This window comes from Leucoraja erinacea, chromosome 9 (genome assembly GCF_028641065.1).
Source record: "Leucoraja erinacea ecotype New England chromosome 9, Leri_hhj_1, whole genome shotgun sequence".
NCBI lineage: Eukaryota > Metazoa > Chordata > Chondrichthyes > Rajiformes > Rajidae > Leucoraja > Leucoraja erinaceus.
In genome coordinates, this window is record NC_073385.1 from 52,579,160 (window position 1) to 52,642,932 (window position 63,773).

Consider the following 63,773-nt stretch of genomic DNA (forward strand, 5'->3'; position numbering starts at 1 on the left):
TCAGACTTTTAGTAATATAAATGGAGAAGTTAGAGATAAGATAATGGCAAAGCTGGTTTTCATATAGATTAGCCTGATGGGGATGTGCCAACATCTTAAATATTGAGGAATTCTATTCTTGTATGAGTTCCGGGTAAAACTTCAGATATGATTACATGCCTGATTGAAAATTGCTTTCAGCTATTTATTTATTGGCTGCATCAATGATTGCACCCCCACTCTATCAAGGTGAAAGCATGTTGCTTGTGTTTTTATCGGTTGCACAGCGGTTGAGTTGCTGCCTTACAGTGCCAGAGACCTGGGCTCAATCGCTGGGTTCGATTGACTTCGGGTACTGTCTGTATGGAGTTTGTACGTTCCTCCTGTGAACGCACAGGTTTGTGCCCGGGTGCTCCGGTTTCCTCCCACACTCTAAAATGAACTGGTTTGTAGGTTCATTGGCTTCAGTCAAGATTGTAAATTGCCCCTTGTGTGTGGGATCATGCTAGGATGTGGGGATAGCTGGTCAACACAGACTCAGTGGGCCAAACTACCTGTTTATCTCTAAACTGAACTAAAGATGGTTAGGTAGTAGAGAGTTCTTGCAAAATATATTTTAATTGCCTCTGATAATATAGCAACAAAGAACTGAAGGGGGATGCAATGTAAATACTTTTTCATGTAGAAAATGATCTCACTGCCCTAAAGAGTGGTAAAAACAGACTCGACCAGGACCATCAATGGGAAATAGGATAAATTGTTAAGGGGAAAGCAGAATAACCGGGAAAGAGTGTGTGTAGGGATTTATGTACAGAGAGCTAGTCTCAAAAGTCCAGATAGACGCTTTCTGTGCTGCGATGGAACATCATTTATAGTATATCCATATATATATACATATATATATATATCCAGGACAAGGGGTCACAGCTTAAGGATAAAGGGGAAATCCTTTAAAACCGAGATGAGAAGAACTTTTTTCACGCAGAGAGTGGTGAATCTCTGGAACTCTCTGCCACAGAGGGTAGTTGAGGCCAGTTCATTGGCAATATTTAAGAGGGAGTTAGATGTGGCCCTTGTGGCTAAGGGGATCAGGGGGTATGGAGAGAAGGCAGGTACGGGATACTGAGTTGGATGATCAGCCATGATCATATTGAATGGCGGTGCAGGCTCGAAGGGCCGAATGGCCTACTCCTGCACCTAATTTCTATGTTTCTATGTTTCTATAGCTAGTCTAATATTTTATAACTGAGTTTTAAACACATTGCTTATGTATTTATACCTATTTTAGAAGCGTTGTCCTTGGCCTTTTATTTTCAAATTGTCACTGGCTGAGCTGATGGAAATTTTGGAACTGTCTTTCCTTATGACATTCTCCATATAGACGCAAGGCAGATTGAAACAACATGCTCATTCTCATATCCTAAAGGTAGCAGTTCAGACATCTTGGAATTCAATTATCCCTCCCATACTAATTTTGCATAAAAGTAATAAGCCAACTACAAATTCAACCAGAGGTCCATAAGTTCAACATTAGGCTTCCCTTCAAGATTGTTACCAGGGAGACTTCATTTAAAAACATTTCCTGGCAACACTCTTTTAATCAGCTGCTAAAGTTGACTGCCTGCCATATGTATTCTGCACAGACTCATTTTTAAAGGGGAAGTTACCAAAGTCACATTCGCCAAAAATGCTTTTTTTGTTAAAGTTGCAGACACGTGTCACAGAAAATTAGTATTATACCTCTGTGTGTTTTCCAAAATGAACTCCAAGAATACGCTGAAGAAAAGCCCAAAGCTGGTTGTGATCGGAGCTGGGATAGCTGGAGTGGGAGCAGCTGGAAAACTACTAACGCATGGATTCACTGACATTCAGATTGTTGAGGCTTCAAGCCAACCTGGAGGGCGGATCAAAAGCAGTCTGTTCGGTATGGTTAACAAGACGGAAAATGCATGAGATGGTGGAAATTAAGTTACATAAATCCAGATTTTTTAAACCACCTCGGGTGGGGTTAAATGAAGGAAGACATTAATTATTAATAATGAAAATAATTACCAATGACTTTCTGTTGTGCAATGATGCAGGTTTTTTTTGATATTTTGTAGCATACTGTTCACAAACAACATAGACACAAGATCCCTCAAATATCTAATGATAGAGCAGAACGGTAGAGTTGCTGCCTTGCAGCACCAGAGACCCGGGTTCAATCCTGACTACGGGGGCTGTCTGTACAAATTATGTTCGTTCTTCCCATGACTTGCGTGAGTTTTCTCCGGATCCTTCGGTTTCCTCCCACATTCCAAAAACATAAAGTTTTGTGGGGTTAATTGGCTTCGGTAAAATTTGTAAATTGTCGCTAGTGTGAAAGATAGTGCAAGCTGGTCAGCGTGGACTCGGTGGGCTGAAGGGCCTGTGTCAGCGCTGCATCTCTAAGGTCTAAGTTGAGATATCACGGTTTTGCTCGAGAACAAATGATGAACAACAACATGACCATTTTTAATATTCCAAACTATACTTTGGAACATCCAGATTGACCGTGAATAGTTCCTTCAGTTATTTTGTAAGTAAATAATTTGGCCCAGAAATGATCTCAACTAAAGTTTTTGTTTCCCTAATTTATTCAGGTAAGTCAACCGTTGATGAAGGAGCCCAGTACATTCATGGAGCAAGTGTGAAGAATCCTATTTTTCAACTGGCCAAAGAACATGGCCTTTTACAGGAAACGCAGGATCGGTCTGACCCAGAATTGTCAGTGCTTACCAACATGCAGAAGCAGATGGATCCCGATGTCACGAAAGAAGTGAAGAATCTATCCAGCAGCATACTGAGACGTGCTCATCTGATTGCTCAACAAAAGCAATACACACAAGCTAACAGCCTGGCTGATGTCTACTTAGAGGAAGTGAAAATGTTAGTCGCACAGTGGGATGGTGACCACACTGACCTGAGAAGACAGAAGCTGGGTTTGTTGAGCATGTTAATGAAATGGCAGTGTGTTCATCATGCAGCAGGCAGTCTGAGTGAAGTGTCTGTACATGAATATGAAGAATATAACACCATTGAAGACCATGACAGAAATTCTCAAGGGTTAGTGAAGCCTGCTTGAAACTGCCCATAAATAATTTAGATGATGTTTACTAGCTATGATACTTTTACTTTATATTTGGATGTAGTAGGTCTTGGACCCCAAGGATTATGATATTGGATCCTCTCCACAATGGTCAAAGTCAACATGGATCTTGAAATGTATTCAACTCAAATTTCAAATCATAGCAATACCGGCAAATAATCAAGTTTCTGTAAACCTAATAGTTCGTGAGAAGAAGGAATCTGTCCCTCTTCTCTGCTCTAGCCGACATGAAACACCAATTCCAGGGTGGCACAGTGGCACAGCGGTAGAGTTACTGCCTTACCAGTATCAGTATTTACTTTAATGTTATTTTAACTGAGTACTCACATACACAGATGAAACAAAAAATTGTTTCGCCATCAGTTCCCGTCAGTGCAGTTAATAAAAACAGAATAAATACATGTAGCTTTAAAAATTAAAATTACCATATCTAAAATAGGCCTAAAAATCGAAATATAAACAGACATTCAGACCGTACAGTGGCTTTGTTTTGACAGGTGCCTAGCTGTCAAAGTATGGGCGAGGTTAGATGTGTTGGTGTATGAATTATGGGGAGTGGACACAGTCCGTTAACCAGTCTTATTGCCTGAGGGAAGAAGCTGTGTAGCATCCTGCTGGTTTTGCAGCTGATGCTCCTGTACCTCTTCCCAGATGGCAGAACGGAGAAGATGTGGTGTGATGGATGATAGGGGTCCTTAATAATGGAGATGGCTCTGCTGATGCTCCGTTTCTGATAGATCTCCAACAGGACAGTGACCCAGGTTCGATCCTAACTATGGGTGCTGGCTGTATGGAATTTGTACATTCTCCATGTGACTGTGTGAGTTTCCTCTGGGTGCTGCGGTTTCCTCCCACACTCCAAAGACGTACAGATTCATAGGTTATTGGCTTTGTAAAATTGTCCCTAGGGTGTAGGATATGTTAGTTAGTGTATGGGTGGTGGCTGCTCACCACGGACTAGGTGGGCTGAAGAGCCTATTTCTATACTGTTTCTCTAAAGTCTAAAGTCCATTATACAAGACTAACTTTTAATGCCTTCAGAGATTTTGAGGGTGGCCAATAAATAATACCAGATCTTAAAGAGCAATTAAAAGTACCTAAATATTGCATTAATTCAATGTTTCAAGTTTCAACTCCCCCTCCCATTCCGAATCCGATCTTTCTGCCCTGGGCCTCTTCCATGGCCAGAGTGTCCCACCGCAAATTGGAAGAGCAGCACCTCATATTTCGCTTTGGCAGTTTACACCCCAGCGGTATGAACATTGACTTCTCCAATTTCAGGTAGTCCTTGCTTTCTCCCTCCTTCCCCTACCCTTCCCAGCTCTCCCACAGCCTACTGTCTCCGCCTCTTCCTTTCTTCTTCCCGCCCCTCCACATCAGTCTGAAGAAGGGTCTCGACCCGAAACGTCACCTATTCCTTCGCTCCATAGATGCCGCCTCACTCGCTGAGATTCTCCAGCATTATTGTCTACCTTCGATTTTTCCAGCATCTGCAGTTTTTTCTTAAACTAAATTAATCGATGGTACTTTCCAACATTCATTTTAACTGAAAATTGACAATGTGGTTCATTATAGTTGAATTAATATAACATACCAAATTACTTTCTCAAAAATTCAGATATTGTCAATTAATCCCATCTACTTGCACAGTCAATGTATAAATGCCACTAATATGATTGATAAATAAATCTCATATCAGTAATGTTCTTGCTTGACCTATCGTGACCATCAAAAAGTTAGTTTGTTCACCGAGAGTCTTGTGTGGATCTTAATGGAAGATTGGTAATGGACATTCTGGGGTAATTTCAACCGGTTGAAGGCAGCCATTTCAACAACCCAAATTTGCACATTATTCAATCCAATATGTAAATTGCAGAAATAGGAATATTTTAAACAGTGTCTTCGATACATGTTCATGTCAGCACTTAAATCCAAAGGTTTTTTTAATTTCTCTTCATAACAAAGGACACCAAGGTTCTGAAGATGATACAGAGAAGTTCTAACACTGAGTATTGTTAATGGGACAGGTTCCAAGTGTTGGATTTATTTACTTTAAAATTACAACACGATTCTGAGGTTTTTTTAAATGTCTGGTATGATAGGTTATTTGAAATGGTTAGTTATGGTAGACTGCCCAAAATTTAGGCATTTGACAGATTCACTGGTATCTTTTGTAGTAAACCAGGCGTGGGGAAAAGGGCGGCAAGGTGGTGCAGCAGTAGAGTTGCTGCCTTACACCACCAGGGACCCAGGTTTGCTCCTGACTACAGGTGCTGTCTATACGGAGTTTGTATGTTCTCCCTGTGACAGATTGGGTTTTCTCCGGTTGTCTCCCAAATTTCAAAGACGTACAGGTTTGTAGGTTAATTGCCTTCTGTAAATTGTCCATGGTCCTTACAAAGGAACTAGTGTAAGAGGAATCACTGGTTGGCGCGGACTCGGTGGTCGAAGGGCCTGTTTCCGCACTGTATCTCTAAATTAAACAAAAAATTGATGTTTACAGCTGCACTAATGATAGATAATAAATGATTGAGTGTCGACAAGATCCTGCCTTGGTTGCATTAGGAAATGTTGAGAGTGTGGGGAAAGGCTGGAAGATTAAAAAATATTTCCAGGATTTTTGTTTTCATAAATTTGCCATTTCCTCATTCATCATGATCAGCATCTCCCCGATTCATCCCAGGAAATTGTAGGGTTACCCAGTGCTGTGTGAATTCACCACTTGGGAGGGGAGGGGGGGGGGGGGGGGAGATTAGCTTCAAGAGGTATTCCTCTTTTTCTTTACCTATAATTGCATTTTGTCCAATTCTACCTCAATGACAGAATGCTCTATTGTTCCAGGTTATTCCCCAACTTGCTTGAGAAATTGCTGGAGGTTATTCCGAGAGAGAAGCTGTTGCTGAAGAAGCCTGTTCAGCAAATCCTGTGGAATGGAAGCTTTGAGTCAGAGGACAGATCACTATATCCTGTCAAGGTGTTGTGTGAAGATGGAGGCCACATTCTAGCTGATCATGTCATCCTTAGTATTTCACTAGGTAATTGTAACAGCACTGCGCAAGGTGCAGGATCAACAACAAATAAAGATGCAACATATTCACTATACTAAAGGAATCTAACAGAGATGCACCGTGGCACTGCAGTAGAGTTGCTGCCTCACAGTGTCAGTTCCTGCATTCAACCCTGACTAAGGGTGCGGTCTGTATGGCTTTTGTACATTCTCGCTGTGACTATGTGAGTCTTCCCCATGTGCTCCAGTTTCCTCCAAAGAATTACACGGTTTTAGGTTAATTGGCTTCCATAAAAATGTACCCCTCAAATTCCTATTAAATCTTTTCCCCTCCATCTTTAACCTATGTCCTCTGGTCCTTGATTCACCTACTCTGGGCAAGACACTCTGTGCACCTACCCGATCTATTCCTCTCATACCTCTGCAAGATCACCTCTCATCCTCTTGTGCTCCAAGGAATAGTCCCAGCCGACTCACCTCTCCCTATAGCTTAGACCCTTTTGTCCTGGCAAAATCCTCGTAAATCTTCTCTGCACCCTTTCCAGATTGACAACATATTTCCTATAACATGGGGCCCAGAACTGAACACAATACTTTAAATGCAGCCTCACCAAACTCTTATACAATTGCAACAGAGTAGGGACAATTTACAATCTTAACCAAAGCCGAATCAACCTGCAAACCTGTACGTCTTTGGAGTGTGAGAGTAAACCAGAGCACCTGAAGAAAACCCACGCGATCACGGGGAGAACGTACATATTCTGCACAACAGCACCTGTAGTTGGGATCGAACCCGGGTTTCTAACGCTGTAAGTCCACAACTCTACCGCTGCCACGGGGAACTCAATAATGGCAATGCCATTATATATCAAAGGTAAGTGGTAATGCCATTAAATATAAAGGAGGTGGCAAGATTCTCTTGTTGGAGATGGTTATTACCAAAAAGTTTGTCGTTCTAATGTCGTTTGCCACTTATCAGCCCAGGTTTGGCTTGCTTAATGCAATAATCTACTGTCTCATTTATTGAGGAATGACAGATTGTATTGAATTTATTGTCAGAAGCACAAGTAGGATGAGATGCAGGTATTTGTGCATATGACAACAAACTCAATCCAATTTGTCACTCCTTAGCAATTGAAGCAACTGTGTGCTTTTTGGCTATGATAAAGCCAAATGGTAGCAATTTGGCTAGGATACCAAGGCTATGATAAAGTCTGGAGTTAGGATGACCAAGCAAAAGTCAAACTTGACATTGGTAGGTGCCATTTGATAGCATGTTAGTGAGAGGTTTCATCAGTTTACTGTGATTGAGAATAGAAGCGTTGAGTGGTAAATTAGCTGGATTGGATTTGCCTGATTTTTGTGAATGGGACATACATGTCTACTGCCGATTTTCCAGCAACTGGTGGTCCTGCACCTCCTTTAACATGAAAAATTACAAGAGTGCACTTGAAACTGCCTCCGGAAGTCCCCCTGAAAATGAAGCACCTAGGCCGAGTGAGGCGGCCGATCTTGACCTCATCAGGACTTCCATGGCGGATCGGCAGGCCAAATTTGTCCTCTGTGGCCATGCTCAGGTCCTCAGCAGCAAATGGCGCCTACCATTATCTCAAATGCCAGAACTGAATGAGACAATAACAGAAAATGGTAAAGATATTTGAGCATAGCACACTTTGTTCTTAGATTTAATGTTCTGACGACACCCCATTGACATGAAATGTTAATTCTGTTTCTGTCTCCCAAACTGCTCCTGACCAGCTGCATATTTACAATGTTTTCTGTTGATATATTTGTTACATATGCTACATATTCATTGTAGCAGTCCCAACCTCCTGCACTACTTTGTATCAGGCACACTCACCCCACACACACACACACTGTGATTAGGTATGTAAGCACTTTTAGTATCACAACGCCACACAGAGAAAGCAGCTGAATAAAGGAGTACAATAAGGCAACCAAAACAACCTGAATTGTGTCGTTTATTATCAGGATATCAAACACGAAGACACAACATGGTGGCAGCGGTGACTTTCGAGTACAAAACCGCGCTATTGTGAATCACTATTGGGAATTAGGAACAGCGGCTGCAGAGACATTGATTTTTTTTTGTGCACCGGCCTAACAACACAAGATGGCGGCCTCCACAGCAGCTGTTGCAGCAGCAATGAACCTCCACCCTACGATGAACTGGGACGCTGATGATGTGGGGGAGGCGTTCAAGAAATTCAAACAAAAGAGCCAGCTGGCATTCAAAAGCTTCCTGAAAGGAACTACAGATGAAGAGAAGGTCAGTTATATTTTACTATGGCTCGGGGAGAAGGGTCTAGACATTTTTAACAGTTGGAGCTTAACAGAGCCCGACTGCAATAATCCGGGAATAGTCCTTGAAAGGTTTGCGAACCATATGGAGCCCAAATCAAACCACAGAATCCATCGGTATGAGTTCCAAGGGCTAAGACAAGACCCACAAGAAACAACCGACACTTTCCTGTCGAGACTAAGGAACGTGGCCAAGAAATGCAGATTTGGTGATGAAGATGACAGAATTGTCGACCAGCTAATATGGGGGTGCGCCCACCAAGAGGTCCAAAAGTCCCTAATAGGGAAAGACACCCTCAACCTAAAAGACGCCGTAGATGCTGCCAGAGCTTTCGAAGCCACAAGGAAACAAATGTCCTCCCTCTCCCTTCAAGTTGGCTCATCTCAGAGCAGCACCAGAGTGAATATAGACGCTCTCTCAAAACGTGGCCCTGGCTCCACCTTAAAGGCTCCAAAGCAGACATTTTCTAGGCATGCAAACAAACAAGCAAGCCAAAGAAGCTGCTGGAACTGCGGTACAGAGCATGCATTTGATGATCGCAGGGAGTGCCCAGCATACGGGACTACCTGCAACTCCTGTGGGAGGCCTAACCACTGGAAGAAAATGTGTAGGTCAACAAAATCATACAGCACCAAGCCAAAGCAGCAGTGGTCAAAGAATGATAGAAATACGAGAAGGAAACAAATACACGCACACGTCCAACAGGAAGAGGAGATAACCTCAGATACCTCTGAGGAAGAATTCCTTTCCGTTGGGACCATTGACGTCCACGAAATGGGAAACAACAAACCACATAGCAACAGAGATGAAGCATATACTATAATACAACTACAGAAAAAAGTGGGAAAGAAAAGAACAACGATTAATCTAAGGCTCAAAATTGATACTGGAGCCCAGAGCAATATCTTACCAGTCAATCTTTACGGAAAGATATTCCCTGAACACATGACAAAAGATGGCAGCGTCAGGAAAGGAATCCTTGGAAGTAGCGATGTAGTCCTAGCTGCATACGGAGGTTCCATAATCCCACAGCTAGGCAAAACAATCATAGCAGGAACATACAAAGGGAAAGAAGTGAAATGCCCCTTCTACATCACTAAATCGAAAGGACCTGCTATTCTCGGCCTGAACACGTGCCAAAGACTGAAGATTGTGTCAATCAACCATGAAATCAAGACAAACTCCTGCAGAATTGACAGAAACATACCCATCAAAAACCGGCCGCCCATCAGGAACAAAGAAGAATTGATTGACATGTACCCAGAGTGTTTTGACGATACCGTTGGTTGTTTTGAGGAATACGAATACCATATCACAGTAGACCCCAGTGTGAAACCAGTGATCCACCCACCCCGCCGTGTTCCCCTTGAACTGAAAGAGAGGCTAAGGGAACAACTAAACGAAATGGGAAAAAAAGGGCATCATCACAGAAATAATTAAAAAACCAACTGATTGGGTAAATTCAATTGTTGTCAAAGAAAAGCCAAACGGAAAACTAAGGATATGCCTTGATCCCAGGGATCTGAACAATGCATTGAAGCGCGACCATTATCCAACTCCAACCCTTGAAGAGATCACACCAGCACTGGCCGGTTCCAAGGTGTTCAGCAAGCTGGATGCTAGCAATGGATATTGGAACATCAAAATAGACCGAGAGTCATCAATGCTCACCACTTTCAACACGCCATTTGGCAGATTCAGATTCAACAGGCTCCCATTCGGGCTGAAGGTGAGTCAAGATGTCTTCCAGCGGAAAATAGATGAAACATACAAAGGCTGTAAAGGGGCAATCGGGATAGCAGATGATATCCAAGTATACGGCAGAGATGAAAACACGCATGATTACAACCTCCATGAGGCTATGAAAAAAACTCGAAGAGCCGGCATAAAGCTCAATGCAGACAAATGCATAATCAAAGAAAGGGAGTGCAAATTCTTTGGACTGATTTACTCTGCAGAAGGAGTGAAACCGGACCCTACAAAAGTGGATGCTATCAACCACATGGAGGAACCCAAAGACAAGAAACAGCTAAGAAGTTTCCTAGGGCTCATACAATACATGGGAGTCTTCATACCTAAGCTTGCTAATCACACAGCAAATCTCCGTGAATTGATGAAAGACGACGCTGAATTTGATTGGTGTGCTTCACATAGCCAAGATTTTGAAAAATTAAAACAACTCATCAGCAAAGAAACGATCCTGCAGTACTATGACAGGCAGAAGCCTGTAACACTCCAAGTTGATGCCTCCATGAGAGGAGTCGGAGCAGTACTGATACAAAATGGCCGACCTATTGCGTATGCATCCAAAGCACTCACTCCTACAGAATCAAGGTACGCAAACATAGAGAGAGAACTCTTAGCAGTAGTCTATGGCTGCGAGAAATTTCACACTTACCTATATGGAAGGTATTTCGACATTGAAACAGACCACCGCCCTCTAGAACAAATCGAAAAAAAAATCCTCACCAAAGCACCAGCCAGACTACAGAGACTATTACTGAGGCTACAGCACTACGACTACAACATCAGATACAAGCCAGGAAAAGACCTGCTGCTAGCTGACGCCCTATCCAGACTATCAACACATGACAAACAAGAGATGGAAGGGCTGAGCATAAAGATCCACCACATTGTGAGTGTGACAAGCGTGAAGCTGGAACAAATCAAAGAGGAAACAGCCAGAGATGAAGAACTCCAGCTCCTCACCCAAATGGTAATACAGGGGTGGCCAGAAAAGAGACAACAAGTTCAGCCTCTCCTCCGCGAATACTGGACCATCCGTGATGATATTTCGGTAGAGAATGGAGTCCTGATGGCCGGATCACGAATCATCATACCCAAGTCCATGCAAAAAGAAATCCTCGAAAAGATCCACCAGGGACACTTAGGAATGGAAAAGTGCAGACTCCGTGCTAAATCCGCTGTGTACTGGATAGGCATGTACAAGGACATAGAAAAGCTGGTATCTACATGCCACATATGCCAAAAATACAGGAATTCACAACAGAAGGAGGAAATGACACCCAGTGATATCCCAAGCCGGCCATGGCAAACCATCGGAGCAGACCTGTTCACAGAGAACCAGCAATGGTATTTGATTATGGCCTGCTACTACTCCAAATTCCCATTTGTGAGAAACGTAAAGGATCTGAAAGCTAAAACAATTGTGTCAATTGTTAGAGGGTTGTTTGCAGAGCAAGGAATACCTGAGCAGATCGTATGTGACAATGGAACCCAATTCACATCTGGGGAATTCAGAGAGCTAGCCACCGAATACGGGTTCAAAATCACAACATCTTCACCACATTACCCAAAGGGCCATGGGTTTATTGAAAGGCAAGTACAGACAGTCAAGAAAACACTAATAAAATGCCGAGAGGCAAAGGAGGATCCAAACCTGGCACTTTTATCCTTACGGGCAACTCCACTAAAGGCTGACATGAAGTCTCCTGCAGAAATGCTAAATGGCAGGAAATATAAAACCACCCTGCCAAGCAAAATCCAACCCCCTATCGACCAAGAAGAAACAAGGGCAAAATTGGCAGCTGCCCAGGAGGAGGGGCTGAAACAATACAACAAAAATGCACAGTACTTGCCTGAACTATTTCAAGGCCAAAACGTACATGCTCAGGATCCAACAACAAAGAAATGGACCCCAGCACAAATCACCAGCAGGGCTGGAACCCCAAAATCATATATCATAGAGACAGAACCGGGCAGGCAGTTGAGACGAAACAGAATTCACATCCGCCCGACACCTGAAATGTCAACACCTGCAACTTCAAAGACAACACCAGCAACTCCTAGGACACCACCCACAGCAGCAGCAACACCTACCATTGATGACAACACATTCTCACAAACTGCTACCAGTGAGTCATATAGTCAACCAGCACCAACCAATGGTCAGGAAACAACTCAACAAGTTACCAATGCATCGAGTGCAACACTGCAGGCAACAACCAGATCTACTAGATCCAGGAGCAACATCTTACCCCCAGCGCATTATCGCTAGCACTGGAAGGGACAAGTCACGCCAAGACATGACTCTTGACTGGCTACGCACTACCTGAAAGAAAACAAGCTGGCCCTTATATATTTTGTTGTGTAGTATAGTAGAAAGCAGAATGCCATGAATGTGGGCAGAATAATCCCACGGTATCTGCTACAGGATTGCCACCCTCGCTCTGGCAATCCTCTAGTGTCACTAATTTTTGTTCCTTTCTTTTGAGAAGGGGGGATGTTACATATGCTACATATTCATTGTAGCAGTCCCAACCTCCTGCACTACTTTGTATCAGGCACACTCACCCCACACACACACACACTGTGATTAGGTATGTAAGCACTTTTAGTATCACAACGCCACACAGAGAAAGCAGCTGAATAAAGGAGTACAATAAGGCAACCAAAACAACCTGAATTGTGTCGTTTATTATCAGGATATCAAACACGAAGACACAACAATATTGTTTTCCACTGTATGTTATTTTTATTAAAAAATGCGTTAGAATACAGAGCAAGGTTAATAAAAATAAATGGAATGTGTGATTGGGATAGTTTAATCATTTCTGTGGGTTATACTTGATATTATATTAAAACTATACCTCATAGGGTAGCATTTCTGCCATCATACCCATTATATAAACAGCATTACTGTTTGAGTGTAAAGTGAAAAATATTGATTAACCTCTGGCGATAACAATTCTGCAAACCGCCAGTAGCACAAAATTTCATTTTAAAACAAATGTAGCGGAAAAGAAATGTTTGATCTTTTCCATCCACAGGTTGTCTGAAGGCTAATGGTCAATCATTGTTCCAGCCAAGACTTCCTGAGCAAAAATTAAATGCAATTCAAAGCATGGGCTTTGGAACGATGAACAAGATTTACCTGGAATTCGAGGCCCCATTTTGGGATGAAAATACAGATGTAATTGGATTGGTTTGGGAGGAGGAAACCCCATTGTCTCGTCAGGAACCCAATCTGGCTGAGTGGTGGAAAAGTGCCCCTGTTTTCTATGTGTTCAAACCAACAGAAAGGTATGATTAGAAATGTCTTACCTTTGTAGAGCATCTTTGTATCTGTCTCTCAGCAATGTCTCCATGTTCAAGAGTTCAAGAGAGTTTCAATGTCATGTGTCCCTGATAGGACAATGAAATTCTTGCTTTGCTTTAGCACACCAGAACATAGTAGGCATGAATACTGAACAGATCAGTGTGTCCATATACCATTGCATAAATATATACACACATGAATAATTAAACTGATAAAGTGCAAATAAACAGATTATTGGCTATTAATGTTCAGACTTTTGTCCGAGCCGAGTTTAATAGCCTGATGGCTGTGGGGAAGTATCTAAAATTCAAGTTTAGTTTGTTTAGTTCAGAGATACAGTGTGGAAACAAGCCCTTCGGCCCACCAAGTCTGCACCGACCAGCGATCACCCATTCACAGTAGTTCGACCCAACATCATATACACATCAGGGACAATTTTACGGAGGCCAATTAACCGACAAACATGTGTGTGTTTGGAATGTGGGAGGAAACCGGAGCACGCAGAGAAAACCCACGTGGTCACAGGGAGAACGTACAAACTCCGTACAGACAGACCCGTGGTCAATCCTGGGTAACGCAGCAGCTCTGCCACTGCACCACCTCTTTCATTGCATTTCTTTTTTTTAATTAGGATTTCACGATCACCATTGCCGAGCTAGATTTTTGTTTTAAAATTCCTGAGTTAATGAGCTGACTTTAAACTCCACATTTACATTGGTGGGATTGTGGCTCTTCTCTGGATGGTAAGCCTCTATATCTCTAGTCCAGCCATTTAACCACTGCCCCACCACTCAAGTGTTTATATCATATTCACACTAGGCAAAATACAGGTTCTAGCATAGTGAAAAGATTAGACCATATATATTCAATTTTTCAAATATTCTTCTTTCAGCCATTAATTTGCTGCATATACACTTCTACTGATAGGAACATAGAAACATAGAAAATGGGTGCAGGAGTAGGCCATTTGGCCTTTTGAGCCAGCACCGCCATTCATTATGATCATGGCTGATCATCCAAAATCAGTACCCCGTTCTGGCTTTTTCCCCCCATAACCCTTGATTCGCTTGATTCCCTTAGCCCCACCAGCTAAATCTAACTGCAGTTCATTTCCTGAGTTCATCTTCTCCCAAATCCACTGACTTCCAAGCTATCTAGCCTACATCTCGTCTCTTGGAAGGATGCCACCCCTTTCAGTTTCTTTATCACAGCCCCATATGTTCTCGAGATTACTCCACTCTAGGACATCTGAAATGCCCTCCTTTTTTAGGAATCGCAGTTCACCCACAACCCCTGAATTACATAGTAGAAGGCCAATGGGGGAAAACTGTTTTCAAAATGACTGCTTAGCGATTTAGCAAGGATCTTAATGCATACCACCAGAATTTATTACTCACTATTTTTAAGATATTGTTTTTCTGCGCTTTCAACCAAAGTGATAAAAACTACACATTCGCCAAAATTATTCTCTACTTGCCTTCCCTTGCAATACTTCAGTTTGCATCACTTTGCAGGCATTTTTCATCCTTCTGCTCTTTCTCACCAGCTTTGTGTTGACGACAAACATAACAATACTGCACACATGGGAATGTGTAAGAAGGAAAAAGAAGGGTCTCGACCCAAAACATCACCCATTCCTTCTCTCCAGAGATGCTGCCTGTCCCGCTGAGTTACTCCGGCATTTTGTGTCTATCTTCCGTTTAAACCAGCATCTGCAGTTCCTTCCCACACAGGAAAGATGTTGTTAAGTTGGAAAGAGTGCAGAGAAGATTTACAAGGATGTTGTCAGGACTCGAGAGCCTGAGCTATAGGGAGAGGTTGAGCAAGCTGGGACTCTATTGCCTGGGGGATGAGGGGTGATCTTATAGAGGTGTATGAAATCATGAGAGGAAGAATAATAGATTGGTCGGTCGCACAGAGTGTCTTGCTCAGAGTGGAAGAATCAAGAACCAGAGGGCATAGATTTAAGGTGAAACGGGAAAGACTTTATAGGAATCTGAGAGGTAACTTTTTCATGCAAAGGGTAGAGGATTATGGAACGGGCTGCCAGGAGGTACTTGAAGCAGGTACTATCGCAACATTTAAAAAGCAATCAGACAGGTACATGGATAGGACAGGATTAGAGGGATATGGGCCAAATGTCATCGTTGGACTAGTGCAGATGGGACATGTTGATCGGTTGGGCATGTTGGGCTGGGTAAACTGTTTCCACACTGTATTACTCTATGGCCATCTTCTAACTGGTCTTGATTTAGATTCCAAACGGTAGGCAGTAGCAATAGTTCTTGCTATTGAGGGTGTGCAGCGTAGGTTCACAAGGTTAATTCCCGGGATGGCGGGACTGTCATATGCTGAGAGAATGGAGTGGCTGGGCTTGTATACTCTGGATGAGAATGAGGGGATCTTATTGAAACATATAAGATTATTAAGGGTTTGGACACGCAAGAGGCAGGAAACATGTTCCCGGTGTTGGGGGAGTCCAGAACCAGGGGCCACAGTTTAAGAATAAGGGGTAAGCCATTTATAACGGAGATGAGGAAACACCTTTTCACACTGAGAGTTGTGAGTCTGTGTAATTCTCTGTCTCTGGCTTGAAGGGCCGAATGTCCTACTCCTGTACCTATTGCCTATAGGCAGTAGTAAGACTGTCATTTCATCTCTCAGATCAAATCCAGTATTTTAAATACTCCAAGGGCCACAGTTATCTGGTTGGCTCAAATAGCCTTATTCTTCATGGATTATACTGTTAATTCTATGTAAAATTAAGTAGCCTAGATCACTATGAACTCTGGAACAATTTGCAGTATTGTGATACCAAATTGATCAGCATTCAAGAAAGGGTACTGAATGATATGGAAAATAAATTCTTAAATAGCGTGGAATAATCTTGCATAGTTGGAATCAAAAGGTTTTGGTCAAAATGGATGAGAAAAAGCTCTTAACTATAGAGTGAAGCTCAAAATGAGCCCTTCCAATCAGAAACATTAGCTGTCATTTAGATAAATCCAGGGTTTATCCAGCAATGAAGTCTGTTGCACACATGCTGATCAATGTGTGGAGTACATAAGACTGCCCGTTTAGCCATCTGTCGTCTTTTAACTAAGTAATATTCTGGTTTATCTGTTTTGTTTTGCGAATAAGCTAAAATGCATGCATTACGGTTAGAAGTTTGGTTATGCATGTAATTAAATACAACGAGCATGCATTATTGGCAAGCGGTATAGTTAAGTAGTTTTTTGTATGTATAAGATTTTTGAATGTTAAATGTCCAGTGACTAATGCTTGCTGTTTGGTTCCAAAGATATGGGCATCTTCTTGTGGGAACAATCTCTGGGAAAGAGGCAGAATTTATAGAATCGCTGAGTCTGCAAGAAGTGGCTTCAAGTTTGACCTGTCTTTTCAGACAATTTACAGGTAGGAATTGGAATTCTTAGGAATATAACCTGTGGTGTAAATATACAGGAATAAATTAACCGATTGGGATAATTTGTCCAAACTATTTGTACAAACCAACTGGCATATTTTGTGGGTTTGGGTAAAGGATACGAGATTTGGAGTGGACAAGAATTATTTTTATTTTACATACTCAGTGTGGTTGAAATCTGCAGTTTATTTACTTGATGGGTTAATGGAGGCAGGAACTCTCACAACATTTGAAAAGTATTTAGAAGCACACTTGAAGTGCTACAGCATGCAAGGCTATGAGCCGAATGCTGGAAATTGGGATTGGTATAGATTTAATGTTGTTGACCCTTATTACCTCAAAAGGGTATCAACTAACATGTCAAACAAAAGACTCTAAACCAAAGTTTAGTACAACTCAATCTTTAACACTCAAGTTACTCAAGCATGCAAACTATTGACTTCTAATAACTACTCATTTGCTTTACTATTTCAACTTATCACTTCTTAAACAAAATCACAAAACTCATGATTTGGACTCATATTACCCGTATGCATGAATTGGCCAGATTCACTCTGTTTGTAGGGGGTAGTCTTCTCTGAGCTTCGAACTCAGGTCCCTTCTTCTTGCGATGGTGTGTTCACAAAATGAATTTTGGTTGTCGGGTTGCTGCAGCGCAATTGTTTGCCTTGGCTTGGCTTTTAAAATCGTTGCAACAGGCCACACGGCCCACAATGTCTATACTAGCCCTCTGGAAACCAGTACTTTAAGTACTTTAAAAAAAACAAACTAAATATATAATTTTGTTATTTTGTAGAATGTATACTAATTCTAATTTATTTACAACTGGGTTTTTTTTTTTAGGGAGATCATCGCTGCCTGAATTAAAGAATGTTTTTGTAACAAAATGGTTCAGTAACCCTTATACCCGGGGCTCCTACTCCCATATATCGATCAATTCAACTGGTGATATGATAGACCTACTGACTGAACCTTTACCACATGCAACAGAAGGAAGTGGTTCTCCGGTAAGTCATGGCATATGCCTTTCTAAGGCATAAACTGAATCGACTTGCTGAGAGTTGTATTTAGATTTAAACTTGAGGAAGTGACTAAGTTGGTTGTTAAGGGTAGGGTGTTGGATGGTGTCTACCTGGATTTTAGCAAGGCATTTGATTATGTTCCCTATGGTAGGCTGATCCAAAAGATTAAAATGCACAGGATGAACAGGACTTGGTCATATGGATTCAGAACTGGCTTACTGGTTGAAGAGTGAGGGATGTGGTGGAAGGACAATATTCAGGCTGGAGTTCTGAGACCAGAGGAGTTCCACAGGGAACTGTGCAGAGACCTCTGTTGTTTGCTAAATATGTAAACAATTGGACGTAAACCTAGATGGGTTGGATAGTACATTTGCAGATGATGCCAAGATTGCTGGGGTTGCAGACTGTGAAGATATAGATCAGCTCCAGAAGTGGGCAGAAAATGGCAGATGGAGTTTAACCCAAGCAAGTGTGAGGTGTTGCACATTGTTTAGGTCAAATGCAAGGGAAGAAATATCTATAATGGATGCCATGACCTTTTGCGACGTTGATGTACAGAGGGTTCTTGGGTCCATAACTCCGGAAACTGGCAAAACAAGTAGAGGGAGAGAGTGGTAAAGAAGGCATATGGTATGATTGCTTTCATAGGGTATGGCATTGAGTGTAAGTCAGGAAGTCATGATGCAGCTTTATGGGACTGATTAGGCCACATTAGGAGGTTTGTGTGCAGTTCTGGGCACCCCATTGTAGGGTATGGATGGTTTGGAAAGGGTGCAGAAGAGGTTAACCAAAACGAGGCTTGGTTCAGGGGTGTTAGGTACAAGGAGTGGTTGGACATACCTTGATTGTTTTCTCTGGAATGATGGACGTTATGTGGGCAGACCTAATAGAAATATACAAAATTATGAGGCATCGATAGGATAGACAATCAGATCTTTTTCCCGGGGTGGAAAAATCAAATACTAGAGAATGCAAAACTTTAAATTGAGATGGGGAAAATTTAAAGATGTGCCAGGCAGGTCTTTCCACACAAGGACTGTGAGTGTCCAGATTGTGCCACTAGGGGTAGTGGTTGATGCAGATACAATAATGGCATTTAAGATGCTTTTGGCCAGGCATACGAATATGCAAGGAATGGAGGGATATGGATTATGTGCGGCAGGTAACAGTTGGTCTAGGCATCATGTTCGTCACATATAACGTGGGCCGCAGTTCTTGTGCTGAACTGTTCTATGTTCTAACTGTGGTTTGCTTTCCTCCCATCTTGCTGTGAGGTTCATAAGCTCTAGAAGCAGAATTAGGGCATTTGGCCCCTCAAGTCTACTTTGCCATTCAATCATGGTTGATCTATCTTTCCCTCTCAACCCCATTCTTCTGCCTTCTCACCAAAACTCCCGACACCCGCACAAATCAAGAATCTGTCAATCTCTGCCTTAAAAACCTCGTCCAAAAATATCATTACAAAACCTCCGTTTTCTGTGGCAAAGAATGCCACAAATTCATCACTCTCTAACAAAATAGTCCTCATCCCTTTTCTAAAGGTACGTCCTTTTATTCTGAGGTTATGGCCTCCGGTCCTCGACACTCCCACTAATGGAAACATCCTCTCTACATCCACTCTATCCAGGTGTCATTTTATAGAGCGTCTTGCATGTGAGTATCATTCACATCCCAGTCTCCAATGACTACGCAGTCAGAATGGCCAAGCAATCAAGCTAAATGTTTTTTCAGTTATAAAAATAGAGAATGCTGGAAACACTCAGGTCAGGCTGTATCTGTGGAAGAATAAACAATTAACATTTTAGATCAGTGACCTTTCATTATGAGGGAATTACCTGAAGAGTTTTAACTGGCAACATTATCTTTGGATGTTGGCAAATCCAATTCCAGCAATCTATTTTGTTTTGGTTGATGCCTGTTAATTTACACCCGTCATCAAACCCAAGATGTAATGGCCTACGTTGCTCCACACTTTTGTGGCAACATTTCACTGACTGTTGCTCTGGGAGAACTGGCTCTAGATCAGTTGCATTCTCTCTTAATCTCTCCGTCCGTCCCCCACCCTAGTCGTCCTGCTAGTTTCACTGTCGTTCAGCTTAGTTTTGCAGTTTTCATCCACTCGTTATCATCTTTTCCACAGCCAACAATGGACCATTGTGGACTCAGCACTTGATCATCGGTGCTGACTTTGATTTGTTCTTTTCATTTTTCACACCTTTCATTCATTTGTTCTTTGTACCTTTTCATATCTCTAATTTCCCTCTCCCCTGACTCTCTGTGTGAAGAAGGGTCTCGACCCGAAAAGTCACCTATTCCTTTTCTCCAGAGATGCTGCCTGACCCACTGCGTTACTCCAGCATTTTGTGTCCATCTTCAGTAGTCCTTACCTCATTCACCAAGGCAGTAAAGGAGGCATTCGGTGAAGCTCTGTATTGTAGTCTATTGAATGAGGTTTAGTTTAGAGATACAGCATGAAAACAGGCCCTTCAGCCCACTGAGTCTGCACTGACCAGTGATCCCCGCACATTAACATTATCCTACACACACTAGGGACAATTTACACTTATTCCAAACCAATTTACTGTACCTACGTACCTGTACAGCTTTGGGAGTGTGGAAGAAAACCGAGATCTCGGGAAAATCCCATGCGGTCACGGGGAGAACATACAAACTCTGAATAGACAGCGTCCGTAGTGGGGATCGAACAAGGGCCTCGGCACTGCAGGCGCTGTAAGGCAGCAACTCTACCGCTGCGCTACCGTGCTGGTCCAGGTTTACACGACAGCTAGCAGAACCACTTGTTGCGGGTTAAATGGAGTATATTGTTTATTCGAATGTTATCATCCCTCATATTGATGAGCATTCATCATGTAACCACACATTCTGATTCCAGATGTTGCAGCTGTTATTTGCTGGTGAAGCCACACATAGGAGCTACCACAGCACCACGCACGGAGCCCTGCTCTCTGGCTGGAGGGAGGCAGAACGATTAATTGATCTTTACTCCACCAAATGAATCTCCAGAATCAAAGATCCAAAACTTCAAATACTGTGATTTATTTTCCTTTTCTTTGATTTGCTGCATTAAATATTAATCATGTTTTATCAAATAAAAATCCTCAACGGTGAAAGAGACTATTTCAAGGACAAAAATCAGATCCATTTAAGAACAGTATTTTAGACAGTCAAACCAAATCTCAAGTTTTAACATGCTTTTAAAATTAGATTAAACTAAATATAATTTAACTATAATTTGTTGTGACCAATTTGATATCAAAAAGATTTAAAGGAATCTGGAATGATCTACAAAATGAAAATAAAGTCAAACTGGAACTGTAAGATATTCCAACGAGAGAATTAGCACATTTAGAAATAAGCTTTCACAAGAATAGTGCCATTTACAGTCCTTGAATAGAATGATTAAGAAAGAACTGCAGATGCTGGAAAAATCGAAGGTAGACAAAAAAGCTGGAGAAACTCAGCGGGTGAGGCAGCATCTATCGAGTGAGGGAATAGGCAATAGGAATAGGTCTGAAAAAGGGTCTCAACCTGAAACGTTGCCTTTTCCTTTGTTCCATAGATGCTGCCTCACCCGCTGAGTTTCTCCAGCTTTTTTCTCTACCTTTGAAACGAATGATTGTATTTTTCTAATGTTTGATTATTACATTAAATCATTGCACTATGAAACTATCAACCTCATAAGTTTGGATATCTTGTGCAATCCTCTGTCAGTTAACTTTGATCCTGCAAATGTTTACTGTGCTTGATAATGTTGTGAATAAAGTTGTTTGCAACTCATGCATTCCAGTGATATTCACAATCTCCTCTTACTAATTTACCCAAGTTAATGTTAAAAGGTCACAGGTCATCTTTGATATAGTAAAACAAAGATTACAATGGTACAGTGCTAATACTGTGAAGCATTGCAACCTGCGCTGGACCAACACCCAGTGTTACATTATAGTCCATTCACTTAATCCTCGGTATTATTGAGACATCATCCTCAGGAAATCAAAATCAAAATATTGATCTGCAAACACCAAGCAAAAAGTGGAACATGTTTTAAGTATCACAGGACAACAAATGGAGATTATTAATCCATTTGCATTCACGAAGGGATCCAGTGAATGTGTTCGTAGCCCCAAGAAAACAACCATTAAACCAATCTTTAATCTTTGTTTACTTGGGCTGCTAACACAGTCTCTGGATCCTATCTTTGATGCAAATGGATTCATAATCTCCATTTGATTATACAGTGATATTTAAAACATGGTCCACTTTCCTTTGGCCCTGATCACTGGCACATTTTGCAGACAACAGTGCTCTCACCATCATTATAATTATTCTGTCTGAAATTTTGCATTGGAGTAATTTCTGAGGAAAAAAGTTGTCCATGGTCCTTGATCTTATAGAATCGTACAGTCCCTTTGTGCCCTCCTGAACCTTTAATAAGTTCTCTCCTATATCCAGTATAAACCTCAAATAACTCATTTGATAGATTTCCTCTACCTGACGTATGCTTCCTTTTTTTCCTGGATTAAACTTTCAATATCCTTACCACCTTTGCTCATAATCCTTAAAGAAACATGCTCACTGAATGCTTACTATCTTGCTTTTAAACACCACCACTTATCAGATGTTGGTTTCCCCTCTAACAGCCGTGTCCAATCTATTTCTGCTAGATCCTGTGTTATTATGAAAATCATAACCACATTCTTATACTCACTCCTTAAGATCTAATTCAAATCTATCCCCAGTAGGACTCCCTACATGCTACTACTTAAGGATTAAAAGTTTCATGTATTCCATTTTTCTCTCTCCCACAGTTCAAAATCAGGTTGTTGCTCCTATTGACCCCCCCCATTACCCATAATATTCTCTTCACAATTCTCAATCTTTGCCCACACTACAATATTCCATTCTTAATATTCCCATTCTCCCAATTCCACTCCTATCACGACCAAACTTCCCATATTTCTCGTTCTCTCCATTAGTTCTAGTCCTCAGGTTCTCAGTGTCAATATTCTCTTCATTATTTGGTCACCTTTCTTTAACCACTCTCTGCCACCATCGACCACACCCCCCCCCTCACCCCCCCTTCAAACTCCCACCTTCCAAGTTAGGATACAGAACAGTACCATTTATTAAAATCCTATAGAAATGGCCAGTGGCACCAGACTGTTTGGTCCCAGCAGGTTTGTTACTTGAGATTTATTGAAAAGATGTGAAGTCTTTCAGTATGGGATGATCAGCAAATAGACAAACCCTGAAGGAAATATATTGCAAAGCACAAAATTGAACTTTTGGGCAGTATTTAGGATACAGAACAGTTATTAAAATCTATCTGGCCAGGCATAGACTGTTTGCCATTCTCCCTGAACTTGATTCACATTGCTAAAGATACAGACATTTATGAGAGTCATCTTATAAACAATGCTTCAAATGCTAAAGAACTGTTCAATAGAAAAAAAAACAGAAGATAAAATATTCATTAAATTGCAAATAACAAAAGCAATTAGCAAATTACAGAAATCAGCTCCTTTAGGATGAAAGGGCTTGTTCAGTAACATATCGTTCCCAATCCCAAATATGCACCGTTAATTTTCATTATTAATAGGTGACTGGCAAAGTGCCTAAGAGAGAATACATTTTTTGAGTGTTGACTTGTTATGTACCACCCCAAAAAAGTATTGTAGGGAAATATTGCAATTAAGAGCCTAGTTACAACTCAATTGATTTTGGCTTCTTGAGATCCATCACACAAACAGTGGGTCCAATACTAAAAGATATGATTCGTAATCATACATTCAATATACTCCAACAACATTCAATGTCATGCTAGTTCAAAATGGCAATATTAATTTCCTTGCCAATATGTAGCTGACAACTTAGGAAAATATTTTGTTCATAACTACTGTTTAATTTTCAAAATGCTGCTGGCAGCTTCCATTAATAGAAAGCATAAGGTTGACTGCACATTTCCATCTGAGGTCCACCTGCTGGGTGCACATATTGACATTTACATCATAGCATTCCCTTCAATTTGAAAAATGCGAAACATGTCGCTTCACAATATGTTTTCCACATGGGTCCTTTATTAATAAGTATAGCTGGCGGTGCTTATTTTGCAAAGAACAGAATCCCTGTTGTGCTTTCAATTGTCCCTTTGGTGTTCTTAGCGTACATTTCTGGAATTGTCTTTTCTTCTTGTGTACATTTTGCCTGTCTCCCTTTTTTCTGCTTTTTGGGTCACCATATTTGTTTATTTCTTTTTATGTCTTTGTCCTTTTAGTCTAATTAATCTCACTTGGATTCTGGCCTCAAGTGTGCAAATAAATTATCGTTCAATTTAGTTTAGTTTAGAGACAGAGCACAGAAACAGGGTTTTCAGCACACCGAGTCCGTCTCGACCAGCGATCCCTGCACACTAACACTATCCTACACACACTAGGGACAATTTTACAATTTTACCAAGCCAATTAACCTACAAACCTGTACGTCTTTGGAGTGTGGGAGGAAACCGGAGCTCCCGGAGAAAACCCATGGAGGTCCCAGGGAGGACATACAAACTCCATACAGATAGCAACTGTAGTCAGGATCGAACCCAGCGTCTCTGGAGCTGTAAGGCAGCAACTCTGCCACTGAGCCACTGTGCCGCCCTCAGTGTCAGGTTCTAACGTTATAGACAAAGGAATATGCAAGCAAAAAAAACCCCAGAATAAATAAGGTTTTCATGAAGTTAGCAGCATAACGAATTCACGACAGAAATCAGAAATAGTGAATTTCCCTTAGGAAGAAATCATTAGTTTATACCCTAATCCCAGAAATGTATATTATCACGTCATTAAATTTTCATTTCATTCTAACCAGCAACTGTTTTGCTGTCCCACAAATAACATAGTGTGATTGGCAATGTGTCCAACACAGAAGGCTTACTTTTGAGAAGAATCTGCTCCTTTCGATTGACTCTACTAATGCAGTAGGCAAAACCTGACACCGCTAACTTGGCAAATGCAAAATACGCATGGATTTATTTTTTTAAGCAGTTATGAATCAATTTACCACTAAACTACTTACCCACATTTGAAAGCCAATCAGAGCAATCTCCAAGTCTCTAAAAGATGTTTGTATTCTACTCCAGGAACCGATAGTTATATTTCTTTAACTACTGTTTGGAAGCATGTGTAGGCAAAAGATTTACAGCACAGTCTACGTATAAAGTGTAAATAGCCCCCAGCAACATCAAAAACGAGCTTAACTTCTTCTGCCACACATCACACTTGAACAGTTTTCTAATAGCTTATCATTCTAAATGACACACATTTTTATTGACCTGTCATGTTCCCAGTTTGCAGCACAGAAGTGTTCACCAGCAGAGACAAATCATCCCAAGCGACTTGCTCATAATTTCAGGTAACTGTCTCAAGGGTGCCATTTCCAGTCCTTGGGTACAAATCACCTGCCCAGGTTCTAAGCAGATAGCATCTAGAGAGAGGAAGATAAAGGGAAGGTTAAAATTGCTCAGTCAGTTGCTATCAACGTCCTGGATGGAAACCATCGCAAAACTTTGACTATTTTTGCCGCCTTTTTCTGTATGCATCTGCTCAAATATTTTAGTGGCCAAACTGTAAAAGGGCTCCCCAATGCTATCTCACTAAAGACTAAGAAAATATATTTTTACATTTACCAGTAACTCTTTTTCATAGCAATGGTGTTGAGGATACCATCAAGACAAAGAAACATGGGATTAATTGAGGTGTACATTAAGCTGGTGAGGCTCAGCGGTCGGTCACTTGTACACTGCTGCTGTAGCCATGACAAGAACAATATGAATGCCCCAGTCAACTGGGTTTATTTTGCTTTCCACTCTAATGATAATGTAAACATGTGGAAAAAAAATTTCCACGGATGGGAGGATAGACAAGATTACATAATCATCAGATTACAGCCATTCAGGAACAAAATGAGAATGCACCAGTTTCTGGTTGGAATACTCAAACCCAAAAAGCTGTTGATTCTTGGTCACCATTGGATCTTTCATAGAAACATAGAAACATAGAAATTAGGTGCAGGAGTAGGCCATTCGCCCCTTCGAGCCTGCACCGCCATTCAATATGATCATGGCTGATCATCCAACTCAGTATCCCGTACCTGCCTTCTCTCCATACCACCTGATCCCCTTAGCCACAAGGGCCACATCTAACTCCCTCTTAAATATAGCCAATGAACTGGCCTCAACTACCCTCTGTGGCAGAGAGTTCCAGAGATTCACCACTCTCTGTGTGAAAAAAGTTCTTCTCATCTCGTTTTAAAGGATTTCTGGTGAACCTTTATCCTTAAGCTGTGACCCCTTGTCCTGGACTTCCCTAACATCGGGAACAATCTTCCTGCATCTAGCCTGTCCAACCCCTTAAGAATTTTGTAAGTTTCTATAAGATCCCCTCTCAATCTTCTAAATTCTAGAGAGTATAAACCAAGTCTATCCAGTCTTTCTTCATAAGACAGTCCGCCAATCCTGACATCCCAGGAATCAGTCTGGTGAACCGTCTCTGCACTCCCTCTATGGCAATAATGGTCCTTCCTCAGATTTGGAGACCAAAACTGTACGCAATACTCCAGGTGTGGTCTCACCAAGACCCTGTACAACTGCAGTAGAACCTCTCTGCTCCTATACTCAAATCAGGAGCAAGATAAATAGATTAGTCCAAATGCAAATTATCACAGATGCCATAAATATGACAAAAATAAATAAAATGCTCAAAATATTCAGTAGGTCAAACAACATCAGTTGAGAGAAACATTCCATGTGATGAGACATTTCAGAGTTCGGACCTGGAGTGTATTGCCAGCATTGAGTATTCTACACACTTCAAATGCTACATAAGAGTACAAAGGCAGGAATGTGGGGAAGAGGCACAAATAAGGCACGAGCCACAAAGATGTCAAATACTGCAGTAGTGTTCAGATCAGAGTAGCAACAAGAAAAAAGTGGGGCCAACAATGACATTTATTTACCTCAAGACTCTTTTACGTTTTCTCCCTGATGATAAAGCCTGGCTGTTTGGCTGGCAGTTAAAGAATAAAGCCCGGAAGCATTGTGAGAGTCATTTTAAAAAAACTTTTCCAGTGCTTTAATGCCATCCAGCCTGCACTGCTGGGGAGCAAACTGACGAAGATGCGGGTGGATGCTCCATTGGTGTCCTGGATCACTAACTACTTGATTGGACGACCACAATATGTCAGGCTACAGAACTGTGTCTCGGGCATGGTAGTGAACAACACAGGGGGCCCCACAGGGGACGGTCCTCTCGTCCTTCCTGTTCACCATCTATACCTCGGACTTCAGATATAACTCGGACTCCTGCCACCTGCATGTTTTCAGATAACTCTGCAATTGTGGGGAGGAGGGGAGGGAAGCTGAATACAGAGGTGCAGTCAACAGCTTTGTTGAGTGGTGTGGGCTGAATCACCTGCAGCTCAACATCGACAAGACTAAGGAGTTAATGGTAGACTTAGGAGAGGAAAACGCCTGACCCCTGTCTCCATCAATGGTGTGGATGTACAGTTTACCAGGGAGTACAAATACCTTGGAGTGTACCTAAATAATAAACTGGGCAGGTCCAGGAACGATGAGGCCCCGTACAGAAGGGACAGAGCCTGCTGTATCTTTTGAGAGGGCTACGCTCCTTCAATGCCTGCAGTAAGATGCAGCAGATGTTCTACAAATCGGTGGTAGCTAGTGCCATCTTTTTCACTGCCGTGTGCCTGGGCAGCAGGGCGAAGGCTACGGACGACAATATCAACAAACTCATCAGGAAGGCTGGCACCGTCCTGGGGGCGGAGTTAGATTCATGGGAGGTGGTCGTGGAGGACAGGATGTTCCTCAACCTGCGGTGCATCCTGGACAATACAGCTCACCCTCTCCATGACACACTGGTCAACCTGAGGTGTACCTTCAGCAACAGACCAGTTCCACCAAGATGCAGGACAGAATGCCACAGGAGATCCTTCTTCCTCGTGGCTATCAAACTGTACAACTCCTCCCCCTTCTGTCCTGGGGTAGACTGAGACCGACTCCCTTCTCCCCCCCACAGCTTTATGACTGTTGGCAGATCAATTTCCCTCCTGGGATAAATAAAGTTTTATCTTATCATATACAATATATTATTGGAGTGTTTCATAACCTAAACAGAACAAATCAAAAGTAAATTATGTTGAGCAAGGTCAGAGCAGAATCCAAAATGTACACCAGGGAGACTGGAACATTTTCAGGTTCAACTAATGTTCCAATATTACACCATGAGCACAAGGAGGGTGGGTATACTTATTAGCCACCAAACAGAATACGTGACAGGAAAATCTTCAGTGACATTGCTAATAGAAACTTATAATCTAACTTCTGTCGACAATTCTGTGATTTAATCAAACAGGGTAAGAGCTTAGATGGCTTAAAGTTATCAGAATATACATGGAGGCAAGCACAATGATCTGACAAATTGGACCATCAATCACTCAATAAGCTCAACAACAATCATCCTGCCTACCTTCCCATCCCATTTTCCCTCTGCTTTCACAGACTAGCTCAATTTCTCACCTCATAGTCTTACTAAACAAGAATAGGCAGTGAGATCACTGGTTTTGGGTTGAAGTCTCCCAGGTATGTCACCCAGTTTTATGCAATATATATATGAAGCCTGAAGGTGGTGCTGTGAGGAGGCATTTTCAATGTGAAATGTAACTTAATGGCTTATCTATCAACAAATATATAAAGGGACTAATAATTATTTTATTCTGCATTGCAATCAGCAGGAGTCTGACTTTGATAAAGCTGTTGCATGACATTAACAGCATTTCCTGGTTTTCCATTAAAAAGACAGGACAAACACTGTGGAACCTATATCAGGAGAATTTTGTTCCGATTATACAACTCTCTATTAGTTCCCAATCCATGATCTGCCTCACTGATAATACCCCCAATCTGGCACTACTGATGTATCATCTTCCTTCATGAAATACAAGCCTATGAAACGGTTGACATCAGCTAGACCACTTTTACAAAGCAGTGCTTGTGTGGGAGAATTAATGTCAACCATCTTTTAGACTTTAGAGCCACAGCGCAGAAATATGTCCTTCGGCCCACCAAGTCTGTGCCAGCCAGCGATCGCCCCGTACACTAGCACTACCCTACACACTAGGGACAAATTACAATTTTAACAAAGTCAATTTTGACAACAAAATGTATAAAGACGTACCCAAATGTTCAGCTACGGAGACGTATAGAGGAACAGATCTCTATTGATGGCTGAATAGATGAAGTTGGTGGCATATGGGCGTCTTGCTTCTATCGTCTGAGACAATAGAATAGAATTTTTTGAAGAGGTTCCTCATGGAAGGTTGGTTAAGAAGGTTCAACTGTTGGGTATAAATGCAGGAGTAGCAAGATGGATTCAACAGTGGCTGAATGGGAGACGCCAGAGGGTAATGGTGGATGGCTGTTTGTCGGGTTGGAGGCAGGTGACTAGTGGGGTGCCTCAGGGATCTGTGTTGGGTCCTTTGTTGTTTGTCATGTACATCAATGATCTGGATGAAGGTGTGGTAAATTGGATTAGTAAGTGCAGATGATACCAAGATAGGTGGTGTTGTGGATAATGAAGAGGATTTCCAAAGTCTTCAGAGTGATTTAGGCCATTTGGAAGAATGGGCTGAAAGGTGGCAGATGGAGTTTAATGCTGATAAATGTGAGGTGCTACACCTTGGCAGGACAAATCAAAATAGGACGTACATGGTAAATGGTAGGGAATTGAAGAATGCAGTTGAACAGAGGGATCTGGGAATAACCGTGCATAGTTCCTTGAAGGTGGAATCTCATATAGATAGGGTGGTAAAGAAAGCTTTTGGTATGCTAGCCTTTATAAATCAGAGCATTGAGTATAGAAGCTGGGATGTAATGTTAAAATTGTACAAGGCATTGGTGAGACCAAATCTGGAGTAGGGTGTACAATTTTGGTCGCCCAATTATAGGAAGGATGTCAACAAAATAGAGAGTACAGAGGAGATTTACTAGAATGTTGCCTGGGTTTCAACAAATAAGTTACAGAGAAAGGTTGAATAAGTTAGGTCTTTATTCTCTGGAGCGCAGAATGTTAAGGGGGGACTTGATAGAGGTCTTTAAAATGATGAGAGTGATAGACAGAGTTGATGTGGACAAGCTTTTCCCTTTGAGAATAGGGAAGATTCAAACAAGAGGACATGACTTCAGAATGAAGGGACAGAAGTTTAGGGGTAACATGAGGGGGAACTTCTTTTTAACCAGAGAGTGGTAGCGGTGTGGAATGAGCTTCCAGTGTAAGTGGTGGAGGCAGGTTCGTTGGTATCATTTAAAAATAAATTGGATAGGCATATGGATGAGAAGGGAATGGAGGGTTATGGTACGAGTGCAGGCAGGTGGGACTAAGGGAAAATAATTGTTCGGCACGGACTTGTAGGGCCGAGATGGCCTGTTTCCGTGATGTAATTGTTATATGGTTAATAGACAATAGGTTCAGGAGTAGGCCATTCGGTCCTTCAAGCCAGCACCGCCATTCAAATTGATCATGGCTGATCATCCACAATCAGTACCCCGTTCCTGCCTTCTCCCCATATCCCACGACTCCGCTATCTTCAAGAGCCCTATCTAGCTCTCTCTTGAAAGTATCCAGAGAACCGGCCTCCACCGGCCTCTGAGGTAGAGAATTCCACAGACTCACAACTCTGTGTGAAAAAGTGTTTCCTCATCTGTTATAAATGGCTTACCCCCATTCCTAAACTGTGGCCAGTGGTTCTGGACCCACAACATCAGGAACATGTTTCCTGCCTTTAGCATGTCCAAACCCTTAATAATCTTATTTGTTTCAATAAGATTCCCTCTCATCCTTCTCAATTCCAGAGTATACAAGCCCAGCCGCTCCATTCTCTCAGCAAATTACAGTCCCGCCATCCCGGGAATTAACCTTGTGAACCTACGCTGCACTCCCTCAACAGCAAGAATGTCCTTCCTCAAATTTGGAGACCAAAACTGCACACAATGCTCCAGGTGTGGTCTCACTGGGGCCCTGTACAACTGCAGAAGGACCTCTTTGCTCCTATACTCAACTCCTCTTGTTATGAAGGCCAACATGCCATTCACATAGAATATAAATGCAAGGAGATCAAGTTGGAACAGTATAAACATTAGTTAACCATCTACTGGTATAGTGTAGATTTATGTGTAGAATTCAGTGATGATACGAGAGCATCACGGAGCTAATGAACAAAAGTAATTGTTAAGAGAATTGCAGTTTTAAGAAGACATTGGCAAAATTGAGAGCTTTCTTGGAAGCTGAAGAGATCTTTAATTGAGGCATTTAAAACTATCAGAAGCCTAGGAAAGGTGAACCAAAAATAATTATTTCACTCAGCAGAGGGGTAAATAAAGGGGATATGAATTTAACGTCGGAAGTAGGATTAGCGGGAAGCCAATGAGACAATTTTGGAACTAAGGCAGTGTGTACTCAGGAACTTACCACCCGAGTTGAAGTAAAAGCCTTCAACTCGTTTGAGAAAAAAAGTGGTTGGGTAATTACTAGGTATAATCCACAGGGTTACAACCAAGACTGGATAATGGTGATACAAGGAACTGCTGATGCTGGTTTACAAAAAAAGACACCAAGTGATGGAGTAACTCAGCAGGTTAGGCAACATCATTGGAGAACATAGACAGACATTTTGGGTTGAGGTGCTTTTTCATACAGATTGTGGTGGGTGGGGGTGGGGGGAGGGGGAAAGGAAACTGTAAGAGAGCTGGGGGCAGAACAGAGAATGGCAAGAAATAGATGAATACAGGCAAGGGTTTTTTTATGGGCAGATGGATAGATAAAGACCAGAGACAAAAAGACATAAACTGGGAAATGGGACTAGCCTAAATAACTCTTTATCTGCATTCAGCATGGACACAAGGCACAAGAGAATGTTTCTAAAATGCCCTGAACTAACACATTCTCAAAAAACATATGTTTTAGAAGATTGCAGAAGTTTCAGGTTCTTTATTCAGAAACACAAAACGACTTCGCAGGATCTCAGAAAACAACACCATTAATCACATGATTTAATAAACACACTTTAAAAGTCAAATTATTCACACAACTTCATTTTTGGAAACATTCGTTAAATATCTGAGAAATGATGTAAGGCAGCATGGTCATACTGCAGGATATAGTGAAACAGAAGGATCCTCAAGCAACAGGCTGTGGGACTAACATAATGTGAAAGGACTGAAAAAAAATAGAAAACACTGGATATATATACACCAGGTCAGGCAGCATCTTCGAGAGAAAAACAGTGAGCTGTCCAGGTCCAATGCCCTTTGTAAGCACAAGACAAAATGGTGGAGAAACTCCGCCGTCAGGCAGCATCTATGGAGGGAATTAACAGATGATGTTTTGGGTCAGGAACTTTCTTTAGATTGCTCTTTGTTAGAATGTTTCTGCAACTTTAACTATTTCTCTCTGCACAGATGTTTTTGTTTCAAATTTCCAGAAACTGGAGTTTTTTTCATTAATTGAAGAAAAAACATATGTATTCAAGCTTTGCCTTTTGACAAATTTCTACTCCACTGTCCTGTCCAGTTGCATTAACGTTTGACAATACTATTTGAAAGAATCAGTAAAAGAATGTGAACACTTCCATCAGTACATTCCATCCTGCAACATTATTTAATAATCCAAATCCATAGACGATGCGCCGATCTGGACACTAAGGATAAATTGCTTTCAGCAAAAACACTTTCAAAACCCTGCAATTGATTTTGTTAGATCCACTCTATTACCTGTGGCATTGAATTCATTACTGGCTGTTTCTTGATGTTCTTTCTTCTGTTCTACTGCAGAAACATAGAAATTAGGAACAGAGGGCCATATGGACTTTCAAGCTCACTTCACCATTTAATCAGATCACAGTAGATCCTCAATCGCAATACTATATTCTCACTGTTCTCGTGCCCTTTGATGTCTTTGTCTGTCTAGAAATCCGTTGTGTTAAATACATTCAACTACTGGGCTTCCACAGCCTTCTGTGGTAGGGAATTCCAAAGGTTCACCACCCGAGTAAAGATATTTCTCATCTCCTTGAGATTGTGAGCACCTCATTCTAGACTTCTGAGCCAGATCGAACTTTGCCAACGTATTGTCTAATTTGTGGGTTTCAATGGGATTGCTTCAAATCCTTCTCAACTCTAGTGAAAACAGGTTTAGTGAATCCAATCTCTCCTCATACAACGGTTCCACCAACCCAGAAATCACTCTGATGAGCTGTTGTTGAAGTCCCTTTGCAGCAAGTAAATCTCGTCTTTGGTATGGAATCCAAAATTGCACACGACGCTCCAGGTCTATATATTTGGAGGACGACATCTTTGCTTCTGTACTCATATTCTCTTGGAAAGAAGAGCAACATTTTCATACTCACTGTTATCTCCATATACATTTTATCACCTCCACTTAAAGCAGTTTCTTCGACTGGCTAACTCGTCACTTCCTGGTCGAGGAACCACCCGAAGACTCGAGTTGCGGCCTCTTTGGCTGCAGAGGACATTTGGACATTTGGGGATGTCCACGTCCTCACCTGCTTGCCCTGATCGGAGGCAATCCCTGGCAACCTGCCTCCAATCAGGGGAAGCCACCCCAAGGTATCCTGGCAGGAAGAGGCTGCTGCGACAAGCACATGGCCAGTGAGGGGAGGTAATTCACTGTTCTCCTGTAGATTTGCTGCTTTGTACTTGCATTTGTACAGGATAAAGCACAAAAATGCAATAGAATAACTCCCTTTCTGTTGTACAGGAAGAATGAAAAAGAAATGCCAAACTAATAATGAGGTAATCAGCATAAACCCACGAATCAGTCCTGGAAATACTGAGCATTTCATTGAAGGACATCTTTACCAAATTCATCATCAAACATGAATTTTTAATGTAATTTACCTTTACAAAGTAACAATGTACAATGCCAAGGATCACAGGGCAAAATAACTTGCTTTCACACCCATCATTTCTCAATCAACTACACATCTCAGTCAGATGGAAAATATTATAGGTAGTTTTTGCGAAAGAATGAACCAAACAACTATACCATTATTAATCAATACACCTGAATAATCTGTAAATCAGGCAAATCTGAACAGTCTTTGACCTGAATCATTAACTATTTATTTCCACAGATGCCGTCCGACCTGTTGAGTGTTTCAAGCATTTTCATTTTTTCTATAAAATTGCCAGCATCTGCAGATTTTGATTTTTTAATAAACTGTGACATATAAAGCATCCTTTTTAAATGGGTACAAAACAGCCAAGTAATATTTAAAGTACCAATAGTATCACTTGTTTTCAACTTCAATCCTCTTATCCGGCAACGGCTAAAATGGTAGTTTTGGACATCTTTCAATGATTCCATCTCACTTCAACCAGAGCAAGAAAATAATGTTTTAAGCTACAAGGAGTGTTGTCATTTAGGAAATGGAAGGGACTGAAGAACCGCAACGGCTAAAATTCTCCCAGAGAACATACTCCCTTTGTGGTTGCAGTACGGAAACAAAAACAAAAAATAATTGCTGTGCATGAAATGAAAATGCAAGAGTTCAGTCACCCATGAGAACTGAGCCAAAAAGTTATTGACTCGGTGAGAAGGATTCAAACATCTCTTCACTGCAGCCTCATCCGTTTCTCAGGAGGAGCTTTTGTTGTTGAACTCTGCTGCGAGTTCTTTGTAGACTCTTTTTCTTCATGTTTGATTGTTTCAGTTGGTGGTTCAGATTCTTTTTTCACCTGCTCCACTGAAAAGCAAAAATATGAACATAAAAAAAGTCAGTCAATATATTTATCTAAAAGCCCACATAATTAACTTGATGTGCCAATAAAAACCTCACCTGGTACAGGTTTGTCTCCAGATTTTGGCTGAAAATAAAAACAATGTCAATCAATATATATATTTTAATAGTATTCAGAGACTTTCATAAGATAAGATCAAATAAATTCTCGCATTGTTTAATAGTAATACCCTGCTCACTCTAATGAGGTCAATGTTTATACAAGGGAGACTCTATTGTACTCCGCATTTCAACAGGATGAGACTGACTCTGGAAGACAAGCAATTAGTTAAAATTAGAGCATGAGCAAACAAAGGGGCGAGCTATTATTTTCTGAAACAGACAGGAAATACCACTGAATTTCCTGTTCAGCACTCCCATGAAGTCATTGTCATTGTCAACCCTTATTGTCCAATGACAATAGTTGCAAGGTGGTAAAAGGCTGAACTTGTGTTTTTTTTTAACAAATGGACCACGACTTAAAGCTCAGCATACAAAGGTGCATAAGCAAGCATCGTCTGCATACTGTAGCTTCTTGAGATAAACATGGTTTTGCAGTCAAGGCTAAATAGATTGATTAGTTTCCCATCTGTCAAGTAGATTAGTTCCACTCCAACGTAATTCCCATTGCAGGTAAAGTGCGGCAGTGCAAAGAGAAAGACTGAGAAAAGCACCAGAGTGATTATGCAACCTTGCTTGGCGTGAAATTGCAATAAGGTTGGACCTTCTGTGGACCTGGTGCTTAATATAACAGCATGCGAGCTGTTACTGGCTGCGGTAGTTGATGGGTACCAATGCTGCCAAGATTGTATTTAAGATGTAGCTTGGTTTGTTTGAAGATACAGCGTAGAAACTGGCTCATCGCCCACCGAGTCCGCGCCGACTAGCGATCACCCATGCACTAGTTTTATCCTACACATTAGGGGAAATTTATTGGTCAATTAACCTACAAACCTGCACATCTTTGGAATGTGGGAGGAAACCAGAGCACCCGAGAGAAAACCCAAATGGTCACAGGGAGAAACATACAAATTCCGTGCAGACAGCACCCAAGGTCAGGATCGAACCTGGGTCACTGGCACTGTACAGCATCAACTATATTGATCTGTCACCCTAGGATGACGTGGAGAGAATGAATAAACTCACTTTACATCTGCAGCAAACCAAGCAATTTCATCCATGAAGGTGAATTGAAAAACCAAAGTACAATGCGTAAATATTCCTATTCAAATCCATTCTATGAAGGGGTTGTTTGGTGGACACATTTGACCATTTTTTTTAGTACCACCTTTACTGAATAATAAAAAACCTGTTTTAACTTAGATCCTATTAAACCCGAACTAGTAGCAGTGTGTCCTCGTGCAAAAAAGTATAGCCAGATGGTTTTCATATTAAAAGCGGTCTCAGAAAGTGGTGCAATCCCGAGGTTCCTCAGAGTTGAATGCTGCTGAGACAATCAGCTAAACCACATTGAAACCCATCTGCCACCAATGCAAATTGTAGGATTCAAACCATTTGTTCTCCCTGCACATTGTGGAATTAAGGGAACACCAAACAATCGGTAACAGTGTTCTTCTGCATTCATTCATATATTTAACAAAGACCAGACAGACCTGAATGTATTTGGGCTGGAATTTCTGCCGGATATCCAGAAGTAACATGTCCACTCTCTGACGCTGAAATATTGAACTTGGTTCCTCCTTCTTCTTCGATTTTGGTTTTATTTTGTCTGTTTGGGAAAAAGTGGGAAAACGACACAACATTCCAGATATCTTCAAGGCAAACAATCACCCTTTTAAATGAAGGCACAAAATATTGCAGGTGCTGGAATCTGGAGCAAGAAAAAGAGAGCCACTGGAGGAACTTAACTGGTCAGGCAGCACATGTGGAGGGAAATAGACAGTCAACGTTTCAGGTCAGGACCTGTCGATTCGTGTCCCTTATAATAACAATGGCCTCACACCATGTCAGGTTATATAGAGTTTATTAGGTTACAAGCAATACAACTTCTCACTTTAAAACTAACGGAATGCAGCAGATTGCGATGCTAACAAGCTAGTGGGCGTAACTCCAAATGCATGACTCATAGCATGAGCCACTAATCTACGGGGCCATTCATTTGGACTGAAACAGAAGAGGGGAAGAAGACAGTATAAAGATGTTGGGGAGAAGGGTGGGCAGTAGCTAGCAGGTTATAGGTGGGCACAGGTGAGGTGGGTTTAATTGGCTGATAAGTCAGGTGGAGAGGGAAGGGTAGAGATAGTGACAAGGGCTGGGATGTGTTAAATGGAGAACAAAAGGCTGATCTGCATCCTTCCCTCTCCCACCTTAACTCTTATCTAACAATCAACCCCTCCTCACGTGCACCACCTATTGCTTGCTAGCTTTTGCCCCATATCTTTACACTGTCTACTTCCCCTCTTCTCTTTCAATCCTAGTTTTAAAAATGACCAGAGTGCAATCTCAGGATTACTCCTGGTGTCACACACTAGTAAGTGCAGAAAGAGGAGGATAAAGCAAATGAATGCATGACTGGAGTGACGTGCAGGAGAGAGAACATCACATTTTCTTGGTAGGTGGGAACTTTTCTAGTTAGATGGGTTACATCTCAACAGGCGTAGCACCAAAATAATCACAGGAGGGCTTATTGGTGCTTCTGTGATGGATTTGAACCAGCTCAGATGAGGAATAGTAACCCGAGTTAGATAAGAGAGAAACAAGGCTTGAGGTTAAAAATGTAGTGAGCAAGCAGGCAGCAGGAACAGCAGCGAAAAGTGTCCAAAGCCCAAACTTAATGATGCTCTAACTAATGCATGTTATATCCACAACAGGGCAGGTGAATGAGTGGCATGAATGGGAGTAACTGGATATGGTCCAAGATGAATCCCAACCCAAAACATCACCTACCCATATTCTGCACAGATGCTGCTTGACCCGCTGAGTTACTCCAGCAGATTGTGTCTTTATTTTGTAAACCAGCATCTGCAGTTCCTTGTATTCATGTTACCATTACGGAAATATAGTTGCATGCTGACCAAAGCTGGGACACTAAATATTCCACGGTTAACAAAGTTTAGGAAAAGTAGGCAAAGAGGAAAATAAATCTGGGTAGCAATATTAATAAGGAATGACATCAGTTCAGTAGTTAGAAAGGATTGTGCCTCAGCATTATTTACTGTCCCACAGAAGGAATTGTGATGTAACACATGGTATAAATGATTAAATTAGTTATAATGTGCTATTGTATTTGCATGATTTAGTTTTATTATTTTCATATGTACCGAGGTATAAGAAAAGCTTTGTTTTGTATGCTATGCAATCTGATCAGACAATACGATACATAAATAGAATCGTCAAACTCAAGTACAATAGGCAGCGCAAATAAAAGATACAGAATGCAGAAAATCTTTCCCAGCATTGTAGCGCATCAGTTCCATAAACAAAGATCCACAATAGGGAAGAGGTGAATCGAACAGTATTCTAGCTAATTGAAAGACCGTTCAGAAGCCTGATAACAGAGGGGAAGAAGTTGTTCCAGCATCTGTACACTTTCAAGCTTGTGTATCTTCTGCTGGATAGGAGCAGGGGGAAGGTGGAATGATCAGGGTGGGACAAGTCTTTGATTATGTTGGTTGCTTTCCAGAAGCAGTGTGCTGTAATTAGAGTCAATGGTGGGAAGTCTGGTTTACATTGCTGCAATTGTGGTGACTTGAATCTAACTGTAGACAAGGCAAATCAAACTGTAATAACACAGCTACAGAAAATGCTGGAAGCACTTAGCAATTTAGGCAGCATCATTAGAAGAAGGAATTAAGGATTTCTGGAATACAGTTGTCCAAGAGTTGAGTAACATGGATGATATTTACACTAGAAGACTAATTAGTGATCTTATTGAAAGATATAACATTATTATAGGTTAAGAAGGTGTACGCTGAGAGCCCTAGCTGGAAGCTCTGATACACGAAACAGTCTGAAGATAAGCGGATGGCCATTTAGGACTGGAAAATAGACAAAATTGCTCAGTCAGTGGGAATATTGCGAATCTCTGGCCCAAAACGCTGTGGATGCTCAGTCATTAACTGTATCTCAGACTGAAATTGACTAGTAAGATGAAATCACAGAACGTTTATTGCATGAAAGGCTGCTGTTTAACCCACCATGTTCACATTGGCTTTATGTAAGAAAGATCCAGCCAGTGCCATTCCTCTGTCCGCACCCCTCTATTTTTTTCCCCATATACTCATCTAACTTCTTTGTTAATGCTGCAATTGAATCGTCAACCCCCACATTGCTGTGGTCAATTCCAATCCATTCCAGTGTAATACAATTTCCCTTGATGTCACTTTAGGTCTGTTTGCAAACTGCCCTAATCGTATGTTTCTTGGTCTTTCATTTTCTGTCAATAGGAACAGTTTTCCCTCTTATGATCTGTAATTTTTATTATTTTAGTATGCTCTATGATTTTCCACCAGCAGATGGCATGCTACTAACAGTTTCAGAAAATGTTCAATTTTGGAATATAGTATGTGATAACTTACCCCTTTCTTCTTGGTCCTTGAAATGCCACCAGTATCCTTTAGAGGGATGGTATCGGCAGTAAGACATGGCTTCATCAAAGGCAGACTGAACTGCGTGTATTGCCGTCAGCTATTTTTAGAAGAAAATAGGATTGAAATAGTAGTTGCCAAACAATAATAATCTTCAGCATAAATTAACTATTCGTAACATTAAAATATTTTCGGCTGGAAAAGGAACATAGAGTTTATCACATAGTGACCACTATGTTAGACGTCTCCTGCAGAATGTTTAAATGATATTTCAAGGGCTTGCATTTGTTAAGATGGACATCATTTGGACAGCTGCATGCAAGCTGCGTAGATCTGACAGCAGTGGATCTGCACCATTCACAAAAGCAACTCCGGTTTGTTTATGAAGTTTAACTTTAGAGCTGTTGGTTCCCTGTTTACATTTAATGAATTCCTGCCTTTAATGAAATATAAATAGAGATGACAGGAACTGAGATATCCAGCCATGCAAAACACTTCACAACTGTTACTGTTACACTAATTATAGGATGTAATATGTAATAACAGGATATGAGGGAAAAGAAGGCATACTGGTTTTCATCCCTGGAAGAGAAACCGCAATTTGAACTGAATTCAAAATGAACTGGCGTACATGGATGATGTAGTCTCCTTATTGACCATGTATATTTGGTAGGAACATCAAATTCACATTCAAAAAAACATGAAGAAAAATCACCTACCATTCTAGAGTTTAATACAGATCCCAAATCAGGCGCTTGATACACCACTCCTGCAATTATATAATAATCAGCCAAAGGAGTAGCTGAAAAGGAGAAAAATAAAGTTAAAATAAACAGCAAAAGTTAATTTCTTATATATTAGAGTAAATTTTCTAATATGGTCCAAAAGATAAATAATCTTGAACCAGACATTAAACAAATAATACTTCAGCGGATACTGCTAGAAATCATAGTTTTTCAGCATCAGCAGCCCCGGATAATGTCAGAGATGAAATGACTGGATTGATTTATCGGGGAGCTATAGCAGGAAAACAGACCCACACAAGGAGACTGAAGAAGGGTCTTGACCCGAAACGCCACCCATCTCTTTTCTCCAGAGATGCTGCCTAACCAACTGAGTTACTCCTCCTTCGCTAATCTCAAATGTTCTTTGTAGTCTATTTTCTTCTCAAGCTACTGATTAGCAGAAAAAGGGGAGAGAAAGTTGTTTTATGTGGTACAACAGTGCAAATCTCATAATCAATTGATGTGCAGTGACTTATGCTAACAAAACTGAGTTCAACAAAACAATTCTCAGCAAAAATGAAGAGAATGAGCGTTTTTGTTATTAGCGCATGGAAACTATGTTCAGCATCCACTTGAACATCTTGCTAACAGCCAGACTTCAATTTTAAATCCACATGTCGGCTCTTACAATGTATTATGGTTGAAATATCAATCGCAATTGTAAGTTTAAACCCTAACAGTGGATCATGTCTACAACAGACTCGAGAGGCACACAAGATGGCTATTTTATGTCTTGCAGCTTTTTATGACTCTTTGAATGCCAGTGCTTATCTTTGAAGATGGATCACAGACAGTAATCTTGGAGCTTTTTTTAATGCACTTACAGGATGTGGGTTTTGCAGGCTGAGCTATTATGTGATTGCCCATCCCTAATTGCCCTTAAGAGATAGTGAGCTGCGATATTAACCGCTGCATCCCTTGATATGCAGGCATAATCAATGTTGTTAGGGAGGGCATTCCTGCATATTGGCCCAGTGACCACAACTCCATAGGTTTTAATCGAAGGTAGACACAAAATGCTGGAGTGACTCAGTGGGACAGGCAGCATCCAGAGGTTTTAAGATAGTTATGATCAAGAATAAGTCTGGTCCTTGGGGGGAAAATCCTAAATTGGGTAAGACAGATTACAGCATTATTAGGCACGATCTGGGGAGAGCATATTGGCAGCAGTTGTTATTGGGTAGTCCACGTCTGACATGAGGGAGTTGTTTTAAGGCTAGCAGCTCAGAGTTCAGCATCAGCATGGGGCCCAGTAAGGAGGAAAGGTGAGGATGGTAAGGTAAGGGATGGTAAGGTAATAGATGACTAAAGAGATTGTGAATTTAGTAAAAAAGAAATGGGAAATTTGAGTAAGATTTAGAAAGATGAATTCAGAAGCGTTTTTTGAGGAATATAACGCAAGCAAGAATGAACTTGAACAAGCAATTACAAGCAATTTATTCTTGGAGTCAGTGGATGTAGGCAAAGTACTACACGAATATTTTGCATTTGTACTCACCAAGGAGAAGACAATTATGACAGTGAGATTAGTATGGAGAATATGAGTATGCAGGGCAGTTTGAAATCAAGGAGGAGGCGATGTTGCTTGCAACTTCGGTAGGCGGCGCGACTCTCGTCAGCAGCGGCCTCTGCAGCCCGTCCGCGTTTTTATTATTTTTGTCTATGTTTCTATGTAGTTTTTGTTATTTTTTGTTGGGGTGTGTGTGTGTGGGGGGGGGTGGGGGTGGGGGTGGGGTGGGATGGAGAGGGTAACTTTTAAATCTCTCCCTGCACGGGAGACCCGACCTTTTCTGTCGGGTCTCCGTTGTCGTTGGGGCTGCAACGAGGAGCGGCCTCCAACAGGAGAAGACCGGGGACTCTGGTGCCGACGACTCACCTCACCGTCGCGGAGCTGGCCGAGTCCGGAGCGGGTGGAGCGGTGGAGGAGCGCTGCTGCGGCCCGACCTCCGGAGATTCGGGGGCTGCAACTGCGGGTCTAGCGGACGGCGGCACCGGGAGCCCGCGAGTCCCTGGAGGGAGACCGCCTTTCAGGGCTCCCGCAACGCGACTTCTCCCGCCCGAGTTGCGGGGTTTAAGAGCTCCTGGAGCGGGGCCTTACAGCACCGCCCCGCGCGGCTTGGAATGGCCGCGGGACTCTGCGAGCGCACGCCGGGGGCTCTAACACCAAGACCTGGTGTGCGACCTTGCACCACCTGGCGTGGCTTTAATGGCCGCGGGACAATCGCCATCACCAGCCGGGGGTTTTGACTTTGACTCTGACATCGGGGGGGGGGAAGAGTGCAGTGGAGAGATAAGTTTTTTTGGCCTTCCATCACAGCGATGTGATGGATGTTTATGTAAATTATGTTGTGTCTTGGGTCTATTTGTTTGTAATGTATGGCTGCAGAAACGGCATTTCGTTTGGACCTCAAGGGGTCCAAATGACAATTAAATTGAATCTTGAATCTTGAATCTTGAAAAACATAAGGTGGATAAATCCCAAGAGCCTGATGGAATCTATATTGTTGGGAGGGGCAAGAGAGGAGATTGCAGGAACTTAGCCAAGATTTTTGATTCTACTCTAGCATAGACAGGGTCCCGGAGGTCTGGAGAGGTCTGTTGCCTTTCTTAAAAAGGAAAGTAGAGATATTCCAGGATATTGGAGGCCAGTCTTCGACACTTCTATCCTGGGACAAAGGCTACAGCTGTCTGCCCTATCTAGGCCTCCTAAATGTTATACTTCTATCAGGTCTCTCCTCAGCCTCTGACACTCCAGAAAAAAACAATCCAGGTTTGCCCAACCTCTCCTTATAACTAATGCTTTCTAATCCAAGCGACATTTCATCTCATTGAAACTTATCGAATAGTGAAGTGTTTGGATAGAGTGGATGTGGAGATGATGTTTCCACTAGTGGAATAGTCTAAGACTTGACGTCATAGTCTCAGAATTAACGTTCCTTTAAGAAGGAGATAAGGGGGAATTTCTTTAGTCAGAGAGTGGTGAATCTGTGGAATTCTTTGCCACTGAAAGCAGTGGAGGCCAAATCAATTGATATATTTTGAGGCAGAGATAGATTCCTGATTAGTACAGGTGTCAGGGGTTATGGGGAGAATGCAAGAGAATGTGTTGGGGGCGGGGGATAGATCAAACACGATTGAATGGCGGAGTAGACGATGGGCCAAATGGCCTAATTCTGCTCCTATCACTTATGACCTTTTCTGATAAACCTCTGCACCCTGTCCAAAGCCCGCATGTCATTCCTGTAATGGGACAACAGAAACTGCACAAAATATTCGAAATGGGGCTGAACCTACGTCTTATAAAGTTGCAACATGACTTCCTGACTCTTATACTAAAAGCCCTGACTGATGAAGGCTAGCATACTATACCACTCTATCTACTCTTGTTGACACTTTCAAGAAGCTATAAACTTAAGATCCTAAAACCCCTCTTCACATCAATGTTGTAAAAGATCTTGCCATCAACCGTATATCTTCCCCTTACATTCAACTTCCCAAAGTGCACCATTTCACAGTTGTTTATTCTAAATTCCATCTGCCATTTCTCTGCCCATTCTATACCTGACCCTACATTGCACTGAATACTTTGGCAACCTTCCCCACTGTCCCAAATGTTGGTGTAATCTTAAATTTCTTGCTTTGTACATTCAAAACCTCTGGAAAAAACTCCCCCCAAATAATCACATTTATCTTTGTTGCAGGTAATTCCTTTCAGTAATTTGTCTTTGCAAGTTGGACAGCAAAAGAGAATTTGCAAATGACTTCCACTGAAATTCTGATTCCACGATAAATTCTAAATGTTCACAATATCTAGCACACCAAGGTTGTACACCATTGTAAAACTATTCTTATGACAGCTTCAGTTACATAGAAACTTACCTTGTGTTGGACTGTGCCTGTGTTGCTTTCGAATAATATACAATATAGGTTCTTGTGCATGTAGCAGAATGTATTCCAGACCAGTCATGTTACTAAATCAACAGAAAAATAGCAGGGATAAATGATTGATTCACCAGGTTACTTCACCAGCAATCATTGTTCTCATATTACTTTACACACATAAGAGTTGCAAATGAAAGGAAAGCTTGGATAATGAACTCTTTAGGTGAAACTAATTTTAACCATCAAATAATTTACCCACCATTCCCGAGAATCTGCCATCCAACCATAACATAGTCCCAAAACTCAGAAGGACATAGCAAAGAAGCTTGCTATCCTATTGATTGTCAAATTCACACAAGGGGCAGGTAGCTGAAGTATAAATAATGGGATCACCCAATTTTTATTTGTAACCACATTTACTGCAGATAACTGGATTGCCTACTGCATTTTGACGATCCAGTTACTGACAATGCTGTTATAGTGTTAGAAAAATGAAGCAATTTTCTCATTAAGATTACTTAACAGGTCCTTTAACAGTACCACAGTGAAATGATAGGGTTGAAATCAATTATTACCAGCTGTTTCCTGAAAGATGAAAGCAATTTACATCACAGATTAGCTCACGTTTCCAGCTCTGGGCAAGGCAGAGACATTTGTGGTTCTGCAACTTTGCTTAGCAGGTGTGTACTGCAAACATATAATTTTCAATCTGAACTGAACCACATATACGGTCAGATTCTCTGCACTGCACATAGATTACATAATAAATGAAAATAAGGCAAAAATCAAAAAAACTAAACATTTCATTATAAACAACTTACTCAGCACACCAAAACCTGTACCTCTATTTTAAAGCTTCATTTAAAAAAATATGTATTGAAAAGAATTATTGCCAGAACAAATATTGCCACAGAATATCATTAATTTACATTTATTGTACAAATTTGTTGCTTTAGATACCAATCATCAATCTACTATAGCTCTCAATCCGCAGAATAGCACAAATCTACTCGGATTCAGATTATTTAATGACCACACAGTCAAGCTGGTGGAATTCATATTCAGTACAAGATATTACACAATAGGCTGATTCCCGTCAAACATAACATGAAACGCAAACAACATACAGTATACAGTACATGCACGAGGTGGCTTTGTGATATTATCATAGAGTGTTCAGAGTTCGAATTGCATATGGATAGAAACTGTTTTTAAATCGTGATCTTTTGGCAGGCAGCGAGCTGTAGCGCCTCCCTGAGAGCAGCAGGTGGAAGATGTGGTGAGCTGGGTGGGAGGGATCAGAAATGATTTTCTTCACCCTTGACACGGACCGTTTGAGATTGAGTAATTCTATTGATGGGAGGGGAGTGCTGATGATTTTGGATGCTTCGTTGATAATGCGCTGTAGTTTATTATGGGAGTGAGTGTCTAAACTGCTGTACCAAACTGTTATTGATGAAGTGAGCATGCTTTTGATGATGGCTGTGTAAAATCGGATTAGGAGATGTTTCCCCACTCTGAACTTCTTGAGCTGACGGAGAAAGAAGAGTCTTTGGTTGGCTTTTTTATAAATGTGATCTGAATTGATTTTCCATTTGAGGTTATTGCTTATGTGAGTGCCAAGAAATTTGAATGAGTCAGTGGTGGATATGGGTTCGCCGGAGATGAGTAGGGGGGACTTGGGTTGTGCCTTACGTCTGAGATCGATGATAAGTTCATGGGTTTTTGATGTGTTGAGTAGGAGGTTATTGTCTGTGCACCAAGTGACTGCTTTGTGTGTTTGAGTGCGGTATTCTGTTTCGTTGTTGTTAGAGATGAGACCTATGATGGTTGTGTCATCTGCATATTTGTATGTTTTGACTGAACTATACTGGGATGTGAGTTGATTTGTAGAGTGAGAATAACCAGGGTGACAAGACGCAGCCCTGAGGGGCTCCTGTACTGAGGTGCAGAGGGTGAGATGTGGTGTTGTGTATCTTTACCCTTTGTTGTCTGTTCCAAAGGAAGCTATAGATCCAGTGACAGATGCAGGGGTCAATGTTCATGTCCGTTAATTTATGGAAGAGTTTGACCGGGTTGATGGAGTTGAATGCAGAACTGAAGTCCATGAACAGGATGTGGGCGTAAGTGTTGGCGGTTTCCAGGTGTTGCAGAGTGTGATGGATGGCCAGGTTGACTGTGTCTTCTACTGACCTGTTGGCTCTATATGCGAATTGATATGGGTCCATGTTGGAGGAAGTGCTGGTTTTGAGGTGAGCGAGAATAATGCGCTCAAATGACTTCATGGCCACGGATGTAAGGGCAATCGGTCTGTAGTCATTGAGGCAGGATGTTGTGTTAGACTTGGGCACAGGAATGATGGTGGATTGGTTGAAGCACTGGGGCACTGAACATTGGCAGAGGGAGGTATTGAAGATGTTGGTGAACACAGGGGCCAGTTCTGCTGCACAATGATGGAGCACTGCTGGGCTGATGTTGGCTGGGCCTGCTGATTTATTTTTCTTCTGTCTCCTGAAGGTAGTCCTCACCTCGACCTCCTGGATGTGGAAAGGAGGGGGAGGAAGAGGAGAGGGGGGCGATGGTGGAGGGACTGGAGACTGTTCAAACCTGCCATAGAAAATTGCAGTTGTACAGAGTCCTGGTGAGACCACACCTGGAGTATTGCGTACAGTTTTGGTCTCCTAATCTGAGGAAGGACATTCTTGCCATAGAGGGAGTACAGAGAAGGTTCACCAGACTGATTCCTGGGATGTCAGGACTTTCATACGAAGAAAGACTGGATAGACTCGGTTTGTACTCGCTAGAATTTAGAAGATTGAGGGGGGATCTTATAGAAACTTACAAAATTCTTAAGGGATTGGACAGGCTAGATGCAGGAAGATTGTTCCCAATGTTGGGGAAATCCAAAACAAGGGGTCACAGTTTAAGGATAAGGGGGAAATCTTCTAGGACCGAGATGAGGAAAACATTTCAAACAGAGAGTGGTGAATCTCTGGAATTCTCTGCCAAAGAAGGTAGTTGAGGCCAGTTCATTGGCTATATTTAAGAGAGAGTTAGATGTGGCCCTTGTGGCTAAAGGGATCAGGGGGTATGGAGAGAAGGCAGGTACAGGATACTGAGTTGGATGATCAGCCATGATCATATTGAATGGTGGTGCAGGCTCGAAGGGCCGAATGGCCTACTCCTGCACCTATTTTCTATGTTTCTATGTTTCTCAATGGTACTGTTAACTTTATCCATCAACACCTATTAGATGCTATGCAGTAATCTGAGGAAATTGTCAAAAAGAGATACACTTCGGAGCAAATTGATCAAGCAATACGTACTGTAGATGGTCCAAGCTAAGCCGCTGCATTTTGACTACCTCATTGTTGCAAGTCCGATCATAAAATGGGTTGCTTCTTTCAGAAAAGTAGTCAAGCACATTCCCTGGATTTAGAATTGGAATCCAAGCACTGTCTACCCATGAGATCCCCAGAAGGTTATCTAAACGAAACAAAACAGCACAAATATAAAGTAACATTTTTTTTTTTTAAATAGGCTTTATTTGATTAATGCATACAGGGAGAAAGTAAATAGCTGCTTTGCAATGGCAACTAAATTTACTTGCTAAGGTAACTAGATATTAATTCAAAGGATAATCGGTTAATCTTATACATTCTATATATATGCAGAATACAGAGTCCAGCACAATATTTATTTTATTTTTTGTCAACAACAAATAATGTGATTAATTAAGTGTAGGACGAAACTGCAGATGCTGGTTTAACCGACATAAAATGCTGGAGTAATTCAGCGGGTCAGGCGGGATCTCCGGAGTAAAGGTATAGGTGATGTTTGCGGTCGAGGCCCTTCTTCAGGCTGAGAGGGACTAATGTGATTTATTATGTTGCTAGAGTTTGTGGTACTTTATTGTGCGGACCAAGCACTTTCCTAGATTACAACAGTGAATACAATCCAGGCGTATTTCATTGCAAGGAAGACATAATTAGGAATACTCCCTTTGAGCAGGCTCTATTATGAAGATCATAACTGATCTTGTACTTCTTCACCATTTGCCTGCACTATCACAATATCCTTGGATTCACAATATTCAGAAATCTAGCGATCTCTGGTTTGCATTAATGCCTCCATAGCTCTCACATATGGAGATTTATAAATATTCACTGCACCCTGCATAAAAAAGGTTTCCTCATCTTAGTCCTAAATGGCATACTCTTTATTCTTAGATTATACCCAGGTTATAGACTCCTCAACCAGAGGAAACAGTCTGCTTGTAACCACTCTGTAAAGCCATGTAAGAATGTTATAGGTTTCAACACGATCTCTCATTCTTTTAACTCCAATAAAATATAGGTCCGGTCTGGATAATCTCTCCACATACAGCAAACCCACCATCTCAGGAACCAGTGCAGAGAATCTTAATTATACTCCCTCAATGGAAAATGCATATATTTTTATTTTTTAAGGAGACCAAAACTATGTACAATATTGTTAAGTGTGGTCTCACAATTAAAGCCAACATGCTATTTGCCCTCAGCTACCATTGTATTATGTACAACAACAACAGCCGGTACATTTGAGGTATATGGTGACTAGTTGGGGCCCCAATTATCAATTCCAGTGGTAATCCAGTAAACTCAGCCATTCCAGCCTAAGAAAGACACCTGTTGTCCCCCTTTTTGCTCTCTGTCTGTTAATCAGTTCCCATCCTAAGCATTTCATTGTCCAACTTCCAAGTGCTGTAAATCTGTTGACCAAACTCCTCTATAGGACCTTACAAATCTTCTCATTCACAAAAGGCCCATATATAAATGCAAGCCATTTTCATATTCTTCCTTGCTGTTAAATCTCTCCAAAAAAACTCGATAACATTAAACATTCTCAGTAAAGCTGGATATCCTGCTGTATTTTTTACAGTGTTCCTGTTTCCAACCCCACAATGCAAATGTACTAAAATATCTATACTGTCAACATCTACTACCCCACTCTCCTATGCTATCTTAATAGCTTCAGGAACCTATTCCCAATATCTGAACCATGTGCAAGATGTCCCATTCTTGGGGTTTCCCCTCTTCTATAAAAGATGAGGCTCTTTAGAATAAGGACAGGACAGTACAGTGTGGACAAGTAGGCCTTCGGCACAGCTGTGCCAGACACGATGCTGAATTAATTTCCCTTCTCGTCTGCTTACCTCACATGTTTCAAGCACTTTCCAGCCGAGGCAGAGGTTCACCTGCACGTCCTCCCTCCCACCCATATTCATACATCGGTGCCTATCAACCTTGGTGGTTCAAGCCTGTCCTTAAATGAGGCCCAATATTGTATCAGCCAATTCTATCCTTGCTTTCTACTCCCCTCCCTTCCCAGCTCCCCCACATGTCTGCTGGCATCCATCTCTTCCTTTCTTTTTTCCTGCCCACAGTCTGAAGAAGGGTCTCAACCCGAAATGTCACCTATTCCTTCTCTCCATAGATGCTGTCTCACCGGCTGAGTTTCTCCCGCGTTTTTGTCTATCCTCGATTTTTCCAGCATCTGCAGTTCTTTCATAAATATATTTTTATCTCAGTCATTTGTATAATCATAAACAATAAAGTTCCCAGCACAGATCTCTCAGGGACACCATTGATCACAAGCCTATTGAGTTAAAGACCGTATACTTTTTTACCAAGTCCATTTCTTAATTATTATGGAAACTGAATGAAGGAATATTTTTTCATCAATGAAGCTAAACTAAATTCATTGCAGTTCTGTTCTCAAATGCTTTATTCGTGCTTTCTTAAAGTCAACTTTTAAATTAAAAAAATTGATTCAGTGCTGAAAAATGTTTTGAGACAATCACCCTCGACCACTGTTGGCTGAAAACTGGAAAGCAGCAGAGATTTACTTGCAGTTAAGATGAACATGTTGAAACAAATCCCCAAAATCATTTGCTAAAATATCACAAAATAATAGTATCGCAAAACGTAAGCTTGCAGCATGAAGCTACATGGAAACATCACTGCTGAAGAGCACAAAATGGAGAATAGCAAAAGTGGGCATAAATGTCCTCCAGACCTAATATTGACTAATGTCATTTTTACCACACATGGTCTAAACTTGGATCACCAGTGAAATGTTTCAAAGTTTGCAAATGACGCAAAAGTTAGAAATTTAAACGGGAAAGAAACCAGTAAAATGAGCAGATACATGGTCGTACAGTTTTAGTATGAGGAAGGTGGAGAGACAATATTTTCAAAATAGTATTGGTTTGAAATGCATGCATTTTAACCAGTACAGAATTCCTTGAAGTTGACTTAAGAGGCACATAGCTTTGTGGATTTATATGGGCCCCAACCAGAGAATTGAATTCAATTCTGACACCCGTTTCAGGAAAATTATTAATATTCACGAATAAATAGAGAGAATGGACAGTTTCTTTACCCCAAAGTAGGGTAATCAAGAAGCAGAAGACATAGGTTTAACACAAGAGGAGAAGGTTGAATAACAACCTACGGCCAACTTTTTCACTCAGATTTCTGGGTATATGGAATGAGCTGCCACAGGGTGTAATTGAGATAGGTAATGTTTAAAAGGCATTTCAACAGGTACATGGATAGAATGTTGAGATTTGGGGCAAATGGGATGAATTTAGATGGGGCATCTGGGTTGGCATTGATGAGTTGGGTCAAAGCAGGGGTGGCAGAACATTTTTGAAAGTAAGGGGGTGGGGGCGGCTGACAATCACTGATCACCGGCCTCGGGGGTACCCGGTAAGGGAGGGGGGGGGGGGGGGGGGGGGGGGGTCCACCCGTGCACCAACCCTCCCTCCCTCCCGCCCGGCGGCCAATCACAGCGCTTCGATCACTGTCCCATATCTCGACTGTGAACCGCGCTGTGATTGGCCGTTGAGCGGAGGGGAGGAGGGGAGGAGGGGGGGGGGGGGGGGGGGGGGGGGAAGCAGTCGGTCTCCGCCACGGCTGGTCATGGTATTGCCCAAAGATCATAGAGCGGAGCTCCATTCTATGATCTTTGGTTTTGCCGTGTTCACTGTGCGCTTGTTCTGAGATTCTGGATGTCGGAGGTCCTCAGAAGAAGAGAAAAAAATACGCCTGCAGGCCGAATAATTTTGGGTTATGAAGCATGTCTCGCCAAAAAAGTGGAGGGGCTGCAGCCCCCCCCCAGCCCACCCGGTTCCGCAGCCGATGCAATGACTCACATCCCTTCGAGTCTACAGATGCTGCCTGACCTGCTGATTTTCTCCAGAAGGAGGTGGGTTCCAATGCACAAGAGCAGCTCAAAAAAACAAACAGGAGTAATCTTTATTTTTAAGTAAAGAGTGAACAGCCTTCTGGGCACGTCCCATGGGGCCTCAATAAAGAAGGAATCGCGACTCCGTTGCGAAGAACACAACGGATGAGGAATTGCCAACCGACGACCAAAGTGTCAATGAATTAGCAGAAAACGCCACAAACCCCTGTCCACTAAAACAGAGCCTTTGATGCAACATCTGTCCCAAGACCTCCTCCCTCAACTCTGTCTTGGGACCTCAACAGTTCTTTCAGGTGAAGCAGAGGTTCACTTGCACCTCTTCCAACCTCATCTACTGTATCCGTTGTACTAGGTGTGGACTCTTATACATCAGCGAGACCAAGTGCAGACTGCGCGATTGTTTCGCTGAACACCTTCGCTCAATCTGCCTGGACCTACCTGATCTCCCAGTTGCCAAACACTTTAAACATAGAAACATAGAAATTAGGTGCAGGAGTAGGCCATTCGGCCCTTCGAGCCTGCACCGCCATTCAATATGATCATGGCTGATCATCCAACTCAGTATCCTGTACCTGCCTTCTCTCCATACCCCCTGATCCCCTTAGCCAGAAGGGCCACATCTAACGCCCTCTTAAATATAGCCAATGAACTGGCCTCAACTACCCTCTGTGGCAGAGTTCCAGAGATTCACCACTCTCTTTAATTTCCCTTCCCATTCCTACACAGACCTTTCTGTCCTGAGCATCCTCCATTGTCAGCGTCAGGCCAGACACAAATTGGAGGAACAACACCGCATATTTTGCTTGGGCAGTTTCCAACCCAGTGGTATGAATATGATTTCTCTAACTTCAAGTAACCTATGCATCCCCCTCCCCCCTATCCATCCCTCCCCACCCCAGTCATCGTAGTAGTTTCAATGTCGTCCCGGTGAGTTTCATTGTCCGTATAACTCGTCAACACCTAGCCCACAGCCAACAATGGTCTATTGTGGGGTCCATCTTTCCTTGATCATCGTTCCTTTTTAGCATATCTTTCATTCATTTAACCCATATCTCCCTTTATCAACGTCTCTATCTCTCGTATCCCTTTCCCCGACTCTCAGTCTGAAGAAGGGTTTCGAACCCAAACGTCGACCTTTTTTTTCTCCAGAGATGCTGCCTGTCTCGCTGAGTAACTCCAGCACCGTGTGTCTATCTGCGGTTACACCCAGCATCTGCAGTTCCTTCCGACACAACTAATCATTAGTGACTTGGTTACTTTGTAATCGGACCAGAAACACTAGTCTTTCTCTTCTCTCATCAGCTTCCTACTCAAAACGGTGCCTGATCCCAGCTGTGCGCTTCTGCTGTCCAATGACCCACTCCGTCAGCGCCTCCTCTGCCCCCACCGCCAGTGAACGGGGCCCGGATCCACAACAACCCATCGCTAGTGAGCGGGGCCCGGAGCCGCCACCGCCAGTGAGCGGGGCCCGGAGCAGCGACAACCCACCGCTAGTGAGCGGGGCCCGGAGCCACAACAACCCACCGCCAGTGAGCGGGGCCCGGAGCCACAACAACCCACCGCCAGTGAGCGGGGCCCGGAGCCACAACCAAAGATCCTATAGCTCTGCTATAAGATCTTTGGCCACAACAACCCACCTCTGTTGTCCGCCGCAGCCACCGCCGCCATGTCAGCTACACCTCGGCGCACAGTCGTGCGTCACCGCCAAACGGCGCATTCCGATGACGATCGTCAGCTGAGCCGAGCCTGAGGAGGGGGCGGGGCGAGGGTGGTCTCCTAGCAACGGCCCTGAGCTCCTGGGCAACCTGTGTGGGTGGTCCAGTGGCCCAGAGCCAACCTGCCCAAGGCGAGGGTAGTCTACCTGCCCAAGGTGGTTCACCTGGCCCAGGCCAACCTGCCCAAGGTGAGGGTAGTCTACCTGCCCAAGGTGAGGGTGGTCCAGCTGAGGTCCAGAGCAGTGATCCCAAGCCAACCTGCCCAAAGTGATGTGGTCCACCTGTGGTCCAGAGCAAATCTACCCAAGCTGAGGTCCAGAGCCAACTTGCCCAAGTGAGAGTAGTCTACCTGCCCAAAGTGAGGGTGGTTCATCTGAGGTCCAGAGCAAACCTACCCAAGGTGAGGGTGGTCCACCTGAGGTCCAGAAGTGATCCCAAGCCAACCTGCCCAAGGTGATGTGGTTCACCTGTGGTCCAGAGCAGTAGCCCTGAACAAACCTCATGGGGTTTCTTGAAATAACAAAACAATCTCCTGTGGTCAAACAACAGACCCAGAACAACTTGCGACATGCAAACAATGATCATGAAACACTCATTCTACATTTTCCTTGATTGTCGTCCTCTTTGATCTCTCATTTTCACATCTTACCCTTCCATATCTTTGTATCTGTGTCTCCCTTTCCCCTGACAGTCTGAAGAAGGGTATTGACCTGAAACGTCACCTCCTCTGCCTAAATATTATTCTGCAAGTGGAAAACTTATTCTCTGATACTTTGCTGCAAGTAAAAAGAATAGTTGTTTGAGGAAGAACAAAAGATAAATCAAATAACACTATTAAAGAAGATTTAAAATTGGATATCTCCTTTGTTGGTTTTGCTAAACGTAGGCTGTTAATAGCATTCACAGCAACTTCAATCTACTGAATCAATTAAGTGAAATGGGGCACATTCACAATAAATGTAGCACATTGAGGATTTGCACATGGATTCTTATGCTAAAATCTTCCTGAGCAATATCTGCCAAGGTCTCTGTGTCAAGCTCAGTGCTGTAATTTCATTGTCACAACGGCTTCTGGAGTGAGTCGGTACATAAAGAACCTTCCCAATGGAGGCAGCAGTAAATGTTGCCAGGCAGGAGAAGGAAAATGCAGGGAAGTGGGAATGTAGAGGACCAGTGTGACAGGGACCTCTCTACCCCCCCATCCTTCCCTTTATATGATCAAGGCATTTCTTGATTAGTACAGGTGTCAGAGGTTATGGGGAGAAGATAGGAGAATGGGGTGAGGAGGGAGAGATAGATCAGTCATGATTGAATGGCGGAGTAGACTTGATGGGCCAAATGGCCTAATTCTGCTTCTATCAATACAATACAATACAATGTATTTGTCATTTGAACCTCGTTGAGGTTCAAACGAAATGTTGTTTCTGCAGTCATACACACAAGAAAAAGAACCAAGACACAACACAATTTACACAAACATCCATCACCGCGCATCTCCTCCTCGCTGTGATGGAAGGCAAAGACTTATCTCTCCCCTGCTCTCCCCATTCCCCTCCCGATGTCAGAGTTAAATCCCCCGGAGGGCGATGGTAAGTGTCCCGCGGCCATTCAAAGATGATGTAAGGCCCCGCTCCAGGCACTCTTCAACCCCGCAACTCGGGCGGGAGAAATCGCCGTTGCGGAAGCCCCGAAAAGCGGTCTCCCAGCAGGGACCCGCGGGCTCCCGATGTTACTGTCTACCAGAACTGCGGTAAACCTCCGAATCTCCGGGGTCGGGTCGCAGCCGAGCGCCACCACAGCTCCTCCTGCTCCGAACTCGGCCAGCTACACGATGGTAAGTAGGTCCGCAACTCCGCGACTGGAGCCCCAGGTCGTTCCGGTTGGAGGCCGCTCCACGGTGCTCGGCCCCCAACGACAACAGAGACCCGACAGAGAAAAGGTCGGGTTCTCCTTACAGGGAAAAGATTTTAAAGGCTTCCCCCACCCCCCGCCCCCCCACACACATACCCACACACATACGCAAAAAAAATAATAATAAAAACTACATTCAAACGAGACAAAAAATAATAAAAAGACAGACGGACTGCAGAGGCCGCTGCGACGTGAGTCGCGCCACCCACCGCCCACATGATCTTATGATGATGAAACGGCCTAATCAACATTTTTCCCGTATCTCCAAATCTCCATGAGGTGTGAGTTAATCTGCCTGACTGATGTGAGATGAGCCACATGGCAAAAAGATAATCATAACACAGGAAGGAGATGATTGTGATTCATTCTTCTGTCTCCAGATCAATTGTCTAGACTTTCACATTCCAGTCCCTTAATTATTGGGTGATTATACCATATAATATCACATTGGAAGGGATTATGAACCTTTTCTCACTAATTTGGTGAACTCTTTGTATCTCCGTGGCATTGGAAAGATTTGTTGCAACTTCAATTTTCTTACTGGCCAACGATCCCTTGCCGGGGATTGCCGTAGAAGAGCTCCGACCGCCGGCCTGCAGCCTATAACATCCTGAAGCCGTGGTCCTGGGCACTCCAAGCCGCGGAGTGTGTTTCACCAACCTGACGTCAGAGATTTGATCATCCCGATGAGAGGGTCTGTACATCGGGCCATCCGTAGCAGCGACTATGGAGAGTTTATGGCCCTGACCACGGATGAACAAAGGAGGAGGACTGACTTAAATTTGTTGCCTTCCACCACAGTGAAGAATGCTGTGGTGGATGTTTGTGTTAAATTCTATTGTGTATTGTGTGTTCTTTTTAAGCGTATCGCTGCTGGCAAATTCATTTCACTGCACCTTCAGGTGCATGTGACGAATAAAATTTGACTGACTTTCATGCACATTAGTTTAATGTACAATCTAGGCAGGGTTGGTGTAAAGAAGAGTCATCAACACACTGTCTTTACTACTATTTATTGATAATACACAAACGTTACTGCCCTAGCTGTACGTGGTCTGTCACAGGAGCTAGAGAGAGATCAATGGGTGGGGAGGTTGCAATTATACTTCTGATATGGGGAGTGGTTAGTAGTGGTGAGGTCACTATATTAAAGGTACATGCACATGTCATCTACATCCTTCCCCTTGGAAACAAAAGCAATACAGTAGTGACGGGGCGACCACGGCTCATGCGCTACGAGCAGGTAAGCAAACAGTTAAACAACAGATGAGCAAACAGCTAAGCAAATTCACCATAGCGGACAGGCGGCTTAACCAGCCGCCCGGACCGGGTACGCAGCTCGCCATCTCCCCCCACTGCAGGAAGAGCAGGGGCCGGAGCGGGAGCGGGTGACCGAACCGGGGATCCAGGAGGAGAAAGAGTAGGCAGAGTCAGAGGAGGGGATGCAGGCGCAGCGGGTGGACGGGCAGGGGAACGCGGGCTGACAGGCGGAGAGCGGGCTGGGCGAGCTGAGATGGCAGGGAGTGAGGCATACGTGGGGCGGCGGGCAGTGTGGTGGACAACGGAGGGGAGAAAGGGTCGGCAGGCAGTGGTGGGGGCTCATTGACAAGCCGCAGATGTTGGCGGGACCGGCGGTAGATGGTAACGTCGTGGTCGACCAGGTAGGACCGCGGCGAACCAGCATCACCGACGACGGTGGCAAGCTTGGAGTGACCGGAGGGGAACTGCATCCGGACGACTTGGCCGGGGAACAGACGCGGTAGGGGACGGCAGGACTGGTCGTGGGAGCGCTTTTTGCACTGCGTGCTTGAGGGCAATGCGCTCCTGGACAGCAGCAGGCTGGAGAACAGAGGGCACGAGGGACTGCTGGGTCACAGGGAGTGGAGGTCTCGTAGTGCGAGCCATCGTAGTGAGGTCACTATATTAAAGGTACATGCACATGTCATCTACAGTTGGGGGGGGTAGTGGAAATCAGGGAATCCTCTTTGGTGGCTAAGCTTGCTTGTGAAAAGTAACATTACATAAGATCAAGGAAGACCTCCTTTCTCCATCTGCATGGGAACACGGTGAGGCTTGTAAAATTAATTGAATATGGAAATGTGAGCTAACAGAAATGTAATTCACATGGGTGATCCTTTGATTGTTGGCCATGATCATCTATTGCAGGCTTGGCTCTGTTTATTTTGCACTTAATAAGCAAAGATGTGGCAACTATGACCTTGACCTCCACAGGAAAGCTGTTCAGGCACACATACAACTTCATTAGATTTTGTGGAAGGTCACAGATCTAAGTGAAGACAGAAAATACAGTTTTGAGGATTGACCTTTGTAAATAGCACAGTCTTAGGGGAATTGGTGTCCATAACGGTTGGCTACTCTGTATTTTACATATTGCAGCACTGGGTGAATTTCACAGTGGAATAAATGTATCAGAATAGAAATCCCACCCCAAAATCAACTGACAAATTTCCCAGTGGATGCCAAGTTACCTGGAAATGTGTGAACATTTGCTCTGGTTTAATTCCACTTTCGACAGCACAGTACCATTGCTTATGAAGCTGTGTTTTGGAATTTCTAGGTCATTTCTGTTAAATGTCACAGAGAACTAAAAAATTCATGACCGTTTTTTCTTTTAAACATTTATGAATGCATTGGAACTACTTATAAACATCAATAACGGGTTATTTCCCATTTCAGTTTTTTTGGTTCTGCCCAGAGCTGGCTCTGCAAATTATAAATCCGCAGTACTTTTGCAAGTGAAAAATATATTTTTCAGCTTGTGTCATATTTTTCATATTTATCATATTTTTCAGCATGATAGGGAGAAATAAAACTCCCGATAATGGGTGCATTTGTGTATATTTTTAATGCACAAATCCTCAGAAATGTGGTTTAATCAGTGGTGGGTTATGCTTGTGTTCATTTTCAGTTGGATTGGGAACCACGGCATGTGATTCATCTTAGTATGGCTAATGAAAGTATTCTGACAGGATGCATCTCAGCCTAGTATGACAACTGCTCTGCTCTTGACCACACAAACCTCAGAGAGTTGTGAACACAGCCCAGTCCATCACAGGCTCACGGATTCTTTCCATCTGGTTTCTCTTCATGGTGTAGATTCTGCAAAAAATGCTTGATAGATCAAGAGAGTGGCCAATAAAAGGTGGAAGTTGACAATTATGATGAGTAAATATTCATTTTAATAGGACGAATAGAGAAATCAAATACATTTTAAATTATGGGAAACAAGTAGATGTCAGTGTTCAGAAGAATCTTGGTGTGCTGGTTCATGAAACACAGAAAGTAAACATACAGCAGATAATTGTCATGTAGTTTTTAATGTTGCTTTGAATTGCAAGCCAGTGCTTTGTATACAATGGGTATGGAACATAAAGAAGGCATCCCCATCTTTCTGAGTTGCATCATGTACACTGTTTTAATTCCAGTCAAAACATTCTAACAGCTCTCATTGTGCTACAGTTAATTTTGTTTACATGCAACAAGTTTCAGGGCACTTTTCCTGGTATCCAACAGCAGCAAATGCTAGCTTTACAATTAAGAAGGAGCCAGTAGGTGGTGCAATGAGGATATATTGTCCTTGTCAATCAGTCCCTTTTCAGAGAGAGGAACGGGATTTTCACCTGGAAGATTTTGAATCAACCTAAGGACTTTATGTTCTTGAAGTGGTGGGGAATACATTAGTGCTGGTAGAGATTTTATATTGTAAGCCAGACACGTACTCCAGCTTGACTCAGTATCGAGCGATTTTGTCACCAAGATGTCAGTTGGCAGGCTTTCATTAAAGGCATGTTGGTTATGGAGTGTTTCAAGTAAAGGGAGGCAGGATCTGGCTGTTCCAACCGCTAATTCCTTTCTCTCTCACATCTCAACATGAATTTGTTGATACAAGGATGCGTTATACCTTCTAAGAATGGAACATTTTATGTTTGGATATTTGCTGTCATCTTGTACGTTATTTTCTAATGTTGCTATTCATTTTGCTCCCTATATACTTATATGGAAGGTTCATGAAATGGCAGAGGGAGCCAGTGGTGGCAGCATGATTGACTGTATTAGCAGCAGTTATGTTAATAGTTGGTAGAAATCATTACAGGTCTGAAAGCAACACTGGCTCTACACAAATGTTCACGGTAGTGCGCTTGTAGCTTCTTTTTAATAGAATTTTCAGATAACATTTTACTTACACTAGAATCACATCCATTTTAGTAACTAAAACTTCTTAGCGAAAGGGCAAATAAAAGACCATCTTGGACCTGAAAACCAGTCCCATTTACCCTGATGTCACCGTCTTTGTATCCCACCCACCTAATCCTGCATGGTTAACCCTCTCACAACTGTTGAAATCTTAAAAGTTGCGCGCTACTTGATAAACACCTTGATCATTTGATCTACAAATGCCCTTTTCTCATTCCTCCTATGATCAAAATAGGCTAAATCCTATATTCTCTCACGTTCTTGGAACATGGTTTTGTTGAACTTAAGATATCAGATTCCCCACTTCCTCACATCTCTAGAATTTCTTACCTTCCTTAGTCCTTAATAACAACTACATATTATGTTGCACTTTCAATTCAGTAAAATGTGTTACACAACAAGATCTAGGGAAAATGAGTCATGCAATGCAGATGGAATTTAATGCAGACAAATGCACGGTGTTTCTCTGTTGTAACCATCTCCATCACTTTCTCTGGTAGTTCATTCTAAATTCCCACTAACCCGTGTGGGAAAAGTTGCAGTCTGAAGAAGGGTTTAGTGATGAAGTAGGCATTCAGTACGCTTGCCTTCATTGGTTAGGGCAATGAGTACAAGAGCTGGGACGTTATGTAACAGCTATTTGTGAGAACCTTCGATTCTCCAGCCATCTGCAGTTCCCTCTTAGGAACGGTGTTGCCTATTGAGAAGTTAAGATCAACACAGATAATGGCAGGGTGCTGGAGGGCTTGTGTTTTAGAAAAAAGAGAGCTATATAAACACTTGTGTCAAATTGAATATGGTGCATGCCTAGTGATGCATAGTAAATCACAAATTCAGTACGGTTGCCTTCATTGGTTAGGGCAATGAGTACAAGAGCTGGGACGTTATGTAACAGATATTAGAGAGACAGCATTTAGAGTATTTTGTGCCATTCTGGTTGCCACACTATAGGAAGGATGTCATTAAGTTGGAAGTGGTGCAGAAAAGATTAACAAAGATATTGCTGGGCTGGAGGGCTTGAGTTTAAAAAAGAGACTATATAGGCGTGGCTTTTTGCAAAGGAGACTGGGGCATGCATTTAGAGGCATATAAAATCACAATGAGCATAGATAAGGTGAATGGTCACAGTCATTTTCCTTGGATAGAGGAGTCTTAAACTAGAGGGCATAGGTTTGCAGTGAGCGAAGAAAGATTTAAAGGGGTCAGAGGCAACTTTTCCCACACGGGTTAGTGGGAATTTAGAATGAACTACCAGAGAAAGTGATGGAGATGGTTACAACAACAACATTTAAGACATGTAAACAGATACATGGATAGGACAATAAAAGGATATGGGTCAAATGCAAGCAAATGGATAGCTCAGGTGGACAACTTAGTTGGCATGGATGAGCTGGGCTGAAGAGCCTTATACCATGTTATATGATCCCATGTCCCTACAATTCTAATGACAGGGTCACACTCAAATAATGATAATAAGGCAAAGAAGAATATTATATCAGGCGACAGCAGGGTCTGGCTATCAAAGGTTGGAAAGAGGCTTCCTATAATTTTCCCATTTTTAATATTCTACACTACGTTATTTACCCTGTGGTTTATATTTTCTAGCCTTGGTAGAAAATAGTGCTATCTATCAGATAGCACAATGGGCTAAGAGTTCGGCTGGCGACCGGAAGGTAGCCGGTTCAAATCCCGCTTGGAATGCATACTGTCGTTGTGTCCTTGGGCAAGACACTTCACCCACCTTTGCCTGTAATGGAATGTTACGGCGGCAGGCGCGGGCACACCGCGACGCCCTGTGTCTCCCTTTCAAGGGAGATGCTAAAAATGCATTTCGTTGTCTCTGTACTGTACACTGACAATGACAATAAATTGAATCATTTCATTTTTTCATTTCAAAACCTAAACCATATATTCTCTTCATAACTGTTGGTATCTCTAACCCACTATCGACCGGAACACAAATATTTGCTGTCACTCCAGTACGGTGTTGAGTAAGTGCAGCATTGTTGGCAGGGCTGACTTTTGGATACAATGCTAGACCAATATTTATCCTCTTAGGTGTTGCATAAGCTCCTACGGTACGATTTCACCACAGTAATCTTGACCAATATATTATCCCTCATAAACAGATTATTTGGTTATTATCATATTGTCAACACTGAAGGCTCAGTCTATGTAAATTGGCTGCTGTATTTCCCATATTACAACTCATCTGCTGTGCATAACTAGGTTAACTACTCCAGTTCCCTACGTCTCAACACGCTCCCATTCCTCTGAGCATGTTGCCTGTCCTTTTCCTCTCATTCAATCATCGTCTTTAAATATTAAAAGGTAGCTGGTTGTGAGACTCCTTCCTGTAATGGCTTAATGTAGCGTGTTTATATCCAAGAGGTAAGACCTTATTTTAAAGACAGAATACTTATCTATTTGAGATCTGGAGATAACAGACTGAATGGCCCAGACTTTTTGCAGTAATGATAAATTGCTGCAAGGTGACAATACCTCATGATAACAATATGGACAATATTTTGATCTGGGGAGAACAGTGTATTGATTCTTAAAATTGCGCCATAGTCTCCTTTCGCTTCAGCAAAAGTGAAGTATAAACAACTTAGCTGTTGTTTGTCGACACTAACAAACACAGCCCACTGCCCGCAGAATGTTCTAGCCCATTATTTCATTGTTGAATTAGAAAGGAATAAATATTTAATTTTCAAAGCTTTCAACTGGTAATGTTTAGGTTTCTAAAATGAGAAGCACAAATTTTAGTAGAAGTTTCTATATGGTAAACTCCAGAAGGAAAACAATAACTGTTCCGTTTTAAAATGCCAACTTGCACACAATGTCAGATAACTACATTTGTCTCTGATTGACCTACTGACGTCATTTAGAAAACACATTGAGTTTAGGTGGAACATTCAGTCCGACCAGTCCATGTACATTCCACACATATAAAAATTCAACAAGTAAAGAAATCATCCTGTTTGTTGTTACCACTTTGCTGGATGCAGTCATCATGTGGTTAATCAGGCCAGGGCAGTTCAATACATACCCTGGTTTCAATATAAATGCTCCCCACAAGCATCTTGTACATCTCTGGAGCCTTGCCCAAAATAACCATACAATTTCTGCCATCTTAATGGATACGATCTGAGCCTCTTTAGCTCATAAACAACAGGAGTAGACACATTTCAAGTTTCAGATGCTTGGAATTGACGAAGTACAAATCGATACCAAGTTGGACAGGTTATTAATGCTCATTCTCTCAAGCTTGATTATTGATTTGTTTGCTGGTCGTAAAAGAGGAACAGATACACCAAATAAGATGTTATGACAAAGTTCTACAGTATACGTTTAACAAATAGAGGGAAAGATGCATTTAAATATTTGCTTTGCATGAATAGCAGAAATCATTTCCTTTCACTTGAATAGCATGTAATTTGAAGTTGCCAGAGTAGCAGTTTCATGTTTTAACCACAGAGCAACTTGCTGACTATTGCACATATTTCCATAGTTACTAACAGCCCAGGCAGCTGAATATTGGAATTTCCTAACAATTGTATTCATTTGTGAAAGGTTAATATTCCAAGCAGTTTCATATTCCTGCACATATTCATTTAAAAAAGCCACTCCTGTATAATCTGGAAATTTTAATCAATTCGACCATGTCTGTAGTATTGATAGAAAAAAATCTACTCCCATTTGCTGAACAGTGGAACAGGCTGGGTCTTGCACTATCACAAAATCAACAAAACATTTTTTCAGTTGCAGCCCATGCTGAAGATCGGGCATTCCAGCGATCACCATAACAAATTGTGAAATCTTTTAAGTTTGCGATCCAATCCTAAAGTCCTATCCATGTTGTATCTTGTTTCAGGAAGCTTCTTCGAAGGAAGTGCACATTCTCTGCATTCCTGATGAACTTGCCTAAACAGCATTAACTATTCTAGCCAGCAGTAAATTGCTCCATTTCTGAGTAACCCCATCGTATTCAGTAAGATTACAGGCTGTTTTCGGTGTTTTAAAGTGAGGTCTCAGACCTTTATCAGTTGTTGAAAAGCATGTTTTATCTGCTGAATGAATCTTCCAATCTTCATTATATCAATTATCTGTGTGATTTAGCTCAAAAGTTGCATCAATGTTTTTCACCTAGAACAGTATAACGGGCTGGTTTATTGATTGAAAGATACAATATAAAAACAGACCCTTCAGCCCACTGAGTCTACACCAACCATCGCCCATTCTAGCTCAATGTTATCCTACTTTCTAAGCTCCACTCCACACCCTACACACTCAGGGCAATTTACAGAGGCCATTTAACGTGCAAACCCGCATGGGTTTGGAATGTGGGAGGAAACCGGTGCACCTGGAGGAAACCCACACAGACAGCATCCAAGGTCAGGATTGAACCTGTGTCTCTGGCGCAATGAGGCAGCATTTTTACCAGCTGCACTACTGTGCTGCCTCTTTAGAGAAATGTTAATTGAGTAACGCTGAGATGGTGATATCTCTGATGGGATTCTTTCATAAACTGAGTCCCAGGATGTAGTGTAACAATTTAGTTTAAATGCAAATTTGAAACTTGAAAGTATGCCAATCTAATATAAATGATGTTTAAGATGCTGGAAATCAAAGTAGCACAAACTAGTTACAAGCA

At 42.2% G+C, this 63,773-nt stretch overlaps 2 protein-coding genes across 3 annotated transcripts; one reads left to right on the forward strand and one right to left on the reverse strand.

The window, feature by feature from the left end:
* Window positions 1-208: 208 nt before the first annotated feature.
* Window positions 209-21,095, forward strand: LOC129700605 (peroxisomal N(1)-acetyl-spermine/spermidine oxidase-like). Its single transcript, XM_055641223.1, has 7 exons — window positions 209-1,903; window positions 2,601-3,063; window positions 5,930-6,141; window positions 13,227-13,479; window positions 16,797-16,909; window positions 17,763-17,926; window positions 20,835-21,095. Exons 1-7 carry the CDS (start codon window positions 1,738-1,740, stop codon window positions 20,955-20,957), a joined length of 1,494 nt encoding a protein of 497 aa, XP_055497198.1. The 5' UTR covers window positions 209-1,737; the 3' UTR covers window positions 20,958-21,095.
* A 12,799-nt stretch (window positions 21,096-33,894) lies between these two features.
* Window positions 33,895-53,023, reverse strand: med6 (mediator complex subunit 6). Of its 2 annotated transcripts, XM_055640823.1 has the most exons (8): window positions 52,913-53,023; window positions 47,351-47,510; window positions 44,022-44,113; window positions 40,077-40,159; window positions 39,349-39,457; window positions 36,424-36,539; window positions 34,871-34,898; window positions 33,895-34,777 (listed from the first exon to the last, which is right to left on the reverse strand). In XM_055640823.1, the coding sequence occupies exons 1-8, from the start codon at window positions 52,941-52,943 to the stop codon at window positions 34,647-34,649; spliced, it is 750 nt and encodes a 249-aa protein (XP_055496798.1). In that variant the 5' UTR covers window positions 52,944-53,023; the 3' UTR covers window positions 33,895-34,646. The 2 variants fall into 2 exon arrangements, with proteins under 2 accessions (XP_055496798.1, XP_055496799.1); XM_055640824.1 differs by lacking the exon at window positions 34,871-34,898.
* Window positions 53,024-63,773: the final 10,750 nt, after the last annotated feature.

Excerpts from the sequence above, each read along its gene's own strand:
- LOC129700605 (XM_055641223.1), top strand. The coding sequence starts at position 1,738 with ATGAACTCCAAGAATACGCTGAAGAAAAGCCCAAAGCTGGTTGTGATC. Across the intron at positions 6,142-13,226 it reads CATCCTTAGTATTTCACTAG|GTTGTCTGAAGGCTAATGGT; the intron begins GTAATTGTAACA and ends TTCCATCCACAG. Across the intron at positions 17,927-20,834 it reads CAGAAGGAAGTGGTTCTCCG|ATGTTGCAGCTGTTATTTGC; the intron begins GTAAGTCATGGC and ends TTCTGATTCCAG.
- med6 (XM_055640823.1), bottom strand. The coding sequence starts at position 52,943 with ATGGCGGCGGTGGCTGCGGCGGACAACAGAG. Across the intron at positions 44,114-47,350 it reads CTTAGCTTGGACCATCTACA|TAACATGACTGGTCTGGAAT; the intron begins GTACGTATTGCT and ends CTGTTGATTTAG. Across the intron at positions 34,899-36,423 it reads TCCAGCCCAAATACATTCAG|CCAAAATCTGGAGACAAACC; the intron begins GTCTGTCTGGTC and ends TTTTATTTTCAG.